The sequence below is a fragment of the Engystomops pustulosus genome, chromosome 7 (genome assembly GCF_040894005.1).
Source record: "Engystomops pustulosus chromosome 7, aEngPut4.maternal, whole genome shotgun sequence".
In the NCBI taxonomy this organism is placed as follows: domain Eukaryota; kingdom Metazoa; phylum Chordata; class Amphibia; order Anura; family Leptodactylidae; genus Engystomops; species Engystomops pustulosus.
The window spans coordinates 22669044-22735539 of NC_092417.1; the positions used below are offsets into that span (position 1 = coordinate 22669044).

General features: G+C 44.5%; 1 protein-coding gene across 3 annotated transcripts; it reads right to left on the reverse strand.

The window, feature by feature from the left end:
• Positions 1–40199: 40199 nt before the first annotated feature.
• Positions 40200–59482, reverse strand: GOLPH3L (golgi phosphoprotein 3 like). 3 transcript variants are annotated; one of them, XM_072115111.1, is made up of 5 exons: positions 59332–59482; positions 56328–56496; positions 44946–45077; positions 43095–43209; positions 40200–42419 (listed from the first exon to the last, which is right to left on the reverse strand). In XM_072115111.1, exons 2-5 carry the CDS (start codon positions 56493–56495, stop codon positions 41992–41994), a joined length of 843 nt encoding a protein of 280 aa, XP_071971212.1. In that variant the 5' UTR covers position 56496; positions 59332–59482; the 3' UTR covers positions 40200–41991. The 3 variants fall into 3 exon arrangements, with proteins under 3 accessions (XP_071971212.1, XP_071971213.1, XP_071971214.1); XM_072115112.1 differs by lacking the exons at positions 56328–56496; positions 59332–59482 and adding an exon at positions 46414–46464; XM_072115113.1 differs by lacking the exons at positions 56328–56496; positions 59332–59482 and adding an exon at positions 46125–46149.
• Between the last annotated feature and the right edge of the window lie 7014 nt (positions 59483–66496).

The following is a 66496-nucleotide window of genomic DNA, read 5'->3' on the forward strand; positions in this document are numbered from 1 at the left end:
TATATATCTATCTATCTATCTCATATCTATCTATCTATCTATCTATCTCATATCTATCTATCTATCTATCTCCTATCTATCTATCTCCTATCTATCTATCTATCTATCTATCTATCTATCTATCTATCTCCTATCTATCTCATATCTATCTATCTATCTCATATCTATCTATCTATCTATCTATCTATCTATCTATCTATCTATCTATCTATCTATCTCATATCTATCTATCTATCTCTTATCTATCTATCTCCTATCTATCTATCTATTCTATCTCTTATCTCTCTCCATCTTTCTATCTCATATCTATCAACTGTTACTATCTATCTCATATATATATATATATATATATATCGTATTGTCCATATTATCTCATATCTATCTATCTCATATATATATATATTATTTTTTACAGTATACATATATATGTCTTACTATCTGTCTTATCTATATATGCAATAATTTTTTATTCTATGTATATATTAAATACAATTTCTTCATTTCACTGTACTGAGTAATATTTTTACCGTTCTCCAAAATTATTGATATTTTCATGACCTTTTTCTACAAATATTGTCACTTAACTAATCAAAAAATGAAACAAGATAAATCAATTTATCCTGAATTAAAAGTTTGAAATTAAAAATTGAATGAAAAAAGTAAAACATTATATATATACATATGCATGTGTGTGATTTTATGTATTTGTACATAATTTCTTTTATAAAAAGTAGGATTCTAATCTACTTTATGTACATAATATTTATGTATAGATTTCGTATTACAGATAGATAGATAGATATAGACAGTAGATTTTAAAAAAAACCCATACATAACCTATTTAATATAAAATAATTCATTTTCCTGACATTTTCTTAAGTAACGGTGGTGGATTGTGGCTGTGGATTCAATTCCTCGAGTGAAAGTTTTGCAGTAGTGAAAAGTAATGCTATAAATAATGTACATAGTCAGGCTATCGGCCTACGGGAAGCTAATGAAGATGTGCGGCTGCGTTTCTTCATCTCGTACCACGTTTGGTTCCGATTCCTAGTGATGGCGCTGCCCGGCAACAATATGAGGCAGGAATGCCGGTGCGGGTCAATAGGTCAGTGCACCAGAATAGAGCGCGGTGGTGGGGGGCACTGGACAGACGCGTGCTGTGCATTTGTACGCCCGCCATGGGGTGAGCCTCATTTATGTACCTCGCAGCTGCCTGCTCCACAAATGCTCTTTATTCTCCTTTATCAAAAAACCCTGTGACCTCTAAATGTGACCTTTACGGGTAAAAGTGTGCCGGGTGCCCCCTCTCTAAATGGGATAGTCACTAGGGGAGCAGCCAAGTTATAAGAAGAAGGGCTGATTACATCCGCAGCCATCTGGGAATAGGAGGAAGAAAACTGTCCTGACACAGGAGCGGCCGAGGGAACACCCAGAGAACGGGGAAAAACATTTAATACTGGTTTTTTAAAAAACGTATTTTACAAAAATAAAAACCAAGACCCTTATGTAGGTCTTAAGTTTTAAAAGTTCTCTCTATATTTATATCCTGGATATTTATAGTGTTACTTCTATCACTGATAATTAGTTTTTATATTTTCTGCTAAAATGTCATATTTTTTTCCCAATAAATTTTACATGATTTGATTTAAGTTTTATATAAAATATATATTTCTCAATAAATCACATTTATCTCAATTCTATCCAACTATCTATTTTCAAACTATTTATCTATCTATTTATCTCTCATATCTATTTATATCAAATCTATTACCGTATCTATTTTTCATCTATCTATCATACTAATCCTCTGTCTATCACCTATTGATTTATCTCATATGTTTCTAACTAACTATTATCTTTCTATTTTTCTCCTATCTATCTATCTATCTATCTATCTATCTATCTATCTTTCTATCTATCTATCTATCTATCTATCTCCTATCTATTTATATATCTATCTAATATCTATCTATCTCATATCTATCTATCTATTTCATATCTATCTATCTCATATCTATCTATCTATCTCATATTTATCTATCTATCTATCTCCTATCTATCTATCTCATATCTATCTATCTATCTATCTATCTATCTATCTCATATCTATCTATCTATCTATCTATCTATCTATCTCATATCTATTTATCTATCTATCTATCTATCTATCTATCTATCTCCTATCTATCTATCTATCTAACTATCTATCATCCATCTTATATCTATCTATCTATCTATCTATCTCATATCTATTATCTATCTATCTATCTATCTACCTCATATCTATCTATCTATCTCCTATCTATCTATCTATCTATCTATCTATCTATCATCTATCTATCTCTTATCTATCTATCTATCATCTATCTATCTCCTATCTTTATCTCATATGTATCTATCTATCTATCTATCTATCTATCTCATATCTATCTATCTATATATCCATCTCCTATCTATCTATCTATCTATCTATCTATCTATCTATCTCTATCATACTAATCTTCTATCTATCATGTATCTATGTAATGTTTATCTTTCTATTTATCTCACATGTATCTTCTATCTATCCCATAGCTTTGTCTATCCCTGTATACATAATTATTATTATTATATGTATATATCACCTTGTATACATCCATCTATTTCTTATCTATTCCATTTAGTAAATCCATCTACATACATGTTACTATAGTGAGGGAGCAGCTCTCAGGATGGCGTCTCCTCTCTGTATATGTATATATACAGTTGTGGGTATGTCTGATGACATTGTACCGCTATGGGCTGGGGTTTCTCCCCTCACATGGATATATCTGTGTATTGTGTGAGTCTCTGTATATGTTGGTGCTTTGTCTCACAAGGCAGGACCATGGAGGAGCAGGCGAGAGGAGCTGTGGTGGGAAGCGGTGTCTGCTATTGATTTCGGCCTACGGTTAGAAGAAAAATGTGCAACATGCAGCATAACTTGGGCCCGGCCAAGATCTCAGGCCTCAATATATCTATCTGCTGATCAATAGGCCAATACATCAGATGTTACCATGGAAACTCCCAGAGACTTCATCCAGGCCCTTAACCCCTTTCTGTGTATAAACACCAAGCCAGATATTCTCCATCCACACAGAAAATATACCGGATTTACATCAAATCACAGGAGAGGAAAAACTTAAAAGCGTGTAAAAATTTAAATAAAAATTCAGACATTATTCTTTCAAAAAATTGACAAGAAAACATCTATAGCTACATATAGAGATCTGTGACAACGTGTGAGCTCAGATTACAGGATGAGGAATTTCTAGGTTATCAAATCATACATCCTGAGAGAGATCCTATTAAATAATGTAGAAAATGTTTTATCATTTATATTATATTTGACTATATTATATAAATGTATATATTATCTATATAACTCATGTCTATTTATCAGTATCATTGGACTGTAGGAATATACGGATGCAGTTATCACTGTCTGTCACACTTCTTCACACTGCCCTGAAAAGGGCAATTATTTGTATCTCTTCCTCACTGCCTTCTATCCTTACCTGCCCTGAAAAGGGCAATTATTTGTATCCGTTCCTCACATCCTTTTATCCTTACCTGCCCTGAAAAGGGCAATTATTTGTATCTCTTCCTCACAGCCTTCTATCCTTACTTGCCCTGAAAAGGGCAATTATTTGTATCTCTTCCTCACAGCCTTCTATCCTTACCTGTCCTCAAAAGGGCAATTATTTGTATCCGTTCCTCACAGCCTTCTATCCTTACTTGCCCTGAAAAGGGCAATTATTAAACTATGGGCCACATTTATCACTTTTGTGCGCCTAAGTGTAGTAGTTGCGCCTAAATTCGGGCGCACTGTTTTGCCAGAATTATCACAAGCTACAACCAACTGTGATAAGTATATTTTCTGCCTCTTATTAATCACTTTACTTTAACACAGTTTAGGAGCAGTTTAGGCGCAGTTTAGGCGCAGTTTAGGCGCAATGTTAGATTCGGGCACTTACATGTGATCCTGCTACAAGCTCCTCTCTGCTTCTCCCGCAGCCCAGAATGAAGATAACACTCACAGCAGCACCCAGGTGTGTGACACCCTGCACCCAGTGACCTCCTCAGCAGTGGCTTCTCCTGGAGTGGATCCCCCAGTGCTGATCTCCTGCTGCACCCCTGTAATTCTGCACAGTATCCCCCTCAGACACTGTGCAGAATTACATGGGGGACACTTGTTTGTAGTATCTGCAAACTTCTGCAAGCTTCTGCAAACTTGTGCAAACTTCTCTTGCTCTTGCTGTGAGCTCAGGGTTTGCAGAATATTTTGTAAATAGAAGGTGATGAACTGTAAATAGAGTCTTCAGCTCCTGTCTGTAATGTATCTAATTGTATCTATTATATGTTCTAGTGTCTGCAGTGTATCTAATTGTATCTATTATATGTTCTAGTGTCTGCAGTGTATCTAATGTATCTATTATATGTTCTAGTGTCTGCAGTGTATCTAATGTATCTATTATATGTTCTAGTGTCTGCAGAGTATCTAATTGTATCTATTATATGTTCTAGTGTCTGCAGAGTATCTAATGTATCTATTATATGTTCTAGTGTCTGGCTGAGCTCTGCTGCTAGAAATGAGCTCTTCTGCAAAGGGGCTCAGTGCTTTCTTCTCAGATAACGCCACCTTCGTGCTGGAGTGTTTTTGCGCCCGTTTTTGCGCCTAAATGCAAAAGTCGCACGTGATAAATATCATTAGGCGCAGCAAAACATCTGGAATTGAACGATAGATGAGGGAAAGGTGGTTATTTTAGCTGCGTGGCTAATTTGACGGTTAATCGCAAAAATGGCGCAAAAACGGTGCGCCTAAACGAAAAGGCGCAAAAACAACAGAAAAAACAAGTGATAAATGTGGCCCCATTTCTCCTAAACACTGTCCCTCACGTCCCTCCACCTGCAACATTTCCCTCTTTATCCTGCCTTTAATGTACAGAAAGATCACATGTCCTGCCTCAGCTGCCCATCAACCAGCATTTCTGGGTGAGGATGAACACCGAAATCCAAACTTCTGATTAAAGTCCAGGTTCCAGGGACCTGAACCCACAATGTTTGACACAGCCCCAAGTAGCAGGGTTTAGGTTCACTCATCACTATCTATCATTGATCTACTGTATCTTAATAATATCTCATCTCATATCAATCTATCATCTATCATTCATTGAAAAACTTTCAATTATCTTGTGTTCCATTGCTTTTTTGAAAAAATTGTAAAAATTGTTTATATTCAAAAATCACAAATGATATATCCCAAGATCCTGTGAAAAAGGATCTATTGTGTAGGTATATATTTCTTTACGTGGTATAGAAAACCATTCATTCTACTTTTTCATCTTATCCCTAGGCTGGCCCTAGGATGATGGTAATTTTTTATAGACTCCCAATTTGGGGTCTATCCTCCACACTGATTTGTTGGATTTGCTGGGGAAGGGGCAGGGAATGTGGTGGTTTAGTATTTTTTTTATGTCTCTTCTTGGTAATTTATGTTCCCTCAAGTTTTTTAAATGCAGATCTATAATGGCCATGGGTTTTTGTCATGGTTTGCATATGTTTTTAACAATGTTTTTTTGCTACGTTTTTCAGTCTCCTATTGGACTGGGTAGTTGAGGTAAAAAATGATATAATTACTTATAATTGACATGTTACTTAATATTTTATTCTCATTGGGGAGATTTATCAAGGTCTGTGCACCTGTTTTCTGGCATACTAGCACTGAAATAGGTGCCATTCCTGACATTTGGCGAGGAATTGCCCCAATTTACCTTCTTACACCACTACAATTGGGTGTGGATGTACGTGAATGGGGCATCCCTAGCAGTGGAGTGGGCTACCTAGGAACTTGGTAACAGGACTGGCCAGACCTAGAGCATAGAACTGCCAGATGGTGCGGCACCTACCGGATATAGTAAGAGGCCTTCTGGGGTGGGTTACCGTCATACGTATGATATATCCCCCCATTACCATATAAGAATTCCCCTCCTTTATCGTAAAATAAGTCCCCTCCATTGTGTTTCTAATTTCTTGCTAGAATTTGCCACAAGGACTAAAAACTTTGCGTAAACTTACCCTAAACTGTCAAGTAGGCTTCACCGCCAGTTTTGGTGAGCCATTATTTTTAGGGAGGGGCTAAAAAAAACAAATCGGTTAAAACTGATATTTCATGTACCAATTTTCTGGATATGATACTTGATAGTATGTGCTAAAAAATCAAGTTCCTGAAAAAATGGATAACTAATAACGGTTTGGCAGATATTGGTACAGATATGGAAGACATTTAGTGGCAATACCCAAATCCAAGATCTAAGATATTATTTTACAGGACACATGGAAAACAGATAAAAACAGGAAATGTAAAATTCTACTCCCCCCTCATACTAGTCACAATTTTCAAAGTGTATTTCTAAGATTAAGATCATTGGGTTACAGGATGATACCATTTACAGTAAAAAAAATACAATTAAAAATAAATAAAATTACTGTAGATATGGTACTTAAATACAATTTGACATATTTCATATATTACATTTCATACATAATTTTTTTAAACAAAATTTGGACTAAAATCAATACAATACATATTTTTTAAAAAATAATATGGCAAGGTCCAAGGAATAATTTGGCTCCTGGCATCACAAGCCCCTTAATGACTTTTTTTCCCCCTTTGTAAATAGTGTTTTTATAATTACAAAATATATATTACAAAAAAAAACCCTAAATATCCTGAACAACTCCCACACCAAGTAGGAGAAAGAAAAAAAAAACGATAAAAAATTTGAGCCTCCTGAGAACTAACCTGTCAGGGAGGGGGTGACTTTTTGCCTATGGTTCTCCATCCACTTGCCTAAAGCCTGAATGGTCAGCCCAACATGGTTTTTCGTTCTTGGTTCCCACAAAAACTACTCATTCTGGTACCCACACCACTATTACTACGTGACACCTTGGCGGTTAGGCGTGCAAAAAAGACATCCCACTCGCTGTAGATGGAAGGTTTCTCCCGTCCATTATGGACACTAGAAGCCTCTGATATAAAGCCTCTGCTGACACGGCATCACGTCTCTCATTTCCATTAACAAGACAATCCATCCTTTTATACCATCGCAGGCTGTATTTACTACAAAAAGGGTCAAATCAGTTTACTGTGACCTTTAACCTCTATGGCTCCGGTTGATAACTCGACTATATTTTACCTGGCACCTTACCCTTCCCCGCATTAATAAAATAAGAGCAGAGGATCTAACTATGTGATGCATTTACACAGATCTGGGGAAGGAATGTGCAGATGACTCTATAGGTCTTATTTTTATTTTTTTTTTACTTTTTTTATTATAATATTATATAAAATACATACACATATACATTGGTCTTATTTTTTAAACAGAAGTTTGGACTCCTCACTCTTTTATCCCCATCTTCTCAGAAAACATCTTGTCGCTTTTTTCAACTTTCAAAGTTGGGGGGGGGGGGTCCTCCCCTTGGAACCCTTAGCTAAATTAAAGAGTGATCTACTGTAGGCTGAGCACCCAGTGCTGTCACTGTACTTACGCAGATCACTATGGGCCACCATACTTACCCAGATCACTATGGGCCATCATACTTACCCAGATTACCATGGGCCACCGTACTTACCCAGATCACTATGGGCCACCATACTTACCCAGATCACTATGGGCCACCGTACTTACCCAGATCACTATGGACCACCGTACTTACCCAGATCACTATGGGCCACCGTACTTACCCAGATCACTATGGGCCACCGTACTTACCCAGATCACTATGGGCCACCGTACTTACCCAGATCTCTATGGGTCACCGTACTTACCCAGATCACTATGGGTCACCGTACTTACCCAGATCACTATGGGCCACTGTCGTTTTATCCCGGGGGAGGGAGGACTGCACAAGGGGGCGTCTTGTGGGAGTCTGGTAGGAGTAATGTTAAAAAATATTGAACCCGTATCCCCCTTGTCAAAAGATTCTTATGTTTGCTGCTGAGGCCAGTTTAAGATGGCAAAACACCCCTAAACCCTTTAAGTTCACTTTAACCCCTTTGGGACCAGGCTTATTACTGCTTTAATGACAATAAATTTTTTCTTTTTTCATGTATTTATTAACTTTTGTCTTCTTAAAGCCCTTACTTATTATATTTAGATTAACATAGCTGGTGCAGAGCTTGGTTTTTTTTGCAATGAGTTGTATTTTATATCAGCATTATTGTAAGATGCATATAACTACTTCAATCCCAACATTTTGTTTTGTTTATAAATTTGGGACCGCCGATTGTGGAGCGTATATATAACATTATTCTGCTGAATGTTATGATTACGTGATTACTTTACTGTCTTCTAAAAGACATGAATTTTTTTTTTATTTGGAGCTGTTTGAGGGCTTGTTTTTTGCTAAATGAGTTGACATTTTCATCTGCATCATTTTGGGTGACATGTGAGTTGTTGGCTGCTTTTTATGTTAGGAGGCAATTTGATAAAAAAAAAATGATTGTGTTTTTTTTTTTACAACATGCGCCAATTGGTTAAAGGAAATCTACCACAAGCACACTTGAAATCTGTTCTTCCTTTATCTTTTAAAGGCCTCATTTTGGAGAAAATTCTTCATGTTTATGCAAATGAGCATCAGGTGCTCCTACCTACATCACAGAAGCCCCTTCTGGCTCTGTCGTCTGATAAATGATTTGATTACATGTATTTTCAAAAACTGATTCTTCACTGATATAATTCAAAGTAACCTTGAATGGTCTGCCTCTGGCAAAGCCTGACTGGTGGACTAAGATGGCAGCTGTATAGGCCATAGTAGCCAAAGCCTGGCAGTCTGACTACTTGGCAACATCCAGCTGGGAGTCTATTCAATGTTATGCAACCTTTACGGCATGTTGCCTTAACTATAGGCACTCCATAGCTTACAGTTACACCATGGTACCCTAAGAGGTTAATGGATAGATATAAAGTGGCCAACTTAAAGGGGTTGCCACTTTACCTCATATTTTTTGTAATGTGTGTGTGTGTAAGTGTTAGAGGGAAATATATTAGATAATTTAGCAATATACATCTAGTAATAGTTCTGCTCCGCCTTCCTGATATGTAAAGTGAAGCCTCCTGTCTTTTACCTCATCAGCCAGAGATTCCTGACCATAAAATGGCCGCAGATGGAGGGTCATGTGATCCATATCTGCCCATGACCAATCGCCCCCCGACAGGACCATATGATACTATTTCTGAATATAAGATCAAGGTCCTGGCAGGAATATTGTTCATGGACAGATAGAGATCACATGACCCTTCATCTGCGGCCATTTTATGGTCAGGAATGTCTGGCTGATGAGGTAAAAGACAGGAGGTTTCACTTCATATATCAAGAAAGCGACGCAGAACTATTAATAGATATATATAGGTAATTACCTCATATTATGCCCCCCACCCCACTTACACACACATTACAAAAAACATGAGGTAAAATGATGAGGTAAAATACATGCGGCTTCACTTAACATCATCAAGAAAGCGACGCAGATCTAATAATAGATGTATATTGATAAATTGCCTAATATCCTGCACCCTACACTTACACACACATTACAAAAACCATGAGGTAAAGTGGCCAACCCCTTTAAGAGATGTACAAGCTCTTTCATCTGGCTTCTAGTGTTGGGAAGGTTCCACAGAAGACATCAGTATTAGTCATACGTTAGGTAGAGGTTCTGCCACAGATCTTGAGTTGGGGCTTGGAAACTTCTGTTACTCCTTTTACATTATAGAAATCTAGAAATAGACCCCACACCCTTAGGGCCAAACACTCACTGTAAAATTGCTTCAGCGGGATATGATAACGTGTTCAAAAATTCCTCAAGATATAAGAGGAGGGTCAGCGGCCATATCAAATGCTTCATTTTCAGGACAAGGAGGGGGTGACGACTCATTAAAGTGATCACCCCCTCATATGTTTATGCCCAATTTAATATATATCTATATAATCTCCTCAGGTGGGCCCCCGAGGCTCCCGGGCTTGTGTGTGACAGCACCCTCTGTACTCCCTCAAGTTACGCCCCTGTTTATGACCCCTTATATGTTTACGACCGCTTAACACTTCACCTTCCCCTCCTCCTCCTCTTAGGCACTGGACGAGGCCATGGTTTTGTGTTATATCGGTCTGTGGGGGTATGAATGATTTCTAAGAAAATCAATGATAATCGGCCCAGTGGTTTGACTGCCATTTACTGGCCTGAACTCTACGCCCATCTGTAATGTCAGGGTTAGACACGTTTTATAGACTTTATGACAGAGAGCTGTGACTGTCACACAGTCGCCGCGGCCGAGGGGGATTCTGGGAGTCCTGGCATCGCATGCAGTTATCTATCGCCTGTGGTAAGGAAATGGTCACATTTGACTCTCAGACCTTGTGGAGGAGACGTGATGCTTTATGGCTCTGGGTGGTGGGAGCCCCAGTGAGTTTTACCAGTTACCTTCATTGATTGAAACTACGGGGAACCGCTGGAGACAGGAGCACAGAAATCAATAGCTCAGGAATTTTGTTCTGCTCTGTCTATATACTTAACCCTTCTCCCTACACGACAGATGATAAATGTACTGTATCTTTCCTCAGGAACGCCTTTCATGTCAGCCGCCTCGCAGAATGGTGTTAAGTGTGGACCTAAGATGGCTGCCGTATCAAAATGGAGGCCTGATGGTGGGAAATGTGTCACTGACAGATCTCTGAAATAAACCTCCTCCACAAATATGGTATAAAACAGAGAACAAATGAGTAAATTAGGGAAACATATTCAAAAAAATCTAGAATAATAACATGAATAATAATAAGTACAATTATAAAAATAAAAAGCAATTTGAGAGAAATATAAAATATACTACTGATAACATAATATATTTAATAATACATAATAATAATAAAAAATAATAAGATAATAAGATGAAGTGCAATTGTAAAATAAAAAATTAAACAAAATGAATTAGTAAAAATGTAATTTAATAATATAAATAATAATATAAGTAAATTGTTGAATAATAATAGAAGTCCTAAAAATAATAAATGTAACCATATAAAATAATTAAAAAATAGTAAATGTAAAAATATATAACAAAAATGACAATAATAATAACAATTAAAGGTAAAACTATAAAATAATATTCAGAAGAATAATAATCTAAGACCAATATACATTAATAATAACAAGAATCTAAGCATAAATATATAATATATACACATTAGAAAGATAGGATGAAACTATCTGAGAAAAAAAAATAAGATTTAAAGATAAAATATAATAATAATAATAACATAATCATGCTGAAATTATCAGGATTATTAAGGAATAAGAAATAATAATAAAAATGAAATAATAATAATAATAATATTAATAATAATAATAATAATCTTCATCATAATATATAATAAGATTATAAATGCAAATAATATAATGACATAAAAGAAAATATGTTATAATAACAATGTCATAAAATAATAATACAATGGAAATTAAATAAAATTCTAATATTGTTAATAATAAATTATGAAGACTGGATTTCTGTAATTTTTACAAAAAATTGCAGTAATTTGATGCTCTCGATAACTAGTTGTACAGTAGAGGTGGGGGAGGGGAGTTATTAGAAGGCACAGACTCTAGGTTGTATAGGGGGTCTGGAAAAGCTGGGTGACAATAACTGTAACTTTCCAATGTCTATAACCTTTACTATTTTCATCATCAAATTCTAATTAATACAAGTTATATCTGTGACACAATTTTTATACATTACAATACAATTTATATCTGCTCATTTTGTACAAATACTTTATAGATTGTGTCAGGATTAGCAGCGCAGCCCCATTAAAGTGAAAGCTGCAATACCAGACCCAGCCTGCAGTGAAGAGAGGCACTGTTCACATACAGTATGATGTCTCCAAACAGTATGATTATAATGGAAAAAGTGGGTGTAGCACAGCCACAAATTGTTTATGAGCCAATGCACAAATACAAATACGTCCAAACAGTATGATGTTGCACCTCACCTTGTATTTTCTCTTCTTTTAGGTTTAGAAAATGTTACAATTGGTGCACCTGGAGGCCAGGTCCTCAACAAAAAATGTTTTTTAAGTTTTTCCCAAAAACCTGAAATAATTAACAAATATCTTCTATTATGCAATATTGTCTGAAATGCCTACATTTCATCTATGTTACTGCATGACATGTGTTTTTTGGACTGTCCATCGTCAGAGAGAGTTTCCTGTAAAATCAGCCATTAGGGGGTGATGTATCAATCTGTATGCAAGGAGCTCCCCCTATTGGTGGCAAAAGGTAATTAAAGCAGGCGATGGTCCAGAATGGAAAGACAAGGGTGCTTCCTTCCAGACACAGCTCTGCCCCTGTCCGAAGGTCACATTTAGTACTGAGGCTCAGCTCCAGTGATGTAAAAAGGACAGAGCTGCAATACCACACACCGCCTGTAGACAGCTGTGGCGCTGTTTGTCATATTTTTATAATACTGGATACCCCTTTAATAATGAGGCTCTAAACTGTCCATGGGGTTTAGTGAAGGCACTCTTCTTGCATTATAAATAGAGAAATGTGTACTGAAGAAATTTTTAAAGGAACTCTACCATCAAAATCCATCATGATAAATCATTGGCACTAATTCATAGATCCAGGCACCGTGACTGTAGTGATCATCTCATATTTGTAATCCATGGCCTCTTTTCTTGTAAAATCGTCTTTTAACATTATGCTAATGAGCCTGAAGGGCTCCTGGGGGGTGTTACCAGAGCCTATTTGTGCTCTGCCTTCACAGGTTGTTACACTGTGCAGGACTTCTCTCCCTACCACTGTGTGAGATTACATCAGAAAAAGAGAAGGGGACGTTAACAGATTCTATTTGTGCTATAGCTTCACAGGTTGTTACACTGTCTCCTTCTCCACCCCTCCCTCTGCCTGGTGTAATCTCATGTTACCACTAAAAGGTGGGAGGGGGGAAGTGTAACAAGTGTAAAGCTCCAGCGCTGAGGGGCTCTGGTAACGCCCCTCAGGAGCCCTTTAGGCTAATTAGCATAAAGTTAAAAGCTATTTCCTTAAAAAAAATCACAATGAAGACCAAAATCTGATTGGTGGAAATGTTGCTGATTTCAGAGAGACCCGATTTCATATACAATCGTCACATCTAAATACGCAACGAGGAACCTGGACCTCGAAAAGAAAAAAAAAAATCAATGGGGGATAAAGCATCTTAAGAAATTCATGATGTTTCCTTCATCTTACATGGAAACGTGATCCTGCAGGGCAGGAGGAGAGAGCACTTGCAGTGGGTCAGGTATCAGATGTGTCTCACTTCTAGGAAGCTTCAGGATTTCTTGTAAGACCCTTGGAAGAAGCAAGTAGAACCTGTCCTCTCCTGGGACCAGAGGGTGAAACGTGTGGGATTCCTGGAAATGAGCAGAGACAGGAGAAACTAAAACGTTGCGTCTTCCAGGAATCCCAGAAGCCAAAATCCGCCCCAAAGCCACAGTGGAATAAAGGGAAAGCCGACCCTATTAATCATCTCAACTCAGGCCCTGAGACCCATCAGCCAGCGTCTGGACACGCTAATATCTCCACATCGCCATTAATATTTTACTCCGAAAACCACAAGACCTACTAATATAGGTCACGCCAGATGACCTCTCTGTGTTAACCCCCCGAGTGCTACTGCCTGTCAAGGGTTTGCCATCTGGGATGTTGTGGTCACGTGATCTGGTCAGACACACGCGACGGGAAAGATCAATGAGAATCCTTGGGCGCAGGTCGAAAAAACGCTTAGGTCCTTTACATTGGATGATGATGCTCTACACGGGACCTTCTCCAGATCAGATGGTGGACATACATACGTACATTGCAAAGATAACCCTGACATAGGAGCCACACAGTATGGAGTGGACGGAGGAGAGCCATTTGTAAAATTTGGTAGCCTAAATAATATTGTAGAATAATATATCACCACAGAGTGATAAATAATAACTCCGCACATAAAGTAATCTGACGCACATAAAAATAATACCAACATATGGGTTCAAAAAAATCTATCACACACTACTCAGATGATCCCATCATTCAGTGCTTAAATGATACTACCATACAATGACCGAATAATACCGAATAATACACAGTGTACCACATAGGGTGCTCAAATTAACCCACCCAGCGTTACCAAATAATACCACCATACAGTACTCAATCATATAATACAACCATTCATTGTCCAAATAACACCCCCTACAGTGCTCTATATTACCATTATACTGTGCTTATGTAGTACCACCATACAGTGCCCAAATAATACCACCACACAGTGCTCAAATAATACCTCCACATAGTACTCAAATAATACCTCCATACAGTGCTCAAATAATACCCCAACACAGTGCTCAAATTATACCACCATATAGTGCTCAGTCATATAAAACAGCCATTCAATGACCAAATAATAACTCCTGCAGTGCTCTATATTACCATTGTACTGTGCTTAAATTGTACCACCATACAGTGCTGAAATAATATCCCCACACAGTGCTCAAATAATACCACTATACAGTGCTCAATACCACCATACAGTACTCACATAATACCACCATACAGTGCTCAAATAATACCACCACACAGTGCTCAAATAATACCACCACACAGTGCTCAAATAATACCACCATACAATGCTCAATACCACCATACAGTACTCACATAATACCACCATACAGTGCTCAGAAAATACCACCATACAGTGCTCAAATAATACCACCATACAGGGCTCACATAATACCATCATACAGTGCTCAAATAATACCACCATACAGTGCTCAAATAATACCACTATACAGTGCTCACATAATACCACCATACAGTGCTCACATAATACCATCATACAGTGCTCACATAATACCACCATACAGTGCTCACATAATACCATCATACAGTGCTTACATAATACCACCATACAGGGCGCACATAATACCACCATACAGTGCTCATAATACCACCATACAGTGTTCACATAATACCACCATACACTGCTCACATAATATCACCATACAGTACTCACATAATACCACCATACAGTGCTCAGATAATACCACCATACAGTGCTCAGATAATACCACCATACAGTGCTCAAATAATACCACCATACAGTACTCACATAATACCACCATACAGTGCTCAAATAATAGCACTATACTGTGTTCACATAATACCACCATACAGTGCTCAAATAATACCACCACACAGTGCTCAAATAATACCACTATACAGTGCTCAATACCACCATACAGTACTCACATAATACCACCATACAGTGCTCAAATAATATCACCACACAGTGCTCAAATAATACCACCACACAGTGCTCAAATAATATCACCATACAATGCTCAATACCACCATACAGTACTCACATAATACCACCATACAGTGCTCAGAAAATACCACCATACAGTGCTCAAATAATACCACCATACAGTGCTCACATAATACCATCATACAGTGCTCAAATAATACCACCATACAGTGCTCAAATAATACCACTATACAGTGCTCAATACCACCATACAGTGCTCACATAATACCACCATACAGTGCTCAAATAATACCACCACACAGTGCTCAAATAATACCACCACACAGTGCTCACATAATATCACCATACAGTACTCATATAATACCACCATACAGTGCTCACATATTACCACCATACAGTGCTCACATAATATCACCATACAGTACTCATATAATACCACCATACAGTGCTCAAATAATACCACCACACAGTGCTCACATAATATCACCATACAGAGCTCACATAATACCACCATACAGTGCTCACATAATACCACCATACAGTGCTCAAATAATACCACTATACAGTGTTCACATAATACCACCATACAGTACTCATATAATACCACCATACAGTGCTCAAATAATACCACCACACAGTGCTCACATAATATCACCATACAGTACTCACATAATACCACCACACAGTGCTCACATAATATCACCATACAGTACTCACATAATACCACCATTCAGTGCTCAAATAATAGCACTATACAGTGTTCAGATAATACCAACATACAGTGCTCACATAATACCACCATACAGTACTCACATAATACCACCATACAGTGCTCACATAATACCACCATACAGTGCTCAAATAATACCGCCACACAGTTCTTAAAGGAAACCTACCACCACGAACCTACCTATTAAGGTAGATCTGTTGGCAGGTTCATCTAGGAGCCCTAGTTATAGCTAATCCTTTAGTCATACATTGCCATACATTGTGCAAATAAAACCATTATAAAGTTCTAAATGATAGCACCATACAGTGCTAAAATAATATCATCATAGGCTGGACAAATACCGTATATACTCGAGTATAAGCCGACACCCCTAATTTTACAATCAAAAACTGGGAAAACCTATTGACTCGAGTATAAGCCGAGGGTGGGAAATGCATTAGTCACAGACTCCCCCAGTATGTATACAGCACTGCCCCCAGTAGTATACAGCCTGCCCCCAGTAGTATACAGCCTGCCCCCAGTAGTATACAGCACTGCCCCCAGTAGTATACAGCACTGCCCCCAGTAGTATACAGCCTGCACCCAGTAGTATACAGCCTGCACCCAGTAGTATACAGCACAGCCCCCAGTAGTATACAGCCTGCACCCAGTAGTATACGGCCTGCCCCCAGTAGTATACAACACTGCCCCCAGTAGTATACAGCACTGCCCCCAGTAGTATACAGCACTGCCCCCAGTAGTATACAGCACTGCCCCCAGTAGTATACAGCCTGCCCCCAGGGGGATCAGCGCTGCAGGTCGGGGCCACCGGAGGGTGGGTATATAAGTTTATTATTTTTTAAAGATTTTTTATGACTGTATGACTCGTGTATAAGCCGAGGGGACGGTTTTTCAGCACATTTTTTGTGCTGAAAAACTCGGCTTATACACAAGTATATACAGTAATACCACCACTCCAATAATACCATCGTACAGTACTCGAATTACAAAACCATTCAGTGGCCAAATTAAACCACCATATAGTAATAAAATAATACTAGCACATTGTACTCAAATAATACCACCACATAGTGCTCAGATTATACCATCATACAATGCTTAAATAACAATACAACAAAGTGCATCCATAATACCACCGTACAGATCATAACTTGTACCACCATACAGGACTTAGATAATACCACCATAAAGTAACCATAATAAATAATACCGCCATGCACAATATACAGTAATAATGCCATCATATGGTACACAAGTGACGTCTTATATTTAAATGTAGATGAAATTTGGATGGGAACTTTATGTCCAAATTGGAGGAACTTTGTCGAAACTATTCTAATACAGGCAGTCCCCTGGGTTACATACAATATAGGTTCCATAGCTTTGTACCTAAATTGAATTTGTATGTAAGTCAGAACTGTATATTTTATAATTGTAGTTTCAGACAAATTTTTTTGCCCCAGTGACAATTGGATTTACAAATTTTTTTTGCTGTAATTGGATCAAGGATTATCACTAAAGCTACATTACAGACACCTTACAGCTGATCATTGCAGTCTGGGACTATAGTAACATCCAGAGAGGTCACCAGAGGTCACAGGGGGCAGAGAGGTCCGTCTTTAACTAGGGGTCGTCTGTAAGTCGGTTGTCCTTAAGTAGGGTCTGCCAGTACAAATTCTTGACGAAAGCTCTGACCAAACTGGTTTGACATCACTCTTTTGGGATTACTGTTCCCCAATGTAAACCTGTTGGGTGCCAGATTTTGGTAGCCTGAACATTAAATAATTTATTGGGAATAATTATAATCTAAATTATAATTAGTAATGAGTATTCGACTTGGTGTAGGTTACACGCCTGGTAGAAGATTGACCTGAATTGGGATCTATCATACAGATGAAGCAGGGCCATGTCATGTGATTATACACGTGCTATAGTTTAGGGTATACAGCTCAGTCAAACATCTATGTGTGTCCATGACTACAGACTACAAACAAACCTTGTGTAGTCTGAGGCAATCTCCTTCCACCGGTCCTCTCTTCTCCTGTCTCTAGAAGAAGGAGTGCAGAGCTTCAGTACTATATGACCAGTTAAGGATCATCTACTTGTAGTCCGTAAGCAGGGAGCTGCATACACAAAACGACTGATTATTTTATGGCTTCCTTTGATGTATTGGTGCCATTAACAATGCTTGCGAAAGTATGCAAATCTTTTGATGATGTATTGTGGAACACATTGGCCTATGGGAATACCCCTAGGGCTACAAAAACTCACTGATGTCATTGGATCCTACAGAAGGGATATACTGCACCCTGTGACAAAATGGCTGCCTAGGGGGAGGTGTACTTTACATCTATTATGAGGGGGAACCCACATGACAGAAATTTGGGTCACTGGATGTCTACAGCTAAGTTTGGAAGAGGCCTCCCCGTCATCGCCTCTCCCCGTAGCGTTGCTATGGAGTCAGAGCCCTTCCTTCCTCCAGCATCGATGTCCCCATTGATCTGCGCTTTGGTGCAGTGCCCAGACAAGAATCTGCTCCATTGTTCCACAATACCTGACAGACACCAATCAATACCTCCCCGGTCTCCTGGTCCCTGCTCTCTCTTCCTCCCTCTCCTGCCTGTGTAATTCTAGATGTGTCTCCCTCTCTCGTTCCTCACTCGTTGCTTTTGTTCGTTTTCCCTTTTTTGTCGTCTTTCGCTTTATGTGGGAAACAATGTGGATTTTGTAATTTTTCTCCTTTTTTTTAATATTGTGTGGCTATTATTGACTGCCGAGCCCGGTGTATTGTAATATGCATTGATGTCTGGAGGTTTAGGGGGCGGAGAATACTAAGAAACATATTTAGCAGCCGATCGAAGACGGCAGAGAAAGTTCTCCATCGTCATGCACGGCCTATTGTGGTATGTTCATCTCCTTGCTAGCTATTGTGCTCCTCAAAAAAATATCAAGGGATCAGAGAAGAACTCTATCTAGAATGACGATTTGTTGAAAAAGTGGTGTCGAAAGGAGTGTAGTCAGAGGCGGACAACCAGTCCAAAATTGGACGTTGAGGGACAAATTGTCAACCATTATCGGTGTACCAGAAATTTACTCCACATACCAAGTCAATAATTTCCACAAAAGGAGAAGTTCTGGCCGAATGGTTTTCCTCTCTTGCCTGGAAAGTCTAGAAATGTCCCCATTAAGGGCTTAATTGACCTTTATGAGGAGCAAATGGATGTCCATCACCAGTGCACCAGATATCAATTCTTCCTAGAGGTCATTGATTTCCACAGAAGAGGTTCTGGTCAAATAGTTTTCTACTATGGACTGGAAAGTCCATAAATTTCTCCATTGAAGTTGACCTTTATGACGAGAAAGTGGTTGTCTATCACCAGTGCACCAGATATCTACTCTTCCGAGAGATCAATAATGTTTAAAAATGGAGATCTAGCCAAATGGGGTGGCGGGGCTATATATATTCCCCCAGGGCAAAAAGGGGTTTTTACCAAAGGTTTTCCTCTAAAGATAGGGAAATCTATAAATGTTCCCAACGAGGGATTAGTTAACCTAAGGAACAAATGTGTGTCCATCACCAGTGTCCGAGACATTTACGTCTCATAGAGAGGTTCTGGCTAAATGGTTGTCATCTCTGGATTGAGTCTAGAATCAAGCTCATTGACCGATGAAGTAGATGCCCATCACCAGTGCACCAGATATCTACTCAACGTAGAGGTCAACAATTTCCACAAATAGAAAGGTTCTGGTCTGCTCTGGATTGAAAAGTCTACAAATGGCACCAATGAGGGCTTACAAATAACCAGTGCACCCTAAATCTATGTAGAGGTCATTGAAGGTTGCAAAAGGAGAGTTTTTCCCAAAGGTTGTCCTCTGAAGACTTAAAAAACTCTCATGTTGTGTGAATCATTGACTATTTGGCCAGAATCTCTCTGAGGAGGAATTGCCTAGAGGGAATAGTTGATCACCAGTGCTCTAGATGTTCACTCCTCAGAGAGGTTCTGTCCAAATGGTCAATGATTCACATAACATGAGAGGTTTGGACAGGAGAGTTGGGCTATCAATCTAGAAATGTGTCCATCAGCTCATTGACCTCCATAGAAAACTGTTAAGTGTCTACAACTAGTACATCTACTACTAATAAAGGTCCAAGTCTACCTCTAAAGGCTCTGCCAAAATTGACCTTCTAGATGGAAACTGCCCCTCCATAGACATGTAAGATGAGATCCTAGGACCACCACAAATCGAGCAGTTAAGAATGTATTCAGCGGACCTCATGGATATCTCGGCTTCTCATTGACAAGTAAAGAACATGTCAGTCTTGGCTTGTGGGATCAGAACAAGCAATATATTTCAGTAGATAAATAAATCACGTGGGTGCTGTATTATCTATTGTTGGTATATGGGTGCTGTATAGATTATCTATTGTTGGCGGATGGGTGCTGTATTGATTATCTATTGTTGGGGTATGGGTGCTGCAATGATTATCTATTGTTGGCCTATGGGTGCTGTATTGATTATCTATTATTGGCATATGGGTGCTGTAATGATTATCTATTGTTGGGGTATGGGTGCTGTAATGATTATCTATTGTTGATAGATGGGTGCTGTATTGATTATATATTTTGTTGGGGTATGGGTGCTGTTTTGATTATCTATTGTTGGCCTATGGGTGCTGTATTGATTATCTATTGTTGGCCCATGGGTGCTGTATTGATTATCTATTGTTGATGTATGGGTGCTGCAATGATTATCTATTGTTGGGGTATGGGTGCTATGATGATGTCTCTTATACATATCTGTTATGTTAAGGTAGGGCGACAATGGTGGTTTGTCACTACTATATGGGTGCTGCGTTAAAGCTTTTTTCCTAAGGAGCGCACTGTATGGGTGCTGTGAGGGTGCAACATTGATGCTCTATAAGTGGTTCATAGGAAGTAGGTTGGTGCTGCATTGATACTTTTTCACTGATATATATGGGTGCTGGGAGGATGCTGGATTGATGCTCTATTGTTGATATAGGAGACTGTGTAGGTGCTATATAGATGCTCTATTGCTGATGTATGTATGCTTTGAGGGTGCTGTAATGATGTTCCAACACTGATGTATCGGTGCTAGATTAATGGTCTGTTATTGATATATGGGTGCTGTGATGGTGCTTCATTGAAGCTATTTCACTGATGAACGGGTGCTGTGAGTATTGGAGTACTGGAGTATTGATGCTTTGTTCCTGAACCTGGATGCTGTATAGATGTTGTATCACTAAGTAGGAGGGGCTGTCTGTTCACAATGCAATGTGTGACACAAAATGTGTACCCCTGATCACACTATTCAGGCTATGGACACAGAATGGACAGTTGTCATCACAAAATCTATTCTTTCCTAACAAAAGTAAGATTTGTCATCACAGAAATCATTTTTGTGTGCACAAAATCAATTAGATTTTTACAGACGGCACAAAAGTAAGATTTTTTACTACGACATGTTATTCTGTCACACAGAATACTAAGAGGGTGCAGTATCGCTTCTCTATCACAGAAGGGTGGTGTAAGGGTGCTGCATTGATGCATGGGTGCTGCTGTTAGGGTGCTCTATCACCTATGTGTTGGTGCTGAACTGATTCTCCATTACAGGTGCATGGGTGCTGTTATTGTGCAATACTAATGCTTTATCACTGTTATATGGGTGCTGTATTGATTCTCCATGATAGGTCTGGTAGGGTGCTGTACTAATTCTCTACAACAGATACATGGGTTTCATTAGGGTGTTGTATAAATTCCCTATCACAGATGTATGGGTGCTGCTGTTAGGGTGCCCTATCATTAATGTTTTAGTGCTGTTCTGATTCTATATGAACATTGCATGGGTTATAGGGTGATATACTGATGCTTTATGACTGATATATGGGTGCTGTTTTGATTCTCCATGACAGGACTGGTAGGGTGTGGGCTGTACTGAGGCTCTATCACTCAGGTATGGGTGCTGTCAGAGTGCTGTATTGACTCCCTATGCCAGATGTTAGGTGCTGTTCTAATGCTATATGAAAGTTGCATGGGTGCTGTTAGGGTGCTGTACTGATGTTCTATCACTCATTTATGGGTGCTGTTAGGGTGCTTTACTGATGCTCTATCACAGATGTATGGGTGCTGTATTGATTCCCTATCACAGATGTATGGGTGCTGTATTGATTCCCTATCACAGATGTATGGGTGCTGTTGTTAGGGTGCCCTATCACTGATGTATTGGTACTGTTTTGATTCTCTATGACTGATGTGTGGGTGCTATGAGGGTGCTGCATCGGTGCACAGTGACAATTTTATCCTAATTTCTATGAGGTAGAAGTTGATAAACACAACATGTCCTGTAGGAGAAGCTGTGCCTACAGATGGTCTGGGCCCTGGATAGGTCTGTATGACAACCTACCCCTTCATCCACCTGCACAGCTATCAGATTCATCCTGTTAGGATTATAGAAGATTCCAGCACTGCTACACTGGTGTGTCTCTATTTGGTCTTGCGGCCTGTGATGAAGCGGTTAATCTCCATGGTTATTGATGTATTGAGTGATGGGTCGGCCATCTTGGATGTCAGCAGAAGGGAAGCCGTGTACAGAGGGCTCTGCGGCACGAGGCTGGAGCTGACAGTATTAGATATTAATAAGTGGTTTAGACTTCACAGAGATGAATTAGTTGAGCGAGGCTACGGCTCTTTAAGATAAAACCGCATCGCTAATTCATTTCAATTTGTAAGTATTCATGCAGGTAATTCCCCTGCTACAAACAGCGGCATCTGCATTACAGACGATAAGTACCTGTCTGAGAAAGTGGCGGCAAATTGTTTCTCTCCGCTCCCTGCCAAAAAATCCAGACGGTGTGATCATCAGAACAATTCATTATAGGCACATTCCCATAAGAGCTGACTCCTCCCTCACTCTCAGAAGTCAGCCATATTGGTAAGATGACCCCCATTAGTCAGCCATATTGATAAGACCACCCCCCATTAGTCAGCCATATTGATGATCACCCCCCATTAGTCAGCCATATTGATAAGATGACCCCCCCATTAGTCAGCCATATTGATAAGACCACCCCCCATTAGTCAGCCATATTGATGATCACCCCCCATTAGTCAGCCATATTGATAAGATGACCCCCCCATTAGTCAGCCATATTGATAAGATGACCCCCCCATTAGTCAGCCATATTGATAAAGATGACCCCCCATTAGTCAGCCATATTGATAAGATGACCCCCATTAGTCAGCCATATCGATAAGATGACCCCCATTAGTCAGCCATATTAATAAGATGACCCCTTGCCTTAACATTTCCATTCAGCCCAAGATTTATTTATTCTTAATAAGAAATGGGATGGGTTTGTGCAGACTCCACCCAAAGGTGGGTGTTACACATTGTATTAGGTGGCCCTGTGGGAACCTGCATTGGTGATTTGGGACCCTTAACCACCCACAGCTCCTTTTGGACCAGTGGTTTAGTGTCACAAATCGTCCATCATGAATTTTTATGTAGGCGTTTATAAAATGAAGGCGGGGTATTATCCACGTACACCCTCATACAGGATCATTGAGGACTCTAAGCCACAGTTTCATAAGGACCTGTAATTGGTTTAGGATCCCAAATTGACCTTAACGATGTGTGACGTATTAGTATGTGGCACATCTGTTACGGGAGTATAGAGAGGGTTCACGGGCTGAGCCCCCTCCATACAAGATGGGTGTTTGCTGCATATTGCAGCAAACACTCACCGTAAATATCCACAATCAGTGCTTAGTTAACCCTTTGATTATTGCAGGCAAATCAAAAGCCGGTGGCATCTGGGCAGATCTGTAACAGTGTGCCAGTTGCAAACTATAGCAATATCACTATATACTGCAATAGAAAGTTCAAACCCCCCTTTCCTTAGAAGTGATATAAAATTAAAAAAACCAAAATAATAAGAAATGTTAGGTATCGCCATGTCCCAAAAGTCCTGATCTATCAGAATATAAAATGGACCAGAAAATAGTGGCCAAATGTCCAAAACACCACTCTGCAAAATATTTAAAAAATGTAATCAAAAGTGAACAAAAGGTCATACAAAATGGTAACAATAAAAACGGCAACTTGTCCCAGAAAAAAAATTACACCTCCGACGGCTTTGTACCCCGAAGTATGAAAATGTTATTAGTGCCAGAAGATGGCGATACAAAGAATTTTTTCCTTGTACAGAAGGTTTTTAATTTTTTTAATGTATTAAAACGAAACAAAACCTGTAAAAATTTGGTATCTCCGTGATCGTATCGACCAAATGAATAAAGCAGAGGTGTTACTTGGGGTGCACAGTGAAAGACGTAAAAACCAAGCCCACAAGAAAATGGCGTAAATGTGTTTTTTCACCAATTTCACCACATTTGAAAATTTTTTCTTACTTTGTCGCATGAAAGCAGCGCAGCTTCCCCAAAATTCGATACCGTCTGACACAATCCCATGTTTAATACCTGTCACAGCCGTGCAAAACCCGGAAACGTCGGAAAGTTCAACGAAAGTGCGGCCGCGAGACCTTAGTTAATAAGCCCCATGAGGTTAATGACTTAAATTTAAAAAAATCTAAAGAAAATAATTATAAAACATTGAAATACATTAGCAATAATTTCATTTAACATTTTATTATATCTGTTCTATATCTATTTTAACCTAAAAACTTTTTTTAACCGAAATAATTTTTTTTACCCATTCCCTTTTTCTAAACAATATCATACGAAGCAATTTGTTAACATTTTAACATCTCTGCTTGCTGTCAATGAATGGAAACAGGTAGGGGCTCAATCAATGCCAGACAGATAAAACATGTTAGAATAAAAAGCTTTTATTCCTGCATTGTAAAAAAAGATATTCCCAATAACAATTACTAAGCATTCGGCACATCCAAAATTCGGCATTTTGGATGAACATTTTTTTTATGTATCAGACTGTATTTTTCTTAGAAGTGTTTCATGATGATAAGATGATCAGACAGTCCCAGAGATCCGCTGGGGAACCCTAGAATACGTGTATGATTTCCCTGCAGTGCCCCCACAGGAGAAATAAGGTATTACAGAAATCCTAATAGCGTGCTCTGTCCATATCATGCAATGGGGGTCATTTACTAAGGGCCCGAATTGTGGTTTTTCGTTGGGTTTCCCGAAAATTAACGATTTGCGCCAAATTGCCCTGGGTTTTTGGCGCATGCGATCGGATTGTGGCGCATCGGGGTCGGCATGCACGCGACGGAAATCTGGGGCGTGGCCGTCGGAAAACCCGACAGATTAGGAAAAAACACTGGATTTTCGACACGCACTTATCTGCACTCAGCATAGCTTGGTGAACTTCAGTGAACTCCGACAGACTTCAGCGATGGTGGACATCGGGCGCACGACCTTAGTGAATCGCCGGAAGACCTGAATCAGTGTTGGAGAACCCGCCTCTGGATCGCGAATGGAACGGGTAAGTAAATGTGCCCCAATGTGTCCTCCAAAAATAACTAATACGTGAAACTGGGGACCTCAATGTATTAAATCATCACACCCTATTAGGGTGTTTAAAAATTTACTACATTTTAATAAAGAAGGTCCTGGCACCGATGTTTGGCTTCAATAAAATAAGAATGATGCAGAGCTTTTCGTTTGACCAAACCAGGAAGCTCTGGATGAGCACCCCCCCCCCCCCCCCCCCACTCCATGAATGGCATGCATGATTCTAAGTTTAAAGAAAAAAATTAAAAAAAAAGAAAAGGCAGAAAGTGATGATTAATTCCAATAGGAAGAGCAACCAAAAATATTCTATTTGTGCCCAGAATTAGTTGTAAGTTTGTCTGTAACTTTTTCCCATACAAGGAGCAGGAGGGCGCTGCTGCCATCTTGTGCTCTAATCAGGGTATGACATCCTTACACAGATTTTTACTCTGCAACTTTTAGTATCTAAGACTATAGTTTTTTTTTTAAGTTGTCAAGGAGTTGCCTAGGATTTTCCTTAACAGCTGTACAAGAAGACCACCAAGAAGACCACCGGGATAATTAGTTCCTACAAAACCTGGGTGATTGGATCATTATGACCCATATAAGAGGGGTCACCCAGCTTTCCCTGTTTACAGCATAGCACACCGCCCGAGCTACTGACTACTTATGTTTCCTTGCATAACTTGGCTCAGGTGGGAACTGGGAATAAGGGGTCTCAGCAACTACTTGATGGGAGACTTCCGTAATATGTAATCCATCAAATTTATTGGGGACTCATCTTACCTGTACCTGTCACAGGTGTCAGGGAATGCTGAGGGCTCTAGTTATGCCATATATACAGATATTAGATCAGTGATCTCCCACATAAGAAGACCCCACTCTCCCTCAGTCTGGTCTGTGGACTTGGAGTTGGTGACCATTTAGGTGGATTCGTGATTAAATGGACAATGCAAAAATATGATAAATTATAAAAATTGTGAAATTTCCATTTTAAATGTCTGTCCTGTTCCTGATCTAAGGATTTAGATTAGGGGTAAATAACACACTGTGGGGCAGATTTACTTACCCGGTCCATTCGCGATCCAGCGGCACATTCTCTGCAGTGGATTCGGGTCCGGCCGGGATTCACTAAGGCAGTTCCTCCGCCGTCCACCAGGTGGCGCTGCTGCGCTGAAGACCATCGGAATGCACTGAAGTTCACCGTCCTATCGTGGGTGAAGGTAAGCGCGTGTCGACACTTTTTTTTTTTTGCCTCGGTTTTTCAGAATCCGTCAGGTTTTTTAACGGCCACGCCCCCCATTTCCATCGCAAGCATGCCGGCGCCGATGCACAACAATCCGATCGCGTGCGCCAAAAACCCCGGGCAATTCAGGGAAAATCAGCGCAAATCGGAAATATTCGGGTAACACGTCGGGAAAACGCGAATCGGGCCCTTAGTAAATGACCCCCATTGTCATTCTGCTCAACTTTACAGGGCCCACACCAGTAGCCAGCAGCCTAGATGCACCAAAAACCTCAGAACAGCACAAAATGTCACCCCAGAGATTGTATATATTACAGTACAGCAATAAATAGCACCCAGAAACCAAATACTGCATTCAGAGCAGACAGTAAAAGTGCAGACCCCAGAGAAGGCATCTAGAGCAGACTAAAAGACAGGGGGTCATTTACTAAGGGCCCGATTCGCGTTTTCCCAACGTGTTACCCGAATATTTCCGATTTGCGCCGATTTTCCCTGTATTGCCCCAGGATTTTGGGCACACGATCGGATTGTGGCGCATCGGCGCCGGCATGCACGCGACGGAAATCGGGGGCGTGGCCGAACGAAAACCCGACGGATTCGGAAAAACCACCGCATTTTTAAAAAGAAATGTGTCGCGGGACTTGCGCTTACCTTCACCAGGTATAGGCTTGTGCATTCCGGCGGACTTAGGGGAACTTCAGCGCAGCAGCGACATCTGGTGGAAGGCGGAGGAACTACCTTAGTGAATCGCCGGAAGACCCAAATCCACCACACAGAACGCGCCACTGGATCACGATTAGGCTGGGTAAGTAAATCTGCCCCATACTCTCCTTTCCGGGCTCTTGCAATGCATGCAGCTTCTTCTCCCCTCCATGTGCTGCTCTGTGTCCTGCAGTGGTTTAATGCAGCAGCATCAGGACCCAGAGCAGTGCTGTGCCAGGTACAGGAGAGGACTCAGGAGCAGTACAGTACAGCTCACAAGTAATTACCACTGCTGGGTCCCCTCCTGCTCCTGGGGCCGTTATTCTCTCGGTCCTGATGCCAGCAGGACACAGGAGCAGTGAGGACACAGAGCGGAGCGGCAGGAGAGGACACAGGAGCAGTGAGGACACAGAGCGGAGTGGCAGGAGAGGACACAGGAGCAGTGAGGACACAGAGTGGAGCGCCAGGAGAGGACCCGAGAGCAGTGAGGTTACAGAGCGGCAGGAGGACCCGGGAGCAGTGAGGACACAGAGCAGAGCGGCAGGAGAGGACCCGGGAGCAGTGAGGACACAGGGCGGAGCGGCAGGAGAGGATCCAGGAGCAGTGAGGACACAGAGCGGAGCGGCAGGAGATACCTGGAAGCAGTGAGGACACAGAGCGGAGCGGCAGGAAAGGACCTGGGAGCAGTGAGGACACAGAGCGGAGCGGCAGGAGAGGACACAGGAGCAGTGAGGACACAGAGCGGAGCGGCAGGAGATACCTGGAAGCAGTGAGGACACAGAGCGGAGCAGCAGGAAAGGACCTGGGAGCAGTGAGGACACAGAGCGGAGCGGCAGGAGAGGACACAGGAGCAGTGAGGACACAGAGCGGAGCGGCAGGAAAGGACCTGGGAGCAGTGAGGACACAGAGCGTAGCGGCAGGAGAGGACACAGGAGCAGTGATGACACAGAGCTGAGCGGCAGGAGAGGACCCGGGAGCAGTGAGGACACAGAGCGGAGCGGCAGGAGAGGACCCGGGAGCAGTGAGGACACAGAGCGGAGCGGCAGGAAAGGACCCGGGAGCAGTGAGGACACAGAGCGGAGCGGCAGGAGAGGACCCGGGAGCAGTGAGGACACAGAGCGGAGCGGCAGGAAAGGACCCGGGAGCAGTGAGGACACAGAGCGGAGCGGCAGGAGAGGACCCGGGAGCAGTGAGGACACAGAGCGGAGCTGCAGGAGAGGACCCGGGAGCAGTGAGGACACAGAGCGGAGCGGCAGGAGAGGACCCGGGAGCAGTGAGGACACAGAGGGGAGCAGCAGGAGAGGACCCGGGAGCAGTGAGGACACAGAGCGGAGCGGCAGGAGAGGACCCGGGAGCAGTGAGGACACAGAGCGGAGCGGCAGGAGAGGACCTGGGAGCAGTGAGGACACAGAGCGGAGAGGCAGGAGAGGACCCGGGAGCAGTGAGGACACAGAGCGGAGCGGCAGGAGAGGACACAGGAGCAGTGAGGACACAGAGCGGAGCGGCAGGAGAGGACCCGGTAGCAGTAAAGACACAGAGCGGAGCGGCAGGAGAGGACCTGGGAGCAGTGAGGACACAGAGCGGAGAGGCAGGAGAGGACCCGGGAGCAGTGAGGACACAGAGCGGAGCGGCAGGAGATGACACAGGAGCAGTGAGGACACAGAGCGGAGCGCCAGGAGAGGACACAGGAGCAGTGAGGACACAGAGCGGAGCGCCAGGAGAGAACCCAGGAGCAGTGAGGACACAGAGGGGAGCGGCAGGAGATACCTGGAAGCAGTGAGGACACAAAGTGGAGCGGCAGGAGATGACACAGGAGCAGTGAGGACACAGAACTGAGCGGCAGGAGAGGACCCGGGAGCAGTGAGGACACAGAGCGGAGAGGCAGGAGAGAACCCGGGAGCAGTGAGGACACAGAGCGGAGCGGCAGGAAAGGACCTGGGAGCAGTGAGGACACAGAGCGGAGCGGCAGGAGAGGACACAGGAGCAGTGAGGACACAGAGCTGCAGGAGAGGACCCGGGAGCAGTGAGGACACAGAGTTGAGCAGCAGGAGAGGACCCAGGAGCAGTGAGGACACAGAGCGGAGCAACAGGAGATGACACAGGAGCAGTGAGGACACAGAGCAGAGAGGCAGGAGAGGACCCGGGAGCAGTGAGGACACAGAGCGGAGCGGCAGGAGAGGACACAGGAGCAGTGAGGACACAGAGCTGCAGGAGAGGACCCGGGAGCAGTGAGGACACAGAGCTGAGCAGCAGGAGAGGACCCGGGAGCAGTGAGGACACAGAGCGGAGCAACAGGAGATGACACAGGAGCAGTGAGGACACAGAGCGGAGAGGCAGGAAAGGACCCGGGAGCAGTGAGGACACAGAGGGGAGCAGCAGGAGAGGACACAGGAGCAGTGAGGACACAGAGCGGAGCGGCAGGAGATACCTGGAAGCAGTGAGGACACAGAGCGGAGCGGCAGGAGATGACACAGGAGCAGTGAAGACACAGAGCGGAGCGGCAGGAGATGCCTGGAAGCAGTAAGGACACAGAGCGGAGCGACAGGAGATGACACAGGAGCAGTGAGGACACAGAGCGGAGCGGCAGAAAACGACCTGGGAGCAGTGAGGACACAGAGCAGAGCGACAGGAGATGACCCCGGAGCAGTGAGGACTTCTCAGGTGCACTCACCTCACAGCTACCAGTTATGGAAGTGCTCATTGTACTCTGACGGTCAGCAGGGTGCAGGCTGCAACTCGAAGCTTGACAGACTCCATGTGGCCTGTTGGCGCGACTTGACTGCACTTGATGTACATGCTCAGGAGTGAAGCTCCTCCGCTATAGATCAGAGGAATAAGGCATTGGGAAGGAATGACTGCATTGATCTCAAGCACTGCAAGAGTGACCAGGAAAACAGGACTTTTGTAGTCGTGGAGTTGGCGTTAGGGAAATTGAAGAGTCATTGTCGGAGGTTTGGATTACCTACTCCCAAGCCCTTCAGACCAGGCTCAGTATGTTGTAATTTATCATATTATCTACCACGAGATAAGAGGAAAAGTTACCAACAGCCGCTTATCCTCCTCTCCCTATGGAAATAAGCTAAACACCTGACAACCTGGGAAAGACTTAAAATAGATGGGGGGTGGGGGGACCAAAAGGTAGAAACTGTCCTCTTGTCCTTAAACGACCACATCCACATCAAAGCAATTATTAGGTACGTTAGGTGGTGTATGAGGAGGCTGATCCCCTTTATAATAGAGGTCTGAGTAATGATGGCTGACGATATATGACTGCAGATGCCACCTGTGATTTGTGGCAGGGGTGTCAGGCAAGGTAGAAGAAGAATTTAAGAGGCGATTTGGGAAATGTCTGTAGATGTTGAGGAATTATACATGAACTGTATATCAGCTGAGGCTAAAAGGATTTTTGCTAAGGTTTCCATTGATTTTTAAATGCTCTCCTTAATCAAAGTTCACGTTTTATTTACTGTAATAATTTACCTATGTAGATGTGGCATCACACGGGCTGGGAACCAGAGATACCATGGACATCTGTCATCCCAATACATAAACTCTGCAGGGTCATAGGTCTGGTGCTGTGTATGGTCATAGTGAGTGCAGCTCTGGATGTAAATCAGGATCAGTACAGGATAAGTAATGTCATGTATGTACACAGTGACTGCACCAGCAGCAGAATAGTGAGTACAGCTCTGGAGTATAATACAGGATGTAACTCAGGATCAGTACAGGATAAGTAATGTCATGTATGTACACCGTGACTGCACCAGCAGCAGCAGAATAGTGAGTGCAGCTCTGGGGTATAATACTGGATGTAACTCAGGATCAGTACAGGATAAGTAATGTCATGTATGTACACAGTGACTGCACCAGCAGCAGCAGAATAGTGAGTGCAGCTCTGGGGTATAATACTGGATGTAACTCAGGATCAGTACAGGATAAGTAATGTCATGTATGTACACAGTGACTGCACCAGCAGCAGCAGAATAGTGAGTGCAGCTCTGGGGTATAATACTGGATGTAACTCAGGATCAGTACAGGATAAGTAATGTCATGTATGTACACAGTGACTGCACCAGCAGCAGAATAGTGAGTGCAGCTCTGGAGTATAATACAGGATGTAACTCAGGATCAGTACAGGATAAGTAATGTCATGTATGTACACAGTGACTGCACCAGCAGCAGAATAGTGAGTGCAGCTATGGAGTATAATACATGATGTAACTCAGGATCAGTACAGGATAAGTAATGTCATGTATGTACACAGTGACTGTACCAGCACCAGCAGAATAGTGAGTGCAGCTCTGGAGTATAATACAGGATGTAACTCAGGATCAGTACAGGATAAGTAATGTCATGTATGTACACAGTGACTGCACCAGCACCAGCAGAATAGTGAGTGCAGCTCTGGAGTATAATGCAGGATGTAACTCAGGATCAGTACAGGATAAGTAATGTCATGTATGTACACAGTGACTGCACCAGCAGCAGAATAGTGAGTGCAGCTCTGGAGTATAATACAGGATGTAACTCAGGATCAGTACAGGATAAGTAATGTCATGTATGTACACAGTGACTGCACCAGCAGCAGAATAGTGAGTGCAGCTCTGGAGTATAATACAGGATGTAACTCAGGATCAGTACAGGATAAGTAATGTCATGTATGTACACAGTGACTGCACCAGCAGCAGAATAGTTAGTGCAGCTCTGGGGTATAATACAGGATGTAACTCAGGATCAGTACAGGATAAGTAATGTCATGTATGTACACAGTGACTGCACCAGCAGCAGAATAGTGAGTACAGCTCTGGGGTATAATACAGGATGTAACTCAGGATCAGTACAGAATAAGTAATGTCATGTATGTACACAGTGACTGCACCAGCAGCAGAATAGTGAGTGCAGCTCTGGAGTATAATACAGGATGTAACTCAGGATCAGTACAGGATAAGTAATGTCATGTATGTACAGTGACTGCACTAGCAGCAGAATAGTGAGTGCAGCTCTGGAGTATAATACAGGATGTAACTCAGGATTGGTACAGGATAAGTAATGTCATGTATGTACACAGTGACTGCACCAGCAGCAGAATAGTGAGTGCAGCTCTGGGGTATAATACAGGATGTAACTCAGGATCAGTACAGGAGAAGTAATGTCATGTATGTACAGTGACTGCACCAGCAGCAGAATAGTGAGTGCAGCTCTGGAGTATAATACAGGATGTAACTCAGGATCAGTACAGGATAAGTAATGTCATGTATGTACAGTGGCTGCACTAGCAGCAGAATAGTGAGTGCAGCTCTGGAGTATAATACAGGATGTAACTCAGGATTGGTACAGGATAAGTAATGTCATGTATGTACACAGTGACTGCACCAGCAGCAGAATAGTGAGTGCAGCTCTGGGGTATAATACAGGATGTAACTCAGGATCAGTACAGGAGAAGTAATGTCATGTATGTACAGTGACTGCACCAGCAGCAGAATAGCGAGTGCAGCTCTGGAGTATAATACAGGATGTAACTCAGGATCAGTACAGGATAAGTAATGTCATGTATGTACACAGTGACTGCACCAGCAGCAGAATAGTGAGTGAAGCTCTGCAGTATAATACAGGATATAACTCAGGATCAGTACAGGATAAGTAATGTCATGTATGTACACAGTGACCAGGGAAGAAAGACAGGAAAAAGACGCCTGCCCAGCTAAGGCGTCTAGAGAAGCGTCAACAGGAGAGAGAGCGGGGGAAGTCTCGGGCTGCTGGCACTATCCAGGAGACCACACCTGTCGCTGAGGCCCCAGGGGATGATGTACTGGATGAGGAGGTCAGGAGGATCGAGAGAGAGGAAGGTGCCACGTCCTCAAACTCCTCCCATTATGAGAGTATGGATGAGGATAATAGGGCGTGGCTAGAAGAAAAGCGTAAGCGTGGCGCCAAAAAGAAGAAAAAGGGTAAAAAGAAGGGAGGTGTAAGATCTTCTCCCTCCCTGACTAAGGTACCCAAGGAAGGTGCAACCGACCCCCCGCTGGTCGAACTTTCAAATCGATTACTGGCCCTGGATGGAGCCTCTCCTGCCGATGGAGGGGCTGAGGGTGAAGGGCCAGAGGTGGCGGAGCCTGCAGGGGGTGCCGAGTCTCCCCCTGGGGAGTCAGGGTCCTCAGGGGGGGAGACTGGCCCAGAGTCTGGAGACGAGGATGAGGAGGCAGGTCCTGGATCTGCCCCTGATGCTTCAGGGTGCGTTCAGGTGCGGGAGATGGACACCACAATATGTCTAAAAAGGGGGTGGTCATTTCCCGAGGGTGGTGGTAAGATGGGTAAAAAGAAAGCCGTCTAACTCAATCACTCATGATGGCGGCACCCACTCTGTTGACGCTGGCGTCCATTAATGTCGCCAGCATTAAGTCTGATGCGGCTAGATTTGCGGCCTTTGATTTTCTTGGCCGTGTTGAAGCCGACATTTTATTTTTGCAGGAGACCAGGCTGCCAGATTTGGTGGCCGTGTTTAAAGCTAAGAGGGAATGGAGACACGGGCCTTCCTATTGGTTTCTTGCGCCCGAGCCGTATAGCGGAGTGGCGGTCCTTTTTACCGCACCGGTAGAATGCCGACGAGTTATTGAGTTAGAAATGGGGAGGTGCCTGATCCTGGATGTCCTCATGAAGGGACAAGGACTTCGTCTTATTAAGATCTATGGTCCCCAGTCCAAGTGGGACAGGAAGTGTCTCTTTATGAGGATCAAGCCCTACCTTTTTACAAGTCGGCAGGTGGTCTTTGGAGGGGACTTCAATGCTGTCACGAGGTCCCAGGATAGGGGAGGTTCCAGAGACAAGCTGACTTATGATAGCGTCGCTCTTAATAGCATAGCTAGTGAGGCTCGCCTGGTGGATGTCCACATCCGGCACACCCCAGGCCACGCGGGGTTCACCTATTATAGGGGTAGCTGCAGGTCTAGAATAGACAGGTTTTATTTAAAGGAGGAAGCCATTTCTTCACCAGTTTCTGTTGTTGAGGTGGAGTTCTCCGACCACTGTCTAATTTTGTTTTCTCTGAATGTTACAGAGACCCCCCGGATGGGAAGAGGCTACTGGAAGCTCAATTCGTCTCTCCTGGAAGAAGCAGAGATCAGACAATCCTTTGATGACTTTCTTCAGAGCCAGGTACCATTGCTGGGCCTTTGTAGCAGTATTCAGAGTGGTGGGAGATGTTCAAGAAAAGGGCGGCGAGATTCTTCCGCCAGCTCTCGAGCCTCAGTAGCCTGAGGAGGAAACTCGAGCACTCATCTCGAGTGGAGGTAGTTGTGAGGACATCTCCAGAGTGAAATCCTTGCTGAAGAGGTGTCAGTACGATAGACACGCATCTTTGTTGTCATGGGACTGGTTGACAGTACGGGATCAAGGATCCTGGAGGTTGTCAGATCCTTCTACTTACACCTCTTGGGCAGGAAGGATCTAGATCGGGATGTGATGTTGGCTTTCCTGGCTGAAACTGTCCCTGAGCCAGAAGTTTTGACCGAAGTGATCAGGGAAGAGGAAGTCAGCCTGGCGATTGAAGGGCTCGCCCTCAAGAAATCGCCAGGTCCGGATGGCTTAACATCCGAGTTTTATAAGACCTTTAAGGACGCCTTGGTTCCCCTCTTGACTGAGGTATTCAATAAGTGTCTTTCTTCGGGCACTCTGCCGAAGTCAATGAGGAGGTCAGCCCTGATCATCCTGTCAAAGGGTAAGGACCGATCTCGTGTTGAGAACTGGCGTCCCATAGCGCTTCTCAATACGGACAGAAAGGTTTTGGCAAAGGTGCTGTTTAATCGACTGGTGCAGTTTGTACCCCGGCTCCTTTCGGGGACCCAGCACTGCTCTGTTCCAGGCCGCAGTACATTTAGTGTTGTGCTTTGTGTCCGGGAGGCAGTGGATTAGGGCAGGGCTGGTAACTGGAAGGATGCCTTGGATCAGGCAAAAGCGTTTGATCGGGTTGACCACGAGTACCTCTGGTCTGTCCTTCTGAGGTATGGATGGCGGGGGAGTTTGTCAATTGGCTAAAGGTTTTGTATGCAGGGGCAGAGAGTTTCCCATTTGTGAATGGTTGGATTGGCCGCTCTTTTGAGGTTGGGTTTGGTGTTCGCCAGGGTTGTCCTCTGAGCCCACAACTGTACGTGTTCGCGATCGACCCATTCCTTAAGAGGGTTGATCGTGGCCCGTTAGTGGGAGTCGGGATGGATCGTGCGGCACCGGACGCCACTCTTAGAGTGATAGCGTATGCGGATGATGTCACCGTTTTCATGTCCTCGGGAAGGGAGGCGCAATGAGTGGTGTCAGAGGTTGACCGCTACTCAGAGGCTTCTGGGTCCAAGATCAACCGGGATAAGTGTGAGAGTCTTTGGCTGGGAGAGGGAGGTCCAGGCTTTGATCTCCCGGACACTCTTCCAGGGCCCAAGGACTCTGCCAAAGTTCTCGGCATCGAATTTGACCAGGAGGATTACCCCATGCAAAACTGGGACAACAGGCTTAAGATCGCCGCTCAGGTGGACCAGTGGAAGGGTTGGTCTTTGGCCCTCAGAGAAAGGGTTAACCTGATCAAAAACTACCTGCTCCCGCTGCAGATATATCTGGGCAGTGTGTGCATTTTGCCAGAACCTCTCTGGACTCAGGTCTACAGTCTGTTCTTCCAGCTGTTATGGAGGAATAGGCTGAACCTAATCAAGAGGAGACAAGGAGGGCTGTGTATGGTCAACCCTGTGGTGTTTCTAGTGAATACCTTTCTTAAGATCAATGTAGCAAACCTCTGGAAAGAGAGGGCTCCTCCGTGGGTATGCTCCTGTAGGGGATGGTTTCGGCCTTTCTTCCAGGAATGGGAGACAGGAGGGCAAGTGAAGGATCTCCATACACCTCACGGCATCTTCCGGCATACACTACTTCTGAAGGCGATTCGGCGCTGGGGTCTGGGAATGTGGGAGATCAGGACCTGTCAAGGAAGGTCCTTGACAAGAGGGTCCTGTTGACCCATTTCCAGTAGCCTTTGTCCCTCAGGGATTGCCGAAGTTGGGATCTGGGTGGGGTTAGGTCTTTTGAATTCCATCAGGATCCCCTTGAAGTTTTGGGACTTGGCTTGGCGCTGCTTCCATGGAAAGCTGTGTGTGAGGGACAATCTGAAGTGCAGGAGCTCTGAGGAAAGGGGTTGTCCCCGGGAGTAGTGCGGTGGTCTGCTGGAGAGCATGGACCACTTCCTGCTTCAGTGCCCCTTTAACACAGAGGTGTACAACCGGGTGGGCGCTTCCATTCATTGGCCCGGGTTGGCCGGTCTCTCCTATGCGGAGTGGGCCTATGGAGCATTCAGAGGCCTGGGTGGCCGGGACCGCTGCACGTTATTCCTAGTTAGCCTAGTGGTCAGGTACCACACGTGGAACGCATGGTGCTTAGTATCGACGCAGCGTAAACCAGGATTTAGACAATACGATCCCGGGCACTGGTCTGGACTATATAACGCAAACTTTGGACGTTAGACCAGTGTCTGGGTGGGAGGGTGATGGCGTGGGATTTAGTTAGTTATATTTAATGTTATTTCAGTTATATTCATTGTTATTTCTGTTTATGTGTATTTTGCTGTGCATTGTTCAATTTATAACAAAAAATAAAAAAATTAGGTGGTGGGACTGGGTGAAGGTTTTGGTTGTTTTCATGATGAGTGTGTGGGGCTGGGCCAGGAGAAGTCTTTGTAAGTTTCTTTTAGTTTATATTAATGTTTTTTTTTTTTGCATTTATTTTGCCAGACGTTATGGCTTGATTTATGTTTATGATTGTTATGTTTTTCATTTTTATATAAAATAAAAGATCTACAGGATGCAACTCAGGATAAGTAAGACCCTCTCCAAGGGTTGCACATATTATCCAGAAATGTAAGATCTAAGATCTAAGGGACTGTATGCAACCTCCCTGGACGTGGGAGGTTGCAAAGAGACTAATATTAATGGTAACAAAAGAGCACAGAAAAACTTCTGCAGAGATTAAAGGTTAACTTTAGGCTCATGGAACATCAGTGTTAGATCGCACTATCCGTTGTGGTTTGAGCCAAAGTGAAGCTAATGGGAGACGACCAAGGAGGGCACCATTGCTGAAAACAAATCATAAAAAGAAGAAAAACTGGAATTTGTTAAACTATATGATGACAAGCCTTAAAGCTTCTAGGAAAATGTCCTATGGGCAAATGAGGCTAAAATCGAACTTTTTGGCAAGGAATATCAGCTCTATGTTCACAGACGCAAAGATAAAGCATAACTTGAAAAGACACTGTCCCTGCAGTGACACATGCAGGAGGCTTGGTTATGTTCTGGATCTGGCACAGGGGGTCTGTATCTGTATACATGGTCCTTCTGACATATCACACCTTCTCATCTGTAGTGGTTCCAGCATTTCTGATCTGCTGGCAGATTTTCACATACCATATTTCTAAGCTTCTTGCAGAACCCCTGCATGTTGCTGGGTGATGGTGGTCTCCTGCTGAGCGCTCAATGCCAGTGTTCAAGGCTGAATCCACCTCTAAGGTGCCTGGAAGGATAAGTCACGTCACTATTGATTAACCTACACGCCGCTGAGGCTTCTTGGATTAACCCCAAATTATATCTCTGCTCCCGAGATACACAGGAAATACAAAACCTCACATCATATACACTGTATATTAGGGAGGTATCTGTACGCTGTATGGCGGTATATCTGGGAGGTATCTGGGCGCTGTACGGCGGTATATCAGAGAGGGATCTGAACGCTGTACGGCGGTATATCTGGGATGTATCTGGGCGCTGTACGGCGGTATATCTGGGAGGTATCTGGACGCTGTACAACCGGGAGTAATCTGTACACTGTATGGCGATATATCCGGGAGGTAACTGGACGCTGTACGGCGGTAAATCTGGGAGGTAACTGGACACTGTATGAAAGTATATCTGGGAGGTATCAGGACTTTCTAAAGCAGCATATCTAGAACTGACCTGTATATTATATAGCAGTACAGGCGGTCCCCTACTTAAACACACCCCATTTACAGACGACCCCTAGTTACAGACGGACCCCTCTGCCCCCTGTGACCTCTGGTGAAGTCTCTGGATGTTACTATAGCCCCAGACTGCAATGATCAGTGTCTGTAATGATGGTGTCTGTAATGAAGATTTATTGATAATCCTTGGTCCCATTACAGCAAAAAATTTTGAAAATCCAATTGGGGCAAAAAAAAAATTTGTCTGGTGCAGCAATTATAAAATATACAGTTCCGACTTACATACAAATTCAACTTAGGTTCCCTGGGTTTGTACTTATCTTGTACGTAACCTGGGGAGTGCCTGTATATCTGGGTGTAATTTGGAAACTCTATAGCAGTATATTTGGGAATTATCTGGGCAATGCATAGTAGTATAACTCCCAGATATACTGCCATATAATACCCCGGTCACTTATAGATGTGCAGCCATAGAATACCCCGGTCACTTCTAGATATACAGCTATATAATACCCTGGTCATTTCTATATGTGCTGCTATATAATACCCCTTTGGGTGTAGTGCTGCACTCTTAACTTTAACCCTCTCGGAGCTAAACCAACAGTCCAGGACTGATCCAGAAGTCCCAATGTTAAAATATAAAGAGATAAGAAATGTATATATTTTTATTTCTATCTGACCAACGTCAGGACACCAGCCTCACACGACCGCCCGACCCTGGGTTTCGCCGACACAGCTTCTTCCTGGGCGTAACAATAGGAAGAAGCTGTGTCGGCGAAACCCAGGGTCGGGCGGTCGTGTGAGGCTGGTGTCCTTTCTATAGATATGCGCATTTTTACTAAACGTTTGTGAGTAGTATTTAATTTTGTTAAAGCATTTTATGAAGACATTCTACACGATTGGAGTGCGCGTTTCTTCTAGTGGTCCACTGTGGTGAACGGTGGAAACAATAGGAGGAATGAAAACTACATCCACGTTGGGCTATTCTTATCTGGAGAATCTGTGGATTTGTGCTGTGAGAAGAACGGAGGACAAATGAGAACAATTATTGTGAACGTTTGGAGTGAAAACCTCTGAACGTCTGGAGCTCCGGTCAGATAAGAAATCTATATATTTTTTATTTCTATCTCTTTATAGAATACCCTGCTCACTTCTAGATGTGCAGCTATATAATACCCTGCTCACTTCTAGATGTGCTGCTATAGAAAGTCCTGATAACTGCACAGACTATAAACGTCATATACCTATTTCACTGCTGATTTCTACTACTTATTACATTCTCCTAGTTCCTCCATGTGATATAAGCTGCCAGTCTAGTCACCGTATACATAGTCTATGTATATTATGCAGTGTTTATTGGATTTACTGCTAAAGTACTTGAGAAAAACACAAGGTATCATGGGAACTGTGGGCAGCCTACATTTGATTCGTTTCAGGGTAGACACAGGAAAAGGTGAGGCTCGCTCCCTTTCACTGCTGCTGAGAAAAATGTATGACAAGTGGCTTTAGTACATAACTCTGAAAAGAAAAAAAAGGACCAGCAGCAGAATCCGGGCATCTTTATGTTTTAAAAGGTGGAATTACCTAGACAATTCAGTAAAAAAAAAATAAAAAAAAAAAATCACAAAAGCGGAGTTACGTTTTAAGGTGGAAGAACAAAAAAAACAAAAAAACAGAACTCAAATTAACTCATGTCTGTAAAATATTATACAGATTTTTATTTGAAAGATACTGAAGTCATAGACGCAACAAATACATCATCACTTTGGTCCTGTATACACTCTTATCCTGTGATCCCAGACCGTACGAATCAACCACTTCCATGTTGGGCATCCGTTCAGAAGCCAAAAAGGCATAATCCAGACATAAAACACTCCATAAATAATCCTTGTGCATTGATTTCCCGTTCCACCGTAATGAAGGTTTACAAAAAGAGAAAAAAAAATTATACAGTAACATTAAATCTAATTAAAATATATATAAACAGTTACTGAAAGTAGACGTAATAATGATATAATAGATAAAAACAAAAAGCTTCACAAAAAAAAAAAATCCTCTTCCAAGAAAAAAAAAAAAAAGGAGATAAGGGCCCGTCAGCTTGAGTTCCTTCAACCCAAACTTGGTCATTTTATGGTTGAGGCAGATGTTTGATATGGTAGGGCCTCCTATGTAGCGGCTAAAAATTCAGGCCTTCTACATCTAATGCGACAGCCAACTAAGGGATTTATTCATCAAGTTTTACGAGTGGATGACAGGTTGCAAAATTTGTCTTAAATCAGACAAAAAAACAACTTTTCTACCGTCACGGTGGAGGTCATCCTAATGCCATGCAAATGTACGTTAGAGAGTTGGCCGACGAAAGAAAAATCTTCAAGTGCTCACTGGACTTAGTCGGCAGCAGTAGTACCAGGGAGGGACCCATTACAGTACTGTAGGCTTTAGTTGCCAGCAACATGAATTCAGAAGCCAGTCTGATGTCGTCAATAAGAACTTCTCCTAGAGCCGAACCCAAAAACTTGGGTGCTGTAGCACCTTGGTGACTTGATTCCGGTGTCCATTCTCGGAAAGCAACTTGATGGTGATCTAAAGCAGGGAGGTTTTATATTGTCTATCAGACTAACCTACGGGGGTGGTCCGTGTGACTCTGGTGGAGATCAACTCTTCAACCTGGTAAAAAGTTCTCCTAAAAAGATCCAAATGGTGTTGTAGGATGGGACAACCACTTGTAGTCTACTTTTTCCCGTTCTCCATTTTGTCTTCTGCTCCTCAAATCAGTAACTTTTCCTATGTTACAACAAGCTCAGACCATAAACAAATCACGAAGGTCCTGGTGTACTGCTCCGAAAGGGACATCGGTTTATTGTTTTAATCTCTTTTAAAGCTACATCGCAAATCAATGATGAGATCGAGTCAGCGTAACGGGCTAAAAACAAAAAAAGTTTAAAAAAAAATTATATATATAGATCTATGCATCATGGGTCCTATCTGTGCAACTTAGACGTATCCTTCAAAATGTTTACAGAGTTTATCATAGAAAACGTGAGACAACTACATACATACCGGTCACTGACTGGTGACGAGGCTGGCAGAGAATCCTGGACTCCGCAGCCTAGAGAAGATGGGGGGGGCCGAGCCCAAAACTAATTATCGGCACTCAAGAATTACACTAAGAGGTTTCGCCTCTTGAATAACCCTTATTTGCCAAGTTGTAAGCACTAGAGAAAACGAAAAAAATATATATATTTTATGGGAGATATGGAATCCACTGCTTCTACGTGGTTTAGTGACACATCAAGTAATGTTGCGATGTGGCTAGAAGATGGAAGGGTATCACGGAGGCAGGAGGTTCAGAGTCCATGTTGAAGCAAAGATTTCGTTCTCTACATCCCTCCTACTCCACTGAATGTCCTGGAGAACAATACGGAGTCAGTCCTAGTCCAGTTTTTATTCCCCTCCCACCACCAGCACCAAGGATCTTAAGATTTATTGAAAGCAGACAATACGGCCCAGATCATTTCCGTGCAGTTGGGTTTTGTGGCTTCTACGTCGGGATCCAAATCTAGGAGGTCCTTGGATCTATTCATGGCCATGTCATACTTTTCGTCGGGCAGTGTGGAGAAGGCGTTTTCCAGAACATCAGAAGAGTGGGCCAGTACCAGTAGGGACAGTGTCCGTTTGTCCATGCGGTGTGGATCGTTCACCCACTTGTCTAGAAGAGATTCTTGCAGTTTCTTCACCAGGCGTTGCTTCTCTGTGGTGTTGGTTACAGGGTGGGTGGTCATGTCGAAGAGCAGGAAGTTTTGTTTCTCCGTGGTCAATATTCCCTTTTCTACCAAGCTTTTGGCGATGCGTTCCCGAACGTTCCTCAGTTGGTACTGAAGCTTGAATGGGTTCCACGTTTCACCTGGTAAAATCAAGTGTCAGAAATGTTATGAAATACACAATAAAAGGACCCAACCTGGTTATCCCAAAACTTAAACGCCCCCATACATAGAAGAGAAAAGTTGGGGAATTTTTGAGAGACTTTCACAGCTGCAGGGGGCCAACCCTACTTGAATTCATCGTGTACGAACATTTGTAGCCCCAAGAAATAAGCTTTCTGGGGGCCTTCTGAAATTCTGTCTTCTCCACAATGATCTCACACAACCACTAAATGTTCCAAACTACGGTCATCTATGATCCCTGGAGTTACTCCCACAAACTTCTGGTACTGTAATCACAATTTTTGTACATGACACTAGCCCTATGAGGAAGGAGAGACAATCGTCATCATGGCCAACTGCTGATGACTATGATAATTGGAGTCTTGCTCCTTGAACATTGTTTGGTCTGGGAAACATCGGGCAGAATTTTATGGACCTGACACAGTTGAACCTTAAAGTGATACTGAAAATACAAGAGTGGCGATGTTGACCGATACAGCACCCAGGATTTACAACCATAATAATAAAGGATCTTATGTTCTCAGTTTAGTTCTGACATTCACTACCCAAGATTTCAACTCAGACAAAAATTCAGTAATTCACCCCTCACACCCACACGGCTGTAGAACACTCAACCTGAAAATACCGAGTCTTACCAGTGAGTAACTCTATCCAGCTCTGTACTGTTTCCGCAGGTTCGGTTGCCTTAATATGTTTCAGGGTCTCATCCAATAGAACGTCTCCTGTTGGGGCATCGGATTTGAGAAGGACCTGTAAAGAAATTTAACGCAAGGTCACTTTAGATTAAGACATCACATCTTGAAAAATCGGAACCATCAGCCACAATCTTAGCGGTAAGTGCTTTATGAACTATCTAGCACCCATCAAGGTGCACTCAACGCTCCATAATAAGAGTGTGACAGTAAAAATTTTAGTAAGAAGAAGCGAACTGCCTGTAGAGCGCAGAGAAAACATATTTCTGCTGCATTCAAAGCGCTCAAGAGCCTTGCGACCACCATAGACATTAGAGGAACCAGGACCATTCCTGGGGCCGTCAGCTCCACCAAGTAATCATGGGAGAAAAGCTTGGGTAAGTTATGTGCCCAATAACCCAATGATCCCTGAGCAGATAAGAGAAACCTCCAGAAGCTCCACCATCACTGCAGCACTCCACCATTATAGCCTTCATGGCAGACTGGCAACTTTAATCCAATCCGGACGACACCTTTAAATTATCCCATGGAGAGGAAAACAAATCTGTGGGCCACCACATAAAGCAAATCTGACTAGGGACAGTGCTGTACACTGCAGCAAATGTAAAATTACATTACATATGTTATCTCTATGATCGTATTGGCACAAAGAACAAAGGAAATGTCATTTGGACTGCACAGTCAAAGCTGCAAAAACCAAGCCCCTAAAAAGAAGTGTTCAAATGTACATAAAATTACAAAAGGAAAAAAAAAAAAAAAAACACTTCCGCCTACACCTTATATAGAAGATATACTGGGAAGTGCAATTCGTCCCACAGAAAACAAGCCCTCATAAGGCTCTGTGAACGTCTGCATAGACTGACAGGCGAGTCGAAACTAGGAAGTCCCCCGTTATACCGATGACAAGGGGGTGTTCTTACACTTACCCCCAGAGCTGAGAATAAAATGTTAAACTTGACACAACCCAATCAATCCCCCACTATGGGCGGTCTTGGTTCCTCAACTAATGACATTACTTATAATTCCAGCCCCTAAAGAGGAGGATGACTGAAGCCTGCTGGTCTAGGTTACCCAGGTCCAAGCTATAGTGCACTAGGGTTATGGGACTTTTTTGGGTGAGGTTGCAGTAACTAGGACAGGTGGTTGCAGAGCAGGATACTCCTCCAAGCAGAAAATATCTGTAGCCCTAATATAATACTGCACACAAAAGCAAATACCTGAGTGCACGTCACCTTACCACACCCGGGGAGATTAGCCGAGCCTTATGACAGCAGGGTGAGCTCCAGGAGCAGGAGTGGAGGTGGTAGCACTGTTTATGTCCTTTTTGGTTCTGCATCACAGGGCCAGGTGTGTGACTCCTGGAGTCCAGCCGGCTGTTGACACTCCGGATAACGTTGTATACAAAACCACTTTAAAGATTTCTCATTGTTCCAGGAAATTATTAAAAAATAATAAATCCTATGTCTTCAAATACTTCTCTAAAGGGTCTCTCTCCTGTCCTCTGACTCAAGGGACTTTGGGGGAGGCTCTACAGAATCAGCAAGGTCAATCATCAATGTATTGCCTCACATTGATAAATTCTTTCTACTTGAAGCTCACCCCGATTCGATGGCTTTTGTTAACGGGAGTCAATTTCTAAATTTTCGGGTGCTGCACCAACAGTCTTCAAAACGCTCAGGTGTCATTTTAAAATCTGTTTCTTGGGTAGCCTCGGCCCGAGCACAGTCACACATATAGCATCCATGAGGGAGGAGGATTCGTGTCTATAGTAGCCTGCAGATAAGTAGGTCTTACCCTTCTGTCCAGGAGGCGCTTCTTCCGTAGAGTAGCCGGTTCCAACACAACGCGTCCTCTAAGGGCGAGCTCGATAAGGATGCCTCCACGTAGTCCTGAGGATATGCAGTCATTCCAGAAGGATGTGTAACCCTGCACCAAAACAGGACACATCATAGTAAACAAGTCATGGGCGTACAAGTGTATCCCCATCCTAAACATTAAGACGTTAAACCTATGGATAATTTTTGTAGTCTAACTGGGCATAATACAGTGTGAGAATTGGCGATGGGGGTAAGTGAACCGTTAACTGAATTCTTGTGATATGAGGCTCCCCAAAGGAACTTTTCAGGGATATTTTAGTATTAAATAAAAAATAAAAATTCCCAGCTTGGATAGGTGGAGGTGGTCACACTGGCAGGACCCCAATCCTACCCAGCTGCACGACGTGTGGCACTCAAGTTTATGCAGTACAGTGAATGAAATAAGCACAAATTATTGACATATACCTCTTTAAAAGCAAGTTCCCTACAAAAGGGGACCCGTCACCAGGTTTTACCCCACAGGTATGCTATGACATGAATTTTATACAATTTCATATTGTATGTGACATCTCAACCGTTTACCTATAAAAAAAAAAAAAAAAAAAAAAAAAGTACCCCAAAGTTAGGGAAATATGACTCTTTACATCCAATATTTACATGAGACGAGTCAAGATTAGTGGTTGCAGGTGGAGTGTAAATTCAGGAGCCCCGATCTTTGGTTGTATAGTACTGTGCCTAGAAACAATTGTTTTGTGTCTTATTACAGATAAGAATCTCATCTTTCAGATGACATATAGTTTATGGTTCTGAGCTAGGGAACTGGACGTACAGGCACTTAAACAATAGGCGGAAACTGGATCTTTATCCTTAGCTTCCATTTTCAACTATGTGTTTAGCTGCCTGGATCTCCATTAACCTGATGTGACCCGAAAGATTAGATTAGATTTTTTCTAGGTACTCTAGAAGCAAATATCCTGAAGGGACACTTCACCTGCAACCACTAAAATTGACTCCTCATGTGAAGATGAGAGAAGAATCATATTTGCCTCACTTTGGGGGAGATTTTTTATAGGTAAACAGGTGAGATTTCACATAAAAGAGAAAATTTAGACAATTCATACGCGACCTTTAAAAATTATATTATGCAACTGAATACCATGCAGAAGTATTCTCCATAAAATTATAATTAAAAAAATAAAATTCTTCTGTCGTCTAAACAAACAATTTTCAAATCAACTTTTGCTAGTTTTTTGTTTTTTATAATTCCTTTACGGCAATGTCCTTTGATAAACATCAAAAATTGGCAAAAAAGATAATTATTATCTTTCTCCTATGTCGAGATACAATAGCGTAAAGTGACAGGCCCAAAGCCTGAGGCTAGATTTCCTGTCAGGTGCAGTGTGTCGTCATGGAGACATTGTATGCATCCAAACCATCAACTACACCATTATCTACATTCCCCTGGACTGTATAGCGACAGCCATGTGTCTATATGTGAGGACATCAATGTATAGGGAGATTCAGAGCTATACAGAGTCGCCATGACAACACTGCGCCTCACAAAACGTGTTGTCATTAGATTCTCCCTTCAGGCTTCGGGCCTACAAACCAGTGAGATCATATCACGGCAGAAAAGAAGGATATTAAAAAACAGTTTCCACATTTTTAATAAACAACATAGGACCTTATTAGATTTTATTCTGTTAAGCAGAAAATGTTTGTTATAAAAAGTGTATGGAAAGCAAGAAGGAAGCAATAAAGTAAAGTCGGGGAGGTAAAGAGTTAACGGGACAGTCCCAGTCCACACTCTTTACTATGCAAATATTGCAGTGTTAATTGTACAACCCTGCGCTATTCACATGTGCCAAGCCACCCAGATCTGTCCAGCCTGTCCCGGATGTGTCAGTCAGCAAGCAGGGAACTGGCCCGCGTCACGCCAAACATTCATCCAGCTGCTTTCCATCCGCCGCCATCACGAGATTGTGCAACGCCAAATATTACCCAGAATTCAGTTTGCATTAATCATTGATAGTCTGCGGTCTATTTAATAACATCTTAACCAGGCAGAAAGCATTGTGTCGAGCCTCCGTAATTGTTCTCTTATCCGTTCTGTATCAACGGAGGTTTTACTCGTGGTATTTTATTGGAGAGGTGCAATGTTTTTCACCCATCCATTGTTTTTTGGTACCCTGTGACCAGATTTTAACTGAAAGTCAATACAGACAGTCCCTGGGTAACATAAAGGATCGGTTCTGTAGGTTTGTTCTTTAGTTGAATTTGTATGCAAGTCAGAACTGTATAGTTTATAATTGTAACTCCAGACAAATTTTTTTTTCATCTCTGTGGCAATTGGATTTTAAAAATGTTGGATTTTCATAAGAACCAGGATTGACAATAAATCTTAATTGCAGACACCTGTGATAACGGTTGCAGCTCTTAAGTGTAGCCTGAGGGTAAAGAACAGTAAATTACCGTTTGTCCGAAGGAGTCGTCTGTAAGTCGGGTGTTCTTAAGTAGGGGACCGCCTTTACATAATATTAATTATTAATAATAAAAAATAAAACCTAGAACACACAGCAGATCAATTATTTTTAGACACTTTTTCGACTTGTGCAGTCCAGTTGCACAAAAAAAAAAAAAAACCCCTCGTCCCTCAACAACTACCCGTCTCCACTTTTTGAAAACACATTGGGGGACATTTACTATGGTGTTTCCGACAGTTTTGTGGCGCTCTCACCACATGTTCTGCTCTCAGACCTATTTATTAGCTGTCGGGGACAGAAAAAATGACTTTTTCCGTCTGCTCCGACTCTTCTCCGAAAAGGGGCGTGGCTTTGGCGGAGTGGAAACTCAGACACAATTACTATGTGTCGCAGCCCTTTTTGGGCGCTGTTAACTGGCGGAAAGTAGACCAAAAGAAAACTGGTCTAGCAGGGACTGTTGGACACATTTCTGGTGCTCGGGACAGATTTTGGTCCCAGGGACAGAAAATGGTCTCGGCGCCAGAAACGTCTCTGCACAGCTCCACAATATTAAATGTGTGTCTTCTTACTGAGAGCAGGTCGGTAACAAAGCCAATGCAGACACCGACACTTTAAGTAAATGTCCCCCATTGATCACAATCTACACCATCTCCAAAAACCTGTGCCATCATAAATTGGGCCAATGGCTCCAGCAGCACAGGGGTTACTGAAAGCAGTGTTGAAAACGTTAGTCTTGATTCATGACCTGCAGTGTCTTTTATGTGACTCGTTTCGTAAAGGGACAGTTTTCAATAAATCTGCCTAGGCCTTTGCCTCCTTTCCCTGTTCTCACCATGCTGCCCTCTACATATATAAAACGCTTCCTCTCTCACTGCTCTAGGCCGTCCACATGGCGTCTCCCACATTATCTTTCTTCTCACAGTCCATATAACTTACAGAGATATGTAGAGGGGAGGGGGCGTGAACAGGAAGAGTCATGACTCTCCTGCTACAGCCCCTCCTAAACATGTAAACAAAGTTCTTCAGAGAGTCTACAGACAGCATAAAAAGTAAGTAACAGGACTTCAGATTCACTTGATGAACATTTAGTGATTTTCCACAAGGCAATTTTAAAAGTGATCCGGTTTGGTTTTATAAGTGGGGGCCCCCAACCACCTTTTTCATGAAACTAAGGTTTAGGATCCCCAACGTTTTGACTTTATGGTCGTTGATCACTGTATTTGGTGATGGAAGTCTGCCGACTGGTCCAAAGCCCAGGTGCGCAGTATAGTCCAACTCCATACTGCTTGTCTGCCCAATGTTCAAGGTACGCATAGGGAATACTGACCTTGGTTCTTATATGCAAGGTGAGGATGCTCTGAAGTGCACTCAAAATAGCGCTCCATTTGCCCTCCAAAAACTCAGGAATGGGCGACAAGACAAAAATATTTGTGAACCAAAACCCTTGTTGCATTAAGGCATACTGACAGTCTAGGAGCCCCAAAGATGCAGACAGGTTCCCTTTAAAAGGGTACCAGGACTATTTTTTACCTATCTTTGATATCTATAATATGTTGGGTCTGGCACTTGGTACCCCCACAACCTGCCATTAAAAGCGGACGCTGCCTCTTTCAAGTGCAATACCAAGCTGAGCCACTGGACAGCACATGGTGATGTGGAGAAAGGACATCATTCATCTGAACACTGTGGTCTCTTCAGGGAGCTCATCGGCGCAAGTGCCAGGTATCAAATCCCTGCCAGTCAATGAAATAAACCCTCCCCACTCGTAAAGTTCTTGTCTGGGTGGAATTTGCGTTTCTAATTTAAATGACATCAATTTGGTGTAAAGCCAAGACATTCCTCATCCCTATTGATGCAGATGTTTTTTTTTTGCCCCATCATTTCGTTGGGATGACACACTGGGCAGGGAGGGGTTAACAGTGCAGTAATAATCACTGGCATGTCACCAGTGTCTGGCAATATACAGTAACAACCCGTTATCTGACGCGGGTGGGAGTGCCCGACAGGCGAGACGCTACTTCCGGGATGAACTCTGAGCTCACAGTGTGATAGCAAACAAAACTTACAAGAAGTAAATGAAGAACACGACCAGACCCTCCCCTTCTTGTAGGATATGAAAGTTTCTTAGATGACATTGTTTGGTGAGGACAGTGGACACCAGAGTCCTTCAGGTGGCCTTCAATTTAATCTTCTGAGGCAATAAAGACCCCTCCCAAGGGACAGATATATGAAGTGCTTTAGCCCAAATACATTTGTAGTGAAGAATAGATGGGGGTGAAGGCAAAAACTGACAACAAGATCCATGTACAACAAAGGTGCCCGCCATTGATAAGCAGGAAGACCCAAGACAGGAGATCAAACAGACTTAGGTGGGTCAAAAAGGGTCATAAATTACATGGCATCAAGGGTTAAGCCTTAGGCAGTGATGGCGAACCTATTGCACTGGTGCCAGAGGCGGCACTCAGAGCCCTTTCTGTGGGCACTCAGGCCATCACTGCAGGACAGAGTTCACCAAACAGGACCAAATCCACCAAATCTTCCTGCAGTCCCATGCAACTTAAGAGATGCTGCACTCAGTGGTATTTTAAAGTGACACGTCATTGGCTGTTTGGAACTGCAGGAAAAATGGGAAGGTGTGTACCCACCATTCTTCCTGTACTAAGAGACCCTGGAGAGAAGCTATCTGCCCTCTTTCTTTCAACTGTATTGGTAGCCTTAGGCTGCGGATACAATTGAAAGATGTTGGAAGAACACGTAGCAATAAGTTACTGCTTAAAATGCCACATTGGCACTTCATGGTAAATAAGTAGATTTTGGTTGTAGTTTGGGCACTCGGTCTCTAAAAGGTTCGCCATCACTACCTTAGGGTATGCCATAAAGGCTGGAGAGGGGTAGAAACCTTAGATATTCAAAATTACAGGAGTCTCATGAACCCATGTTGACCAATTCTGGATATTTGACCCTTTACACTAAAAGTTTGTGGCAGATACGGGACAAGATCTAATTTCCGGTGCTCCACCACGAATCGGTCGTGGTCACCCAAATTCTTGTCCTACATTTATAGTATATCAAGTCAACACGCCATAAATGTTGTGAAATCACTGTTTGGCTTGAAGTCTTCAGCGGTTCACAACAAAACTGTCTGCACATATTAACTCGTTTGCCAAGTTTTATGGTGTCACTTTCTCCACATTCACTATTGGGCCAACTCTTGCCTCTCCAAGATGAAGAGCCACAATGTGTCAGGCCAAGAGAAGTAAGGAGAAGTGGCAATGAAGTGTGAGGGGACAGCAGCAACGTGAGCCCCTATGAATGGCATAATAAGGCCTATGTGGGAGATTTATCAGCAGCGTCTGAGGTAAAACTGTTCTAGTTGCCCATGGAAACCAATCAGAGCTCAGCTTTCATTTTATAAACAGCTGTGGGAAAATGATATCTGAGCTCTGATTGGTTTTCATGAGCAATTAGAAGCGTTCTGCTCTCAGACACTTCTGATAAGTCCAGAAAGTCATAGGGGGAGATTTATGTAGATCTGGTCGTACAAGTTGTTCCAGTGATACGGATCTCACATACAATAGAAGCAGGGGAACGAGGCCAAGCCGATTATCTCCAAATCTTCACCACCCCTCAAAAAAAGCCTCCTCAGAAGACAAGGCTGTGGGAGAGTAAATTATTATATACCATATTGCCCTAGTTCTTCTCTTTGAGAATTCCTCACATGTTCCTCCTCCTCAAATTGGAGTCCTAAAAAATCTGACTTCCTACAATCCCATAGGTCTAGCTGAACCCATAAAAGGCAGGATATGGCAGTGACAGGGTTACAAGACAGGCTTCAGATGACATCCATGGAGGTCATGGGTTTCTGCATGTTGACTCAAGAAGCGAAACACACACAGACGCCTTCAACAGGAGTCACATATTCCTCTGAACCCTATGGACATATGTTGTCAATAGGACGAGCGAAGGTTTTTCCAAGCAACTCCAACATCGGCTCATCTTCCCTGAAATACAAGGACTGGGTGCTGAAGCTGAACATGACTGATGCCTCCTTCCTGCATCATCATCTGTGAAGTTAGTGACTCACGATAAATAATAATAATAATAACTCTTTATATAGCGCCTGCAGGTTACGCGGCGCTGCACAGATCTTGCCCAATCAGTCCCTGCCCCCAATGGGGCTCACAATCTAAACAACCTACCAGTGTGTTTTGGAGTGTGGGAGGAAACCGGAGGAAACCCACACAAACACAGAGAGAACAGATACATGCTCCCCCAGCTACTCCATCTAGATAAGGCACTTGGGATCACCATCCTCCCAATTACCTGGTGGTCCTGCAAGGGGGACCACTCCCAGAAACTTATCTGTGTGCTATTCAGCTGTAAAGGCAGCTGCACTATCACTCCACCATGACTCCATTGAACGCATGGTTAAAAGATGGAAAACAAGTTAACAGGATAGGGCCCAACTTGCTGGGGGTCTCTGTGTTGAACAGGGGATCCTCAGTCGGACCCTTTGACGCTCCCAGAGATGAGCGAAGCAGAGGCCACGCATGTCCGTTCTGCTCCACTCATCTCCATAGAGATGACGGCGACCCCCACCGATTAGGACAAGTTAGGCCAGGTCCTGTGGATCGGGCCCGATTTGTTTGCCGGGAAACCCCCTCTAATAACTTATTCTATAACCCTGTATATTAGTGATCAATCATCTCTAATAGGGAGTCTTTCAAGACAGGGATGCAAAGATTAAAGATAATTCCTTGTCTAATTTTCTAATTAAAAATATTCCTGTTTTGAATCTTGATTTTCTTATGCATACCTCCATGTCTCTTGCTTCTCCCCCTTATCTCATTTGTCTTTGTTGCATCTTTTTATATCTCTGCCCATGCTCTGCCCCCGCCCATCTTTTGCCCCCCCCTTCCCTCCTACTATTTGTTTCCTCCCCAAAATCTCTATACTGCCCACTCGGTTTCCCTGATGCTTATTGCTCTATGCCCCCTCAGTTTACTATGTGATATTCCCAAATCCCTAGAGGTCAGGGAGGGAGGAGCAGCTGGCACCATTCACCCTTCCCTCCAATGTAACCTCTGCCCCCCTCCATTATACAGGCAGTCCATGGGTTACGTACAAGATAGGTTCTGTAGGTTTGTTGTTAAGTTGGAACCATATACGTTATCATTGTAATCCCAGACAGAACTTTTTTGGTCTCTGTGACAATTGGATTTTAAAAATGTTGGTTTGTCATAAGAATCAGGAGTAACAATAAAGCTTCATTACAGACACCTGTGATAACTGTTACAGCTGATCATTGTAGCCTAAAGCTATATTCACACTGCCGTTGCCCGCCCGTACCGTACCGTAGCGGGCAACGGCAGTGTACGGGAGAGGAGGAGGAGGTGAGCGCAGCTCACCCCCGCCCCTCTCCATAGCAACCTATGGCGCACGGCGCCGTATTACGGGAAAAGATAAGACAGGTCCTATCTTTTTCCCGGGTACGGAACGGTACGGTGCCGCACGTGTGCTGCACCGTACCGCTCCCGTAGGGTGCCGTGCGCCCATAGAAGTGTATGGGGGACGTATATCGGCCGTATATACGTCGGCCGTATATACGTCCCCCATACGTTAGTGTGAATGCAGCCTAAGGATAAAGTACAGTAAATTACCAACATCCAGAGGTCCGTTTGTAACTAGGGGTCGTATGTAAGTCAAGTGTTCTTAAGTAGGGGACACTCCCAGATGCACAACGCTGGTCCACGGGTCAATCCCACTAAATTTCGTTTATGATCGTGAACACAAGAGAGACTATTTACTGCTGTATAAACTTTATTATACTGTTTATGCTTTTATTATGTCATAATTCCAATATCTTTCTCTATTTTATTAGCTCTTATGTCACTTCCTTCATAAGACATGAAAGGTGTACATGCCCCAAGCGTCTACGGTTATGAAACACGTAGTGGTTGTGCCTTCCCCTTTAACCAGGCCATACACGTATATACCAGGCAGAGCCCCCTCCCGCATTCTTACCTACCTGCGTCACTGCGCCTGCACAGAACAACCTCATTTTATACAAGTGACAAATGCCTTCAGCCGGTCGGACGACATTACAAGGGATGAAGCGGCAGCAGGAGGACACGTCCATATTTTACCATAATCATCAAAATTAAATTGAGATCCTAATAATAGGACAAAGTCGTTCGTTAAAGAGGTTTATAATAATCCATCTGCACAGCGAACGACTAGGACGCACTACAGAAAAAAAAAAAAACTACAGGGAATAAGCCCTGGTCGCCATATGCAGAGATGAGTCTCTGTAAGATAGTGACAAGTCCACTAGTACCCCCATAGTGACCAGACAGACGCACTGCCCCCTAGTGGCCCTTCACACATTTTACATAAAAGAAACAGCACTCCAACCCAAAAAATGAGGAACATGAAAAATATGGCCAGTGACAAAATGGAAAACGTGTCCATGAGCCACAAAAAACAAAAAAAAATTTTTTTTGCAATATAATGCAACAAGCTCTGACACTGGAGGTTCCGGGGGACCCCACTTGTCAGGTATAATAAAAAAATGTGGCCTCAAAATTGTGATAATTGGAAAACGTGGCCTTTGACATATTGAAAACACATATTTTTGCATTACAACAACAACTTGAAAAATGTAGCCCCCCCCCCCCCCTCCCAAATGGAAAATTTGGACCTGAAACAAGGACAATTTTGGAATCTTAATATCAGTAGCTCTGGAACTAAAAAACAAAATCTGACCAAGGAAATGTGGTTTTGCTGTGTAGACTAGGACAGAGTCAGCAGAGTCATTTACATACAAGAAGATACAGTAGTGGAGTACAATCAAGGTGTTTTGGGTGGTAGCCCAGAGTCCAAGCCTTCATGGCCACCCAAACCACCCACCAAGTTTTATCCCATGAAATCCTCCTACATCTGATTCTGCTCTCAATACACATGTACATAAAAGCCATTACAGGACTTTTGAAGGTCCTACAAATTTCCAGAAACTGCATATTGAATCTGCCCTTGCCTAGAGGCCACCACATCCAATCGGAGAATTTCTGGAGATGATTGGGAAGCACCTTCCCCCTCAACACTACTATGGGAGTTACAGAAAGAGCGGCAACAACTTGATGAGAGAATATCCCTTTAAACCAGGAAAATGCCCCTTTAAACATGACCTGTCACCAAGCGTAAAATGCTTAATAACATATCATCTGATTGCCACCATATTCCCAATCAATTTGGCGTTGGGTTTTTAAAAATCCGTCCACCAGTTAAAAAGATACGACCCCCCAGAAGTTTGTAACCGTTTATGTTCCCGGGGGGCATGTCTGTGTGTGATTGGTTCACTCCCTCTTGACTAGTCTGCACTGATTCACGCACAGACTTCTGGGGCCATATCCTTTGAACCGGTGGACCACCAAATTATTTAGGAGCGCAGTGCCAATGACGTGAGGGGTGTTCATGAGTGTTTTGTACTGAGAAAGTTCCCCTTTAAATTACTTTTTCCGGTGGTGCTGCTGTCGTTGTCTGTTCATTACTCCTTTAGGAGGTGCTGGGCACAGCGACCTGGTTAAAGATTAAATAATAATAACTTCTAGCAGCTGCCAGACACACCGGGTCACTGCAGCACTTACAAACCCGGATACGGAGAAGGAAGAAAACATTGCACATATCCTTAGCACTGCAATATCCAGAGTGCTTGCTTATTGGAAGCTTCGTCCATCCCCCATGCTTTACACCGCAGCTTCACCCACTTTTTATACATCTCTGTGGCCATTTCCAATAAAGCAAAACCAGAATAATTATAGGCTATAAACATAGGAAAAAGGAGACATCTACAATCTACTAGTCCTGCTGATCTGCTCTGTTACACATGCAGAGCCTGCTGGTGCAGCGCGTCGAGGCTCATTAGGTGGCATATTTGTGCAGGTCACAGATCACCTCGCCCTGCCAGACGAGGTCAAACCCACAGAGCAGGTGCCACGTTACCTCGATAAAGCAACAGGGTTGCAAAATTTCATCATATTTGACAAAAAAAAGGCAATGGGATCTAATAAACTTAAAGAAAAACTACTGTAAAAATCCATCCTGATAAACCAGGGGCACTACTCATAGATCCAGGCACCGGGACTGTGGTATCTTCTTATATTTGTTATCCACAGACTTCTTCCTTCTAAAATCAACTTTTCAAATTTTGCTCTGGGGTGGAGGGTGTTACTAGAGACCTTCCGTGCTGTAGCTTCACTGGCTGTTACACTGTACAGGAGCACTTCCCCCTGCCACTGTGCAAGGCGACATCAGGCAGTGGGAAGGGAAAAGTGCTGATGGAGCAGTTGGAGAGGCGACAGTGCAACAGCTTGTGTAAAGCTACAAGACGGGGGGCTTGTAAAAGTTGATTTTAGAAAGCGATGGATAACAAAGAAGATTCCCGGTGCCTGGATCTACTAGTAAGTGTCCCTGGTTTATCAGGATGGATTACGATAGTAGATTTAAGAACCCTATCCTGTGTATACAGCTCCAATGCAGACTGATGCAGTCTCTATACATCCCTGCAGTCCTGTTACTCCACGTCCTCTTCCCCTATTTTATGCATAGTATACCCACAGTATAAGCAAGGACGCATGACTGCAGGATCAGACTACACATGATGTGTAGTCTGTAACCATGGAGACGTTACAGACTTAATAGGAGCTGTATACTAAAAACATCAAGTTGTGCTGTGACCATGTGCATCGCAACAGAAGAGGAGCCACATACTGGTGAATACAGCTACATTACATGGTCACCTGCCACCATGATAGGACCAAGTACAGGACAACCCCTGCCTCCAGATTACCCAAAAATCAGCAGGATCTGACATTTACCTCCTTATCCTTCAGTCCCAGCAGCAGGACCTCCTCCATCAGCGTCAGCCGCATGTCCTTACAGTCTCCATCCTTCTCCTCATCTTGGTCTTTGCCGGACTCGTCTGACTCCACCCGCTTGTCCTGCGATTCTTCTCCACGTCTGTTGCGCCGATATAAGGTGGACATTCTATGTAGGGGAGGGGGATACATTAGAGTGGGTGGAGCTTAGTAAAGGGGTGGGGAATTGCGCTGACTCCTGCTGCAGCCAGGTGTCTTACAGGACAGAGGGGGGGGGAGGGGAACGCACTCCTGCTGCAGCCAGGTGTCTTACAGACAGGGGGGGGGGGGGGGTCGCTCCTGCTGCAGCCAGGTGTCTTACAGGACAGGGGGGGGGGGGGGGGGTGTCGCTCCTGCTGCAGCCAGGTGTCTTACAGGACAGAGGGGGGGGGGGGGTCGCTCCTGCTGCAGCCAGGTGTCTTACAGGACAGAGGGGGGGGGGGGGGTCGCTCCTGCTGCAGCCAGGTGTCTTACAGGACAGAGGGGGGGGGGGGGGTCGCTCCTGCTGCAGCCAGGTGTCTTACAGGACAGGGGGGGGGGGGCGCTCCTGCTGCAGCCAGGTGTCTTACAGGACAGGGGGGGGGGTCGCTCCTGCTGCAGCCAGGTGTCTTACAGGACAGAGGGGGGGGGGGGGGGCGCTCCTGCTGCAGCCAGGTATCTTACAGGACAGAGGGGGGGGGGGGCGCTCCTGCTGCAGCCAGGTGTCTTACAGGACAGAGGGGGGGGGGGGGGGGGTCGCTCCTGCTGCAGCCAGGTGTCTTACAGGACAGAGGGGGGGGGGGGTCGCTCCTGCTGCAGCCAGGTGTCTTACAGGACAGAGGGGGGGGGTCGCTCCTGCTGCAGCCAGGTGTCTTACAGGACAGAGGGGGGGGGGGTCGCTCCTGCTGCAGCCAGGTGTCTTACAGGACAGAGGGGGGGGGGGGTCGCTCCTGCTGCAGCCAGGTGTCTTACAGGACAGAGGGGGGGGGGGTCGCTCCTGCTGCAGCCAGGTGTCTTACAGGACAGAGGGGGGGGGGGGGGGGGGGTCGCTCCTGCTGCAGCCAGGTGTCTTACAGGACAGAGGGGGGGGGGGGGGGTTCTCCTGCTGCAGCCAGGTGTCTTACAGGACAGAGGGGGAGGACTAGAAGGGACATGACTAAGTTTCATATATTCCTCAGTATAACCAGTAACAAATGCAGGAACAGGTCAGAAGGAAGAGGATGTAATAGGGAGGAAGCGCTGACATGTTTTCCGTGACTTTTCTCTGCTCTTTACAATCTATAGATCTTATAATTAGGAGATTCTCTCTGCGTAACAGCAACGTGGAGCAAATGTCACCCGGCTGGAGGAGCAACATTCTAGAAGCAGGGATTACACGGATATTGTCCCATGGAAGTCCAACTACTAGCACCGCAGCAATCCGTGTGACTGTCCTCCAGAATCCTCCTGGATCCCAGGAACCTCAAGCCTGACACCTTCTTCCATCTGGTGATCCTGACTACTAGGACCCTCATCAATCCCACCAGCAAAATTAACGGCCACGTCATTACCCGGACAAGTACTGGCACCCTCAGACATCCTGCACCATCTGGACAGAACGACTCGGTCACAGGATCCTGACCACCCTCCTCAATCACAGGAGCCACAAACCTGACACCTTCACCCATCCGAGGGTCCTCAGAAATCCCAGACCTTTAACTGCTTGCACCTTACAGTCCGTAGCAGAACTACGGACTCCTGGTACACGTACCCATACTAGGAACCTGACTACTGGCACCCTCAGCGCTTAAGAAGCTTCTAGCACCCTGGATGCATGAAATTACTGGACTACAGGGGGCTGGAATACTTGCAACCTCACCGATTGCAGCCGCCTCATTACTGGCACCCTCGTCAGTCCCACCTAGGGTAACCGACTACTGGCAACCTTAGAGATCCTAGAAGCGTAGCTACTGGCCCCCTCGTAGATCCCAACCGCCGGCCCCCTCGTAGATCCCAACCGCCGGCCCCCTCGTAGATCCCAACCGCCGGCCCCCTCGTAGATCCCAACCGCCGGCCCCCTCGTAGATCCCAACCGCCGGGCCCCTCGTAGATCCCAACCGCCGGGCCCCTCGTAGATCCCAACCGCCGGGCCCCTCGTAGATCCCAACCGCCGGGCCCCCTCACAAATCCCAACCGCCGGGCCCCCTCGCAAATCCCAACCGCCGGCCCCCTCGTAGATCCCAACCGCCGGCCCCCTCGTAGATCCCAACCGCCGGCCCCCTCGTAGATCCCAACCGCCGGGCCCCTCGTAGATCCCAACCGCCGGGCCCCTCGTAGATCCCAACCGCCGGGCCCCTCGTAGATCCCAACCGCCGGCCCCCTCGTAGATCCCAACCGCCGGCCCCCTCGTAGATCCCAACCGCCGGCCCCCTCGTAGATCCCAACCGCCGGCCCCCTCGTAGATCCCAACCGCCGGGCCCCTCGTAGATCCCAACCGCCGGGCCCCCTCACAAATCCCAACCGCCGGGCCCCCTCGCAGATCCCGTCCGCCGGCCCCCTCGTAGATCCCAACCGCCGGGCCCCCTCGCAAATCCCGACCACCGGCCCCCTCGTTTATCCTGACTACTGGCACCCTCGCAGATCCCGACTGCTGGCCCCATCGTGGATCCAGACTGCCGGCCCCCTCAGCTATCCGGGTGATCTTGATCCACGGTGTCCACAGGCCGCTGATATACATATAGTGGGTGATACTAATAATATGGCTGGGGGTGGTAGTGCCATAGGTGAGGTACCTATACATTAACCCTGTGTGAGCCGGGGTGTAGGATGACACCTCTGTCATGTCCCGATGAAGGCAGTCATGTCGTGACAGATGTCAGGGGCTGCTCCCATATAACATAGGACACAGACACTAGCACACAATGCACACACGTATCACACGCCCATATACCGCTGCGGCAGCCCGTACACCGCGGTTAGGACCCTCCAGTCCTGCCCCCGCTCTTACCTTCTCCGCTCTCACTTGAGCTCCTTAAAAACTTCACTTCCTGGTATGGGACACATCAGCTCAGGGCTCACAGCGCACCTTCACGTCGCTCCGTGTCGCCACTGACGGACATCACAACGCGCCAATCACATCTCGTGTAGAAGCTAAGCCCCGCCTCCTCCTGGCGCGCATCCTGCTAGGTTTCGCTAATGCGTAGGGATGCCGTGACAGTTTAGTGGAGCCAATCAGAAAGCGAGCGAGCGGAGGCGGGACTTGCAGAAAGCCTACTACGTCATGTGATTGTGGCGCGGCGGCCATCTTTGTTCGGGGCAGCTGTTTGTGATTGCAGTAAGGGCGGAAGCTTTATGTGGTGTATATACTGTGGGGCGGATACAGGAAGTGCTGCTTATATACATACAGCACTCGTACAGCCAGGGGCTGATCCTATAGAGCAGTGGTGGCGAACCTATGGCACTGGTGCCAGAGGCGGCACTCGGAGCCCTCTCTGTGGGCACCCAGGCCATCACCCCAGCATGAAGTTCACCAGACAGAACTCCAAGAATCTTCCTGCAGAACCTTCCTATAATGATAGATGAATTTGCCCTCCTCCTTTCAACTGGGTTGGTGTCCTTGGGAGGCTGAAGGATTGAAAGTTGTCAATGAACAAGGAGAAATACATTACTGCTTAAAGTGCTGCGCTGGCACTTTGCAATAAATAAGTGGCTTTTGGTTGAAGTTTGGGCACTCAGGCTCTAAAAGGTTCGCCATCACTGCTATAGAGTAACGCACAACATATCAGTGTGCATGAGGGCTGAGGACGATTGCAAGAGCCCAGTGTATGTTGCACTCTGAATAGTCTGAATAAGGTCCAATAGACAGATGGGGGTTGTAGGTGACTTACATAGATCACCTACATAATAGAGAGTAAGAGTCAGATACACCGGTCATAATAGGAGGAAGGAGTCAGATACACCGGTCATAATAGGGGGTAGAAGTAAGATACACCGGTCATAATAGGAGGTAGGAGTCAGATACACCGGTCATAATAGGGGGTAGGAGTCAGATACACCGGTCATAATAGGGGGTAGGAGTCAGATACACCGGTCATAATAGGGGGTAGGAGTCAGATACACCGGTCATAATAGGAGGTAGGAGTCAGATACACCGGTCATAATAGGGGGTAGGAGTCAGATACACCGGTCATAATAGGGGGCAGGAGTCAGATACACCGGTCATAATAGGGGGTAGGAGTCAGATACACCGGTCATAATAGGGGGTAGAAGTAAGATACACCGGTCATAATAGGGGGCAGGAGTCAGATACACCGGTCATAATAGGGGGCAGGAGTCAGATACACCGGTCATAATAGGAGGTAGGAGTCACATACACCGGTCATAATAGGAGGTAGGAGTCAGATACACCGGTCATAATAGGGGGCAGGAGTCAGATACACCGGTCATAATAGGGGGTAGGAGTCAGATACACCGGTCATAATAGGGGGTAGGAGTCAGATACACCGGTCATAATAGGGGGTAGAAGTAAGATACACCGGTCATAATAGGGGGTAGAAGTAAGATACACCGGTCATAATAGGGGGCAGGAGTCAGATACACCGGTCATAATAGGAGGTAGGAGTCAGATACACCGGTCATAATAGGGGGCAGGAGTCAGATACACCGGTCATAATAGGAGGTAGGAGTCAGATACACCGGTCATAATAGGGGGTAGGAGTCAGATACACCGGTCATAATAGGGGGTAGGAGTCAGATACACCGGTCATAATAAGGGGCAGGAGTCAGATACACCGGTCATAATAGGAGGCAGGAGTCAGATACACCGGTCATAATAGGAGGTAGGAGTCAGATACACCGGTCATAATAGGAGGTAGGAGTCAGATACACCGGTCATAATAGGGGGTAGAAGTAAGATACACCGGTCATAATAGGGGGCAGGAGTCAGATACACCGGTCATAATAGGAGGTAGGAGTCAGATACACCGGTCATAATAGGGGGTAGGAGTCAGATACACCGGTCATAATAGGGGGCAGGAGTCAGATACACCGGTCATAATAGGGGGCAGGAGTCAGATACACCGGTCATAATAGGGGGTAGGAGTCAGATACACCGGTCATAATAGGGGGTAGGAGTCAGATACACCGGTCATAATAGGGGGTAGAAGTAAGATACACCGGTCATAATAGGGGGTAGAAGTAAGATACACCGGTCATAATAGGGGGCAGGAGTCAGATACACCGGTCATAATAGGAGGTAGGAGTCAGATACACCGGTCATAATAGGGGGCAGGAGTCAGATACACCGGTCATAATAGGAGGTAGGAGTCAGATACACCGGTCATAATAGGGGGTAGGAGTCAGATACACCGGTCATAATAGGGGGTAGGAGTCAGATACACCGGTCATAATAAGGGGCAGGAGTCAGATACACCGGTCATAATAGGAGGCAGGAGTCAGATACACCGGTCATAATAGGAGGTAGGAGTCAGATACACCGGTCATAATAGGAGGTAGGAGTCAGATACACCGGTCATAATAGGGGTCAGGAGTCAAATACACAGGTCCTAATAGGGGTTTGGAGTCAGATACACCGGTCATAATAGGGGGTAGGAGTCAGATACACCGGTCATAATAGGAGGCAGGAGTCAGATACACCGGTCATAATAGGAGGTAGGAGTCAGATACACCGGTCATAATAGGGGGTAGGAGTCAGATACACCGGTCATAATAGGGGGCAGGAGTCAGATACACCGGTCATAATAGGGGGTAGGAGTCAGATACACCGGTCATAATAGGGGGCAGGAGTCAGATACACCGGTCATAATAGGGGGCAGGAGTCAGATACACCGGTCATAATAGGTGGTAGGAGTCAGATACACCGGTCATAATAGGGGGTAGGAGTCAGATACACCGGTCATAATAGGGGGTAGGAGTCAGATACACCGGTCATAATAGGGGGTAGGAGTCAGATACACCGGTCATAATAGGGGGTAGGAGTCAGATACACCGGTCATAATAGGGGGTAGGAGTCAGATACACCGCTCATAATAGGAGGTAGGAGTCAGATACAACGGTCATAATAGGAGGCAGGAGTCAGATACACCGGTCATAATAAGGGGCAGGAGTCAGATACACCAGTCATAATAGGGGGTAGGAGTCAGATACACCGGTCATAATAGGGGGTAGGAGTAAGATACACCGGTCATAATAGGGGGTAGGAGTCAGATACACCGGTCATTATAGGGGGTAGGAGTCAAATACACCGGTCATAATAGGGGGTAGGAGTCAGATACACCGTTCATAATAGGGGGTAGGAGTCAGATACACCGGTCATAATAGGGGGTAGGAGTCAGATACACCGGTCATAATAAGGGGCAGGAGTCAGATACACCGGTCATAATAAGGGGCAGGAGTCAGATACACCGGTCATAATAGGAGGTAGGAGTCAGATACACCGGTCATAATAGGAGGTAGGAGTCAGATACACTGGTCATAATAGGAGGTAGGAGTCAAATACACCGGTCATAATAGGGGGCAGGAGTCAGATACACCGGTCATAATAGGAGGTAGGAGTCAGATACACCGGTCATAATAGGGGGTAGGAGTCAAATACAACGGTCATAATAGGAGGCAGGAGTCAGATACACCGGTCATAATAGGGGGTAGGAGTAAAATACACCGGTCATAATAGGGGGTAGGAGTCAGATACACCGGTCATAATAGGGGGTAGGAGTCAGATACACCTTTCATAATAGGGGGTAGGAGTCAGATACACCAGTCATAATAGGGGTCAGGAGTCAGATACACCGGTCATAATAGGGGGCAGGAGTGAGATACAGCGGTCATAATAGGTGGTAGGAGTCAGATACATCGGTCACAATAGGGGTCAGGAGTCAGATACACCGGTCATAATAGGGGGTAGGGGTAAGATACAATGGTCAAAATAGGGGGTAGGAGTAAGTTACACCAGTCATAAGAGGGGGCAGGAGTCAGATACACCGGTTATAATAGGGGGTAGGAGTCAGATACACAGGTCCTAATAGGGGGTAGGGGTAAGATACACCGGTCACAATAGGGGGTAGGAGTAAGTTACACCAGTCATAATAGGGGGCAGGAGTCAGATACACCGGTCATAATAGGGGGCAGGAGTCAGATACACCGGTCATAATAGGAGGTAGGAGTCAGATACACCGGTCATAATAGGGGGTAGGAGTCAGATACATCGGTCACAATAGGGGTAGGAGTCAGATACACAGGTCCTAATAGGGGGTAGGAGTCAGATACACAGGTTATAATAGGGGGTAGAAGTAAGATACACCGTTCATAATAGGGGGTAGGAGTCAGATACACCGGTCATAATAGGGGGTAGGAGTCAGATACACCGGTCATAATAGGGGGCAGGAGTAAGATACACCGGTCATAATAGGGGGTAGGAGTCAGATACACAGGTCCTAATAGGGGGTAGGGGTAAGATACACCGGTCACAATAGGGGGCAGGAGTCAGATACACCGGTCATAATAGGGGGTAGGAGTAAGATACACCGGTCATAATAGGGGGTGGGAGTCAGATACACAGGTCCTAATAGGGGGTAGGGGTAAGATACACCGGTCACAATAGGGGGTAGGAGTAAGTTACACCAGTCATAATAGGGGGCAGGAGTCAGATACACCGGTCATAATAGGGGGTAGGAGTAAGATACACCGGTCATAATAGGGGGTGGGAGTCAGATACACCGGTCATAATAGGGGGTAGGAGTAAGATACACCGGTCATAATAGGGGGGAGAAGTAAGATACACCTTTCATAATAGGGGGTAGGATTCAGATACACCAGTCATAATAGGGGGCAGGAGTCAGATACACCGGTCATAATAGGGGGCAGGAGTGAGATACAGCGGTCATAATAGGTAATAGGAGTCAGATACATCGGTCACAATAGGGGTCAGGAGTCATATACACAGGTCCTAATAGGGGGTAGGGGTAAGATACACCGGTCACAATAGGGGGTAGGAGTAAGTTACACCAGTCATAATAGGGGGCCGGAGTAAGTTACACCAGTCATAATAGGGGGTAGGAGTCAGATACATCGGTCATAATAGGGGGTAGGAGTCAGAAACACCGGTAATAATAGGGGGTAGGAGTAAGATACACCGGTTATAATAGGGGGGAGAAGTAAGATACACCTTTCATAATAGGGGGTAGGAGTCAGATACACCAGTCATAATAGGGGTCAGGAGTCAGATACACCGGTCATAATAGGGGGCAGGAGTGAGATACAGTGGTCATAATAGGTGGTAGGAGTCAGATACATCGGTCACAATAGGGGTCAGGAGTCAGATACACCGGTCATAATAGGGGGTAGGGGTAAGATACACTGGTCAAAATAGGGGGTAGGAGTAAGTTACACCAGTCATAAGAGGGGGCAGGAGTCAGATACACCGGTTATAATAGGGGGTAGGAGTCAGATACACAGGTCCTAATAGGGGGTAGGGGTAAGATACACCGGTCACAATAGGGGGTAGGAGTAAGTTACACCAGTCATAATAGGGGGCAGGAGTCAGATACACCGGTCATAATAGGGGGTAGGAGTAAGATACACCGGTCATAATAGGGGGTAGGAGTAAGATACACCGGTCATAATAGGGGGTAGAAGTAAGATACACTGTTCATAATAGGGGGTAGGAGTCAGATACACCGGTCATAATAGGGGGTAGGAGTCAGATACACCGGTCCTAATAGGGGGTAGGGGTAAGATACACCGGTCACAATAGGGGGTAGGAGTAAGTTACACCAGTCATAATAGGGGGCAGGAGTCAGATACACCGGTAATAATAGGGGGTAGGAGTCAGATACACCGGTCATAATAGGGGGTAGGAGTAAGATACACCGGTCATAATAGGGGGTAGAAGTAAGATACACCGTTCATAATAGGGGGTAGGAGTCAGATACACCGGTCATAATAGGAGGTAGGAGTCAGATACACCGGTCATAATAAGGGGCAGGAGTCAGATACACCGGTCATAATAGGAGGTAGGAGTCAGATACACCAGTCATAATAAGGGGCAGGAGTCAGATACACCGGTCATAATAGGAGGTAGGAGTCAGATACACCGGTCATAATAAGGGGCAGGAGTCAGATACACCAGTCATAATAGGAGGTAGGAGTCAGATACACCGGTCATAATGGGGGGTAGGAGTCAGATACACCGGTCATAATAGGGGGTAGGAGTCAGATACACCAGTCATAATAGGGGGCAGGAGTCAGATACACCGGTCATAATAGGGGGCAGGAGTGAGATACACCGGTCATAATAGGTGGTAGGAGTCAGATACATCGGTCACAATAGGGGTCAGGAGTCAGATACACAGGTCCTACTAGGGGCTAGGGTTAAGATACACCGATCACAATAGGGGGTAGGAGGAAGTTACACCAGTCATAATAGGGGGCAGGAGTCAGATACACCGGTCATAATAGGGGGTAGGAGTCAGACACACCGGTCATAATAGGGGGTAGGAGTAAGTAACACCGGTCATAATAGGGGGTAGAAGTCAGATACACCGGTCATAATAGGAGGTAGGAGTCAGTTACATCGGTCATAATAGGGGGCAGGAGTCAGATACACCGGTCATAATAGGGGGCAGGAGTCAGATACACCGGTCATAATAGGGGGTAGAAGTCAGATACAACGGTCATAATAGGGGGTAGGAGTAAGATACAACGGTCATAATAGGGGGTAGAAATCAGATACACCGGTCATAATAGGGGGTAGGAGTCAGACACACCGGTCATAATAGAGGGTGGGAGTAAGATACACCGGTCATAATAGGGGGCAGGAGTCAGATACACCGGTCATAATAGGGGGCAGGAGTCAGATACACCAGTCATAATAGGGGGTAGAAGTCAGATACAACGATCATAATAGGAGGTAGGAGTAAGATACACCGGTCATAATAGGGGGTAGGAGTAAGTTACACCAGTCATAATAGGGGGTAGGAGTCAGATACACCGGTCATAATAGGGGGTAGGAGTCAAATACACCAGTCATAATAGGGGGCAGGAGTCAGATACACCGGTCATAATAGGGGGCAGGAGTGAGATACACCGGTCATAATAGGTGGTAGGAGTCAGATACATCGGTCACAATAGGGGTCAGGAGTCAGATACACAGGTCC

Coding starts and splice junctions, on each gene's coding strand:
- GOLPH3L (XM_072115111.1), bottom strand. CDS start 56,495: ATGTCCACCTTATATCGGCGCAACAGACGTGGAGAAGAATCGCAGGAC. Junction 45,078..56,327: donor TGGGACTGAAGGATAAGGAG/GTAAATGTCAGA, acceptor GTTTTGGTGCAG/GGTTACACATCCTTCTGGAA. Junction 42,420..43,094: donor CTGGATAGAGTTACTCACTG/GTAAGACTCGGT, acceptor TGATTTTACCAG/GTGAAACGTGGAACCCATTC.